This window comes from Coffea arabica, chromosome 2e (genome assembly GCF_036785885.1).
Source record: "Coffea arabica cultivar ET-39 chromosome 2e, Coffea Arabica ET-39 HiFi, whole genome shotgun sequence".
Classification (NCBI taxonomy): Eukaryota; Viridiplantae; Streptophyta; class Magnoliopsida; order Gentianales; family Rubiaceae; genus Coffea; species Coffea arabica.
In genome coordinates, this window is record NC_092313.1 from 42,378,262 (window position 1) to 42,450,350 (window position 72,089).

General features: G+C 36.5%; 1 protein-coding gene and 1 long non-coding RNA gene across 2 annotated transcripts in view; one reads left to right on the plus strand and one right to left on the minus strand.

Annotated features, from left to right (window-relative positions):
• The window catches only part of LOC140036302 (uncharacterized), a 486-nt gene extending 479 nt beyond the window's left edge, over positions 1–7 (plus strand). Inside the window, exon 1 of the mRNA XM_072077660.1 lies at positions 1–7. This exon is cut by the window's left edge and continues 479 nt beyond it. Within this exon, the coding sequence (XP_071933761.1) occupies positions 1–7 (7 nt within the window).
• Positions 8–31,984: 31,977 nt separating this feature from the next.
• On the minus strand, positions 31,985–34,870 carry LOC140037287 (uncharacterized). The gene is made up of 2 exons (XR_011841210.1): positions 34,706–34,870; positions 31,985–32,145 (listed from the first exon to the last, which is right to left on the minus strand). It is a non-coding gene; the product is annotated as an uncharacterized lncRNA (long non-coding RNA).
• Positions 34,871–72,089: the final 37,219 nt, after the last annotated feature.

Below are 72,089 nucleotides of genomic sequence, written 5' to 3' on the forward strand. Positions count from 1 at the left end.
TCACTAGATTCGGTGGGAGGATTTATGCAGACCACGGGAGGAGGGAGGAGCTGGTTTGCGAAGAATGAAGGATGTCTATGACGCCTTCTCTGTCAAGCTCTGGTGGAAGTTTCGACAACAGCAGTCGCTATGGGCAGAGTTCATGTCAAGGAAATACTGTGCGGGTTTGCACCCGTGCTTGGCTGAGGAGAAGTGGTGGGGTTCACACACGTGGAGGAGAATGGTAGCTGTGTAGCAGGTGAGGGATGATAACATCAGTTGGGTTATGCGGCAGGGGTCAATAGATTTTTGGAATGATAACTGGATGGGCACAAGAGCTCTATGCAATAAGGTGGAGTTTTTCCACAACCATATGGTAGTTGACTTTGTCAATAGGGGGGTCTGGAATGTTGCCATGCTTAATCAGGTTTTGGAGACAAGGCTGGTGGGGCAAGTTCTGGCAGTGGCACCTCCAACCTTGCGGGAGACGGATAGGATAGTCTGGTCTTTAACAACCTCCGGCAGTTTCTCCACTGCCTCGGCATATTCGTTAGTCCAACGGGGTGCCAATAGATCTTGGTTTCATACTGCGGTCTGGCAGCCAAGTCTCCCTTTCAAAATCTCTTTCTTTATGCTGCGCTTACTACAGGGTAGACTTCCGCTTATGGACCGACTCAGACGATTTGGGGTTAGTGGTCCCTCTAGATGTTGGTGTTGCCGGGCCCCCCAAGAAGAATCCATCAATCATGTGTTCTGCTCGGGGGAAGGGGCAAGAAAAGTTTGGCGCCGTTTTGAGATTCTCACTGGAGAATTGGAGTGGATGCACACGGTGCGTCATATGGTGGGGTTTTAGTGGTTGCGGGGAGGGAACAACATGTGCTTGAGGTTTTTAAGCAGGGTACTCCTGTCGGTGATTTGCTGGGAGTTATGGAAGGCCAGGAATAGGGGTTGTTCAAGGGCCAGGGGATGAGGGTCGGGGAGACGGTAAATCGGGTTGTTCAACTGATTAGTGAACTTTTCCAGGCTCGCTTTCCTAGGATGGGGTGGTCGGAATCATCGTGGGATGGTTTGATTTGCAGTGTGGTTAATTGGCGTCAGAGAACGAGCATCCAACTAGTTACTTGGATATCGCCGCAGCGAGGTTGGAAATTAAACTCTGATAGGTGTTCCCGGGGGAACCCAGGAGTGAGTGGAGGGGGTGGGCTGGTGCGGGACCGACACGGACAATTTGTATTTGGGTATGCAGAGTACTTTGGCACGTTGACAAGCTTGCATGCAGAGCTACGAGCTCTCTTGGTAGGGGTGCGGTATTGTGTTGCTCGCGGGTACCAGGAGCTACATTTGGAGGCAGATTCACTTACACTCGTTCGGATCATTCAAGGCGTTTGTGCTTGTCCATGGCGGCTGCAGAGGGAGCTGGAGGAGCTGCTTACGTTTAGGCGTCACTTTATTACGGCCTCGAATTGCTTCAGGGAAGCCAATTCACCGGCGGATCGACTGGCAAATTATGGGGCCGACTCCAATGTAGGACACGTCTTCAATGGCTTTGCCGAGCTCCCCCGGCTTGTTAGGGGGGATATTAGAATGGATAGGCTGGGTTTCCCAACATTTCGGAGACGGGTAGTAGGGCATTGACGGTAGCCTCAGCTACTGTACGCATGAAGTTTCCCTAATAAAAAAGTACTACTCTTTAGCCAAAAAAAAAAAATCTTGGCTATATATTGTTTGATATGTTCATGGAATTGTTATGGGAAAATTGGGAAGATTTGATGGAGAAATGTTTGGAAAATTCTTGTGGGAAAATTGTACCTTTGCTGTCCAAAACAGGGGAAGATATTCCAACCTTGATTTCCACTTTTTCTTAATAATTTTGGGCAAGTTCTTGTTCAAGAAACTGGTTAAAACATCACTCTTTACTTGTATGTTGAATTTGAACCAAAACTATGAATTTCTTCCTTGTTTTCTTGTTGGAAAGTTTGCAAAATGGACTGAAACTCAGAGAGCATTTTCGGTCAACTTGTCAGATTTTCTGGTATTAATTAAAAATGAATTAGAGTCTAAATTTTATACCGTTGGAAGCCCTTTAAGTCTAGTTTCAAACGCAACCAACGGTATTTGATTTTGATCTTTCTACATTGAGTTATAGCCATTTTCCCGAGACTGCTCAAATGCCCTGATATGACGCGACAGCTTTCTTGTGCCTTTGTGATTGCTATTTTTGACCACGAAAATGCATGAACTGAATTTTGATGTCTTCATAATAAATGTACATCTATGTCTTAGCTTCAAAACGCCATAAAATTCATCTCAATCCGATAAGTGTACCTCCATTTATGATCAAAATTCTGAGAGGTGTCAAAGCTGTCACTTTGATTCTCCTCCTTTGCACTCTTTCCTTCACTTTTCTTGATTCAATTTAACATTTTTCACTCCATATTATACCTGAACATTGACCTAACATGTACATGGATTTTTCCTTTCAATTGAGCTTGAAAACATGTGTTTTGGAAGGATTTTTGCTTGAAAGGTTCTACTGGAATTTGATCTTGGTATGTATAATGATTTTGGATCCAAATTTTGAAAAAAGGGGGGAAAAGTGAGATTTCCTCCAAAAGTTTAGTGGTTGACAAATTTATGAATTGATTTGACTTTGGATCATTGTTTTAATGGAGTTTTGGTCGGTTTAGTTCAAGAAACCTTATTAAACTATGATCCTTGTTTATAAGATGATTTTGGGACAAAAGTTACGAATGTAAGTATTTGAAAAATGGACTTTTACTATGAATTGCTTGCTAGAAAACTTGTGGGAGTGGAAAGCCTTGTTCAAACAAAACGAAATGCTTTTGTCCGATTGGAAAGTTGTATTCTTTTACTTGAATTGTCGATTTGAAATCTTGAATGAATTGAAGTGTCTAGGACACTAAAGTCGACTAATTTGAAAGCAAAGTTTTCGTGCTTAAGTGAATTGATTTGGTGAACACTAAAGGTTCACTTATATGTTGCATTTATCTGTCAGGGTTGCAAACTGAACGTGTAGGAGATCCTTCTGTGGACACTTAAGTGCTATTTGGTGAGTGTTCTAAGTGCATGGTAGTACTATATAAATACTTGATATGTTAATGAGCTTGAGAATGATATGACTATGAACTGTCCTTGTTTTGAACTTCAGGCGAGTGTGTACTTTATCGCACTCGACCCTACTGAATTGTCATTGCTATACGTGAACTTGATATGATATTATTGATATGTGGGGGGCCCCAAAATCCAATGGCTAGTTATTCGAGGTTGAGCCGGCAAGGGCTTGGTCAACTCGATTAGCGAACCTTGGGCAATATATACGTGTTGGATCCATCCTGTCCTGGGTATACTCGAGTAATACCAATTCTTGAAATTTTATTGGCGTACAGGCTCGGTAGGGGGTGAAAGATGGACGGATTGGCGTGAAGTGGTGATTCTACATGGACATGAAAGTTGATGGAGTGTCAACTACTTGAATTACTGATTGCTCAAGTGTTTGCCAGTGCTCAGTATCCTTCATGATTGTTATATTGACTTTAACGATTTGCTTATATGAAATCCCTCGTTTATGTTTCTTGTTGGCTTAAATATGTGATTAATTGCTTTCTTAAATTGCATGTCCTTCTTAGACCTCACTGGGCGCAAGCTCGTGCCTTTCCTTTTGTTTTCCTTAGCAGGGTTGGTTCATGATTTGAAGATTTAGCACTTAGCTTTTGTTTTAACTAGATTAAGTGATTAGGGTGCTATTTTGTTTTGAATGGGAATTGTAAGCTTAAACTCTTTCTTTTATATTTCAAGTTGCATTGGCAGACAACTATATGTATTAGTTGTATTTAGCGTATTTTGTGGTAAGGTTGGATATTGGGTTTGATTTTGTGGTTTGTTATTGAGTCTTGGTAAGAGTTGGGCAGACGGCCCGCTGATACCTTAGGGTACACCCTTGGGAGAGGTGGGGTCGTCACACTTTGTCCAATAGTTCCTCCATGTCAAGGTAGTGTTGAACCTCCACAACATCAGCAATTTTGACCCTTAATCCCCTCAAAAATCGAGCCATGGTTGCCTCTAAATCTTCATGAATGTCAGCCCGCATCATTATCATTTCCATCTCCTTGAAGTAGTCTTCAACCGTCATACTACCTTGAGTGAGGGTTTGCAATTTATGGTGCAAATCCCTATGGTAGTAACTAGGATTCCAAGTCAACTTGAACTTCCCAAATCAAATTGCTTTTCCACTTCAAACTTGATCCGAATTCTTGTTCTTTCTTTCTTGTGTTTTTCTCTTTTTTTCTTTTTTTTTTGTTTTCACACAAATGAATTTGTTTCCCCTTTTTTTTGTCAATTCAGATCAAGAAATAAAGATCAAGAAACGGTTGGGACTTGTGTACAAGGCAGCCGCTATTTGGTTCAAGAACAAGAACTAGGGTATATCAAGAATTCAAGAAAACCCTAATTACCAACCCAACATTCCAAGATATATCAAGAATTCCAAGAAACAAGGTAAATATATCAAGAACTTCCAAGAAACAAGGTAAATAGCCTTGGTTGAGTACAAGACACAAAACTCTAACCCCCTTTGTCAAGAAGAACCCTAGTTTGACCCGCGGATCTTCAAGACACGATGACCAGATTTTTTTTTTTTTACTCTATCCGATTTCAAGACTTCAAGAACAAGATCACAAGACACAATGCAACCAACAATTGATATTTGGGCAGCAAGGAAACACACGAACAGCAACTAAAGGATGCGGACAACAATTAATGATGGAAACAACAAGAACAACAAGGAAAAACCCTAAATGACTTACTAGGATAACACGACCAGATTTGACACAAAGAAAACTTGCTTGACACGAACAAGATATACTTGAATTCGTCAATTAGTTCTGATTACCAAGCTGATACGAACCCGTCTGAATGTATGAACTCGTATCCCACATAGTCCGGATCTAGACGAAGAATCAAGTTGGGGATTGCGGGAACTCTTGACCCTTCTAACCCGCGTAGTTACGAACCTATTAAACTTAATCTCAACCCGCAACCAAAGTTATTAGTAGAAGACGTCACAACTAATGGTGATTTATTGGTTGATAAGTCAAAGAACACTCAAGAATAAATCTTAAGTATTCAAGTGAAGATCTCTTGGAAAGTGAGAGTTGCAAAACACAAGTTTTAGTTGGAAAATTTTGTTTATTAAAGTCTACCAAATAACGTTTTTGAGGGCTATATTTATAGCCTCTTACAAGACTCAAGAACCCTAATCGAATTTGGAAATGATTTGCTACTTTCCTAAACCTAATCAACTGCGGTCTTGGTCAACATGACCTGGACTTTATTTCCTAATTCAAATGACTCTCTTAACTCTTAATTTAACTCCTAATAAATGACTAACAAACTGGAAATTCCAACTAAAATAAAATATCACAAGTAACTTGAGCAAATGGCTCGAATTCTCTTTTCTCCTCGCACCCGATGGTATGATCTTCATTCGTACTTGCATCCATGACTTGAATAAGTGTATAAAGTGTTGTATCTTCATGGTCAAACCCTTGAATGGGTGTATCACCAACTTGAGCTTGGACATCATGAACTAAAGCTTGAAATGACTCTCTAAGCTTCTTAGCACGTGCTCGAGTGATTGGACCACTAGGAGTAATGTGAGCATGATCCTCAAGCGAGCCTTGAGCCGCGGGGCTCTCTTCATTGAATCTAATCGTGACCCACAACTCAACAAGATAGCAAACCAAGATGTGTTTGGTAGAATAGCGCCACAATTCAACGTGATTTTGAATTGATAATCCAAAACTTGAGCAAAGGAGACACGACTCACTTTGTATCAAGGAACGTTTCCAAGGAACAAGAAAGAGAAAACTCTCAAATTTTATTCATCATCTGACTTGACTATCAAAAATATTGACACTTGAGACTTATTTATAGCATTTTACAAGACTCAAAGACCTAAACCAACTTGAAAACAATTAATTACTTTCCTAAAACTCTAATTCAACTGGAATTGGAAACTAACTCAAATGGATTTAAATATGGTCAACATGACCTTAGCCTTTATTCCCCTTATTAACGACTCAAAAATAACTCAAGACTAATTCTAATTAACTAAAAACTATTGCTAGAATCTTAATTAAATAAACAATAACAAGAAATAAACATGACAAGGGTTCGGATCTTCAATGATTCTTGAGCCCGATTGCACCATGATCAAGTTGTAAAACAAATTTCCTTAGATTTGAAGGGGATCCGGATCTTCATATTCCCATCATTCCCCTCCTTTTGAAAGACGATTTGTCCTCAAATCGAGTGCTTGCTTACAAAGGAGCAACTCGGGGAATGTCTTGATAAATGTAATCCAAGAAGCAAGTAGCCAACTCAACTTGATCATGAATACGAACCATTGCACATGCTCCATTCGCTAAAGAATAGCTTTAATATCTCTATCATTCCCTCCCCTATGAAAATGAATCAATCTTGAATCGATACCTGGGTCAAACACAAAAGAAGAGGAATGAATGATGATGAAACATTCATAAATACTAAACTCACCAAGTTGATAACAAGTAGGAAAGACTTGGACTCCATGCATCATTCGACGACTTTTAACAACCCCAACGACACACTAGAATTGCTAATAAATCACAATTACTATTAACACAATTACTAACACATGCATCACAATTACTAACACAACGGTCACAAAACTCAAGGACAATAAATGAATCACAAGGGCTCAAAATGAGACTCTTACAACACAAACAATTGCAATGCCAAACAAACTCAATTCTACACTAGAACTGTTAACACAATGCAAACAAATACAAATATCAAAATTTAAAGTGGGAATTTCAGCTTCAAAATTATTCAAAAGATAACTTCCTTCCAATGCAAGAGACTTGCTTACGAAGGTAATGCACTTTACTATAGATTGATGGTAGAAATTGCAACTCCTTGAAAGATCATCAATCCATCAAAAGGTTTAGAAATGGTGCATGTCAAAACCATCTTTACTTGATGCATAATTGTAAGCTAGCCATGAATGTACATGTAGATCCTGTGAAGGTTCCTCAAGGTCCAGTAACACGCGCAAGAGCTAAAAGATTCAAGGAGTCACTTTTGACTCTAGTACAAGTCGTGCAAGCACAAGAAAGATCTTTTACTAGGATTGAAGGTATCGACTTAGAAGACACTTGCATACCGACTAAGATATTGTTATCTATTGAAGGCAACCATATTGAAGCGTCAAGCGAGCATTAGTAGTAGTTATTCAAGATTTTAGAGTCCAATAATCAGCTCATGTTGAGCTTAGAATAAAGCTTGAAGGGCCGAGGCTAAGCCTTGAATGGCAAGGCCGACCCTTAGCTAGTAATTAGTTAAGTTGTCAGTTGTTAAGTTTTACCATTCGGCCCAATTTGCAACAAATCCTAAAAGGGCCGAGGGCTTTAAAGTTTTTCAAGTAGTAGTAGGTTTATGTAAGGCTATAAAATAGCCCTAGGTATGCTTTGTTCTTTAGTTTTGAGAGTTTAATAAAATTTTCCAGAATTTTGTCTTCTCTTGAGAGGCGAATTCATTACCTTGTGAAAGTTAGTTTGAACATCTTAGCATAGATCCTTTGATGTTCCTTGACTTATCAATCAAGTAACACACTTGATTGTGGCGTCTACTACCTTCGTTTTCACTCTTGAGCAGTCCAAGGTTGAATTCGAATCCATTCCAAAGCAAACGTCCCTCTTACAAAGATCTAGGCTTCCGCGCGTCAATTCTTGGTCATTCTTGGAAGATCAAGGAATCACACCAGTTGGTCATTAGAGCTAGTTAAGAGGTATCACGTTATATCCCTTTTCTTATGTTTGAGTCAAGTTTTATCATCCAAATCTGTGATTAGGTCGCTAGGGTTTTATTCTAGCAAGTCCGAAATTCTGGTTTGTGTTTTAAGTTGCTGTCCAAATTTTTCCGGATTTGTTTCATCGTGATTTGTGTGCCAATTAGTGTTGGTTATTCGTGTTTCATCTAGAAAAAAAAAAGAAAAAAATATTATAGCCGCTAGGGTTTTTCTTTTTCTTCTTGTCGCATCTCAAGTAGGACTTGTCTCTTGTTGTTGCAATCTATCAAAAAAAATTCAGTCGTAAATCTCTACTAATTTTTGTCTAGATTGTAGCATAATTTTGTTGTTAATTGTGTTGTCTTGGTTGTGAAACAGCCCAGCAAAGTCAAAAAAAAAGGGTGTTACGTACCTAATTGTTCTAGAGTCAAATTGCTGGAAAAATCTTCTTGAGGCTGTCCGAACTTGTTTGGCCTTGATTATTGAATTTTTGTGTTGTTTCTTGCAAAACTTGGATACTGAAACATATCTTGGGAAGTTCTGAGCTTCTTGAACAAAATTGATATGAATCCACCCGAAGGTATGAACTCGTATCCCACGTAGTCCCGGATCTAGACGAAGAAAATCAAATTGATTTGCGGAATAACACTTGACCCTTCTAAACCCTAGATTACGAATCTTGAATTAAATCTCAACCCACAATCGAATGATCTAGTGAACCAATATTAAAGGTAGAAGAATGCCACAACCAAGGTGTGTTCTTGATTGATAAGTTTGATGAATAACTCAAGAAAATTCTCAAGTATTCAAAAGAAGCTCTCTTGGAGCAAGAGAAAAGTGATAACTCACATTTTTTGAAAAATTCTCAATAATCATAAACATTGGAAAAACTAGACTATTTATAGCCTTACAATGACTCAAACCCTAATGTGATTTGGACTAACTTACTTGAAAACCTAATGTGATTTGGAATCACTTATTTGAAAACCTAATGTGAGTCACTTATTTGGCTAAGACACCAACTAAGTTTCGGCCTCTTGAAGTCTAATTTTGGTTGAATGTTTCAGCAATTAAATTGACAATTAAAACCCTAACTAATGCTACTAATCAAACAACACAACTTCTAGGGAGATTTGCTTCTAACTCTTCATGTATTTAAATGGGAATTTGGATCTTCATGCTGATGTATGCACGGATGGCGAGATGGATAGCGGCTTTAACTCAAGACTCTCATAGAGACCTCGAAGGCTTGAAGGATTTTAATCGGGTTATCTACACCATGACCCAAGCCCATGAAGAGTCAAGTGGGCCTCCAAATGAGTTGGCCGAATAGGGCCTTAGGCCTTAGTAGTTTTTAGCAATTGATTAGTGTTTAAGTAAGAGCATGGGCCGGCCCATCTTGTCCCAAGACCATGGGCCGACTTTTCCCTTTCCTAGTCCCTTTAGGGTTTCAGTCACTTTAGCCTATAAATAGGCTTGCTTTGTAAGGTTTTAGGGAGACGTTTAATCAATAAAGTTTTGCATATTTTCGATTCTTCTTGAGAGAGAGTTTCGACCCCTTTACTTGCTTTGGCAAGGGTTTTGAGCAGTCTTGCGTCCTGTCCTAGATTGTTCTACCGACCTATTCCCCTGGAGTATTCACCTTCATCGGAGTGTCATCTACCATCTTGAATCAAATCGTGTCGTCCGTTTGGTTCTAGATCCCGCAATTCCAAGCGTTGGACATCCTCGCTAGATCCTTGGGCAAACGTGCTACGTGTCTCGAAACGTGTTGATCGAGGAACGTATCAGTTGGCTTCAGAGCTTTGGTAGAGGTATCTTTCGTTATATCCATATTTTTTGTAGTTGTGTCGTAGAATTCTTAGTACTTTCCGCTGCCTTGTTCACCGTACTGTTCACCGACACCGTTCACCGACACTGTTCATAGTTACTGTTCATCCGAATACAAATCTGTCCAGCCTTGTTGTTTGTGTTATCCAACTTGTTTACTTGGTTTTCAAATCTGGATTTTTGGCAAAACTTGTTGGAATTTTGTGAATCTTGAAGAGAACTTACAATAGTCTTGACCTTCTTGAATTCTTGACCACAATCTTGAAATTTCTGAAGTTCCTGACAACTTCCTTGGAAGTTCTTGAAAGATCTTGGAGTTCTTGGTAGTTATTATTTGTGGACTTCCTTGTTTTGTGTCGTGGTTGATAGTTGTAGTCAAGAAAAAAAAACAGAAAACGAAAACGAAAAAAAAAAAAAGAAAGAAAAAAGGAATCGGTTGGCAAGAAAAAAAAAAGGAAAGGAAAGAAAGGGGCTACCGAATTGTTTTGAATAGGGAACCAAATCTGATTTGTGCAATCTTTCTTGGAATAGAATTTGGAAGTTACCAAAAGTTGTTTCAAGAAGGTTACCAAACGTTGTTTCAAGAAGATTACCAAAAGTTGTTTCAAGAAGGTTACCAAAAGTTGCTCAAGAGGAAAAGGATTTTCAAAAGGTTTCCAAAAACTAACTTGTTTCCAAAATCAATTAGGAAACTAAGTAAAGCACTTGGATAACTCTTTGTACTCACTTGGACACTCTCTCTCCTACCTTTTTAGGAAACTTTCCCAAACTCTCTCATCCATTTTTTTTGGAAACTTTCCTAAATTCTCTCATCCATTTTTAGGAAACTTTCCTAAATTCTCTCATCCATTTTTTGGAAACTTTCCTAAATTCTCTCATCCATTTTTTTTGGAAATTTTCCTAAAACTCTCTCATCCATTTTTTTTGGAAACTTTCCTAAATTCTCTCATCCATTCATCCATTTTTAGGAAATTTTCCTAAAACTCTCTCATCTATTTTTTGGAAACTTTCCTAAATTCTCTCATCCATTTTTTAGGAAACTCTCCTCAAATTCTCTCATCCATTTTTAGGACCTTTCCTATATTCTCTCATCCACTTTAGGAAACTCTCCTATATTCTCTCATCCACTTTAGGAAAATCTCCTATATTCTCTTCCTAGATTTTAGGAAACTTTCCTACATTTTCTCCTACATTTTTGCTCCTATATTTTCTCCTAGATTTTAGGAACACTTTCCTACTTTTTCTCTTACATTCTTGTGGTTACACTTGTGGAAAGGTTGGTAACGGTTGTTGGACTTGAGCAGCATTTCTCAACTATCTAATCCAACAGGTAAAGGTATTTGGTAAGTCCATTAGAACGCTTCGAGAGATACACGAGGGATGAGCACATACACGTGAGCTTGTGTGACGTGAGGAATCTCCTTTTCTTTGCTTACCATTTTGGCAGGTCATGCACTCATGCCTAGAGAAGTTGCGTCTTACCGATACAACCAAGAATTCTTGGAGAATGAGCCTCTCAAGAGGAGGGGTCTCAAGATGCCTACTCACAAGTACTCTAGTTCCATGCAATCCAGTTCACAACATGGGTATCATTCACTCCGGGAGGAGATGCAACACCACCGTGCTTTGTGTGTATATGAAAGGTATAAACAAGATTGTGATGAGTATGAGAAGGAGCAAAGAAGTCTGCATAGAGCATCCAAATCGAGGTCAACTTCAAGCAAACGAGGTGCATCTAAGAAGCGTCTTGACAATCAAGACGAGGAGTTTGAGAATTCTCGAATTGAGTCAAAGCTTCGTGAATCAAAGGAAAAATTCCGAAGTCAGACTAAAGCATTGATTGATGACATGATGGAAAGACTTAGCCAAGTGCTGGATTCACACTTGGAGCAACTTAACCATGTGCCAACCGGTGGTAATAAAGGAAAAATTCAGTCTAGTCCCTCGTTGATTGAAGAGCCACGTACGAATGAGTTGCTGCCGAGCCGTGAACAAGAGCTCCCCAATGAAAAACAAAACTCAAGTGCAATGAAGGATCAATGGTCCGAGAAGAAGGGAGTGGGGATAAGCAAGAACAATTTGGCCTTAGTGAAGAGTCAAGAAAAAGAGTTGACCATGTCTGCAAACATTGAACGTGTGAACACTTTGTTTGCTAACCAGAGAACATGTGTTTTGTTTAGTATATCCTCGTTTGTGCAGGTTAAACAAAGTCAAGTAGAGTTGGTCATGGCATGTTCCATCCCGAAGTCACTTGGACACTTTGTGAGTTTCCATGGAGTTTGTCTTTTAGGAACTAAATCTCTTTGGTATCAATTCATGGAACAATGTCCAATCAAATCTGTCCGCGCCATTGGAGGATTCATTCGAGCTCATCTTAAAAGGGAAATTCCAGATTCTACTTCTTGTTCTTTACCTATGGTTCATTCATCACCTTTGCCTTATTTTGAGCATGTTACTAGCACTAACTCTTGTTGCTCTTACGTAGATCTTAATGAGGAAGGACTAGCACTGGACTCTCAAGTTGAATCAATTGGTGGAAGGAATATTGAAGTGTCAAAGGGAGTTCTCACATTTCAATCTTGCTCTAAACCTTCTTACTATTTAGTTAATAATGTTCCCTTATTTCTTTATCCAATTTCTGAATTGTTTCAAGTTGAAGGTTATTTTGTGTTTGTAGGTTGTAAAGTTGGCCAAAATTCCCCAACTATGACTAAGGAGTTGCAACCTGATTTCGTACTTGTTCCAGATGCATATGGCGCGAACGCATGTGATTCGTATGGAGTGCGTCTCACTTCATTACTACCGCTTATGTTGGGTGATGCACACAAGTGTGTCAATCACAATCCGAATGCTACCCCTACCTCCCTGGGTCATGTTTATATGGGTGTACAACACGGGTGGTTCAGTGTCCTACCTCCAGCTTGGAAAGTTGAGTCGATTCAGCAATGCCTAGGGTCGAACTGTACCATCTTGCACAACCAGATTCGGGGCTTTTTTAGTCCCAACGAACATCGTTATCAAGTGCACGTGAATGCCCATACTCGAAGACAAATTGGAGAGCTTTGTGTTGCAACCTGGAACGTTCACAAGCCTTACACACGTTCCTTCTTACCTTGGCGAATGTCCTTGTTCGAGAGGCCCTTGAAGCTGACTAAGAGACATGTGCACCAAATTATATTGATCATAACATGTACAAGTGTTATTCAATCAAAGAGGGCCAATATGTGGAGATTTGAGGCGTCATACTGGCAACTCTTGCTAGTATCATTCATCTCCATCCAGATTTGAGGACAAATCCTTCTTAAGAGGAGGGGACTGATGTATGCACGGATGGCGAGATGGATAGCGGCTTTAACTCAAGACTCTCATAGAGACCTCGAAGGCTTGAAGGATTTTAATCGGGTTATCTACACCATGACCCAAGCCCATGAAGAGTCAAGTGGGCCTCCAAATGAGTTGGCCGAATAGGGCCTTAGGCCTTAGTAGTTTTTAGCAATTGATTAGTGTTTAAGTAAGAGCATGGGCCGGCCCATCTTGTCCCAAGACCATGGGCCGACTTTTCCCTTTCCTAGTCCCTTTAGGGTTTCAGTCACTTTAGCCTATAAATAGGCTTGCTTTGTAAGGTTTTAGGGAGACGTTTAATCAATAAAGTTTTGCATATTTTCGATTCTTCTTGAGAGAGAGTTTCGACCCCTTTACTTGCTTTGGCAAGGGTTTTGAGCAGTCTTGCGTCCTGTCCTAGATTGTTCTACCGACCTATTCCCCTGGAGTATTCACCTTCATCGGAGTGTCGTCTACCATCTTGAATCAAATCGTGTCGTCCGTTTGGTTCTAGATCCCGCAATTCCAAGCGTTGGACATCCTCGCTAGATCCTTGGGCAAACGTGCTACGTGTCTCGAAACGTGTTGATCGAGGAACGTATCACATGCTCTCATCATTCGCCTCCTCTTGAAAGCAATTTGTCCACAAATTGAAGTATGAATGATGACAATAAGAGTTGCATGCCTTCGAATCAATCTTGTTATGATGACTACAAATTTCATCCAATACAAAAACCACTTGCTAAGTTGGAAAACAACCCTTGTTGAACCTTGAATCTCCCGAACCTGCTTCAATGTATGCTCAACTTGATCGCTTGTGGTCATGAGGTAAGGATCCTCAAAGTGGTGTGAAATATATCCCATGAAACTGAACTCGTGCTCGATTACACTTGCAAGACACCAAGGCAGATTTGGTGAAGTTGGAGCTTCACGTGAACTAAGGGCAAGATGACAATTGTAGTTGCAATGATCATTGAGGAACTCGTTCTTTAAACGAATCCTTGGTACACAGCTAACCCCAAAATTTGGAATATTCTCTTCAAGATGAACTCGAATTAACTCTCCATTGGTGTGGATAGATTTGAGTTGACATTGTTTCATGAATTGATACCAAAGGGTTTTAACTCCTAAAGGACAAATTCCATAGAAACTTACAGAGTGTACGATTGGCTTTGGAATGGAACATGCCAAAATCAACTCTACTTGACTTTGCTTGATCTACATAAAAGAAGAAACACTAAACCAAGCAAAGGTAAGTGCGTTAGGAAAACAATAAGCCCTCATATTTTTACTCAAAATCAACTCACTTTCTCTCTTTTCTTCCTTTTCACCACTCATCTCATCAGATTTTTCCACCTCTTTTTCTAGCTCAATGCCCTTGATTGTTTCCTCATTATCAACCTCCTTAACAAATGGTTCAATAGGATGAGATACTCCTTTATTTGGAATAGACTCAGCTACCTCCTCCTTAGAAGACTCACTTTGATGGCATCTATTTGACTCCATTTGTTTTTGGTGTAGAAGACTTTGATTTATCTCCCAAAATGACTCCTCATGAGATGGTTCAACCCTAGATTTAGGTCCGAAGATGTTGAATGAACCTTCATATCACTTCTTGTATAAATCAGCTTTAAAGAGGTAGATTGCATGGTACCCCTCCTCTTGAGAGATTCATTCTCACGCTTAGGTTTATGTTTGTGTTCCCTCGACCTTTGTTTCCAATATTCAAGCTCGGTATCCGCATTTGAATTACTAGACTCATTCAAAGGTTGTTTCCCTCTAGATTTCTTAGAGGAGTTCTTTGATGAATCCATTTGTTCAATTTGCTCCTGAATGGACTCGAACTTGCGATCGAATCTTCTTTGTATTTCGGTCCACATTGCATCCATTTTGAATGCTAATTGAGCAATGGTAAGTTCATTTTCGTGAGCCATGTTTTTAATCCTGGAAAATTCAATAAACGTTAGTAGAAAATGCCTCACTCACTCCCTTCACTTGTGCTCGTGTATCACTCAAGTGTATAATTCACTCTAATGATCTCACCAAACACCTCTCAAGTCACTTTGATTGTCTCTCTTGAAGAAGTCAGAATTCCTCAATGAGTATCAACCAACTTTCACCAAACTTCACCAAGAGTGTAGCGATTATGGGCTGGAGTTTTTGGAGGGTAGTAGCATATATATATTTACTCAAAAAGGACTTAAAACAAGCTAGAAATTGACCAGGTTTGGCCACACAAGTAGACTCAAAAATTGAAAACTTTTGGACCTTGACTAGCATATCAAATTACGAAACTAATAACTAACTAAAACCTAGACTGACTTGGATTCATTTTTGGATCCTTAGACACGATTTTACAAGCTAGAAAGACACCCAAAAAACATGACTTATTGATGTGTGCACGGGAGAGGTACTTGACTCAAGGTCGAATGATGATTATCAAGTGAGAGTTCCACTTGGCCGGTTACACGTGCACGGGCAAAGCGTTTCAAAGAGTCTCTTCAAGCCCTTGTTCGAAGTGTTCAAGATCAACAAGGGGTCCATAGGAACATTGAAGGCTTGGACGAGGCTAATCAAGTTGTCTACACATTGATCCAAGCCAATGAGGCACCAAATGATGCCCACGCATGTGCTTGATGAGTTGGCCGATTGTTAGCATTGTTAGTCATTTGTTTTGTTAGTTGGTTTGATCGTTATCGAGTCATTAGTTGTTAGTTGGCTTGTTAGTCGTGATTTAATTAGTAGTTTCATTAGTTACTAGAGTTAATAAGTCAGCCTATGAGTACCCAACTTCCGTTTGCTACAAATCTGATTGGAATGCCGTAAAGAGCTAGCTCTTCCTAGTTTAGGTAGGTGAGTTGTCATCCTTACTCCAAACGGATTTGCCTTGGTTTATAGCCTATAAAAGGCACCTCTTGTACGAGTAAAGAGTTACAAACTTTTGAGAATAAACAATACTTTTGTTGTCCCTAAAATCGTGTGCAACTTTCTTACTTGCAAGGCAAGGGTTTTTGAGCAATCTCGCGTGACGTCCTTGGTTGTTCATCCATCCTATCTACTTGAGTAACCACCTCAATTAGAGTCGCTGTTCTACCATCTTCTATCAAGTTGAGTCATCCATCTTGATTCTAGGTTCCGCAATCCAAACGATTGATCATCCGTCTAGATCCTTGGGCAATCGTGCTACGTGTCTCGGAACAAGTTGACCGAGGAGCGTATCAGTTGGCTTCAAAGCTGGCTGAGGTATCAATTCGTTATATCTATTTTTCTTGTTTCATCTAGTTCGCTTTAGGGTTTTTGTGTCCGCTGCCTTGTTACTTATTGCATTGTTGAAAATCTGTCTGTGATTTGTGTGATATCTCGAAAATTAGGAGGTTGTTTGTAAAGAAAATATTAAAGTGTATTTTTTTGGGTTTGATTTAAAACCTTATTTTGTTTTAAAAGACTAGAAACCCTAAAAAATTTTAATCAAAAACCCTAATTTACTTGTGACTAACCGGTTTTCTTAAATCACTCATATTTTAATTGAAACCCTAATTTTTAATCACTGGAATTGTAAAATTCCTCACGTTTTTCTTAAAAATGCCTTTTATTTGGAAATTATTCATTTATTATGGCCTTAATACCCAATCATTCCTCAATAGGTGCAAATGAACCTAGGAAGTAGGGTTTCACTTTTCGTTTCCAAGTTAAGAGCAAATTAGGGTTTCACGTTTTCCCGTAGTATGATTATTCGGTACGGAGTGATGATCAAATTTGATAGGTAAAAGTGACTTTTGGATGGGGGAATACTATATGACTAGAAGTGATAATAATAAGTTAGTGATTATAAGCTAAAAACCCTAGTATACGCGATTTAAGAGAAATTGCGTCAAACCGACGGGTATCGATCACTACCGATTGAATCCACCACTTGACCACCACTTTCTTATCACCACATACCCTTGATATTTTTACAAAATATCCCCCCTCATACTCATCCATATGGCCAAAATTTGTGGCCAAAAATGCAAGGGAAAGAAAGAGAAATTTGCATGGCTTTGGTGGTGACAAGTGTCACCACCCTATGGCTCTTTGATTAATTTTTTTTCCTTGTTCTTTTATCCTTCATTTCAGCTTATTTTCCTTCATTCTTTCTGTCTTTTGGCTGAGCAAGGGAGAGAGAGAGAGAGCAAGAGAGAAAAATCTTCAATCCATCTTGAATCCAACCATTTGAGTGCAACCAAGGAAAACTAAACCGATTAATCACTAGGTGGAAGCTTGGGAAGCTTGAGGAACCAAAAATTCCAAGGAGAGGTGAAGGATCATCCTTGCAAGCTTGTATCTTGAGGTATAAAGGCTGATCAACCATTCTTTTTCCATTAATCATGATTAAGTTGATTATTAATGTTAGTATTGTGCTTGTGAAGCTTTTTTCAAGTGATTGTGATGATTGGATGGATGATTTTGAGTTAGGGTTTCTTTTGGGTTAGGTGTTGTATGATGTATATATATGGTATATGATCTTGTGAAGGTGAAAGTAGTGGTAGTTTCAAGGTGAAAATATGAATTATGGCTTGAAATAACAAAAATTCCAGATTTCTGGAAAATTGTGGTTCAGTTCTGCCCGATTCTATTACAGTATGTGAGAGGCCGAATTTGGCTTAGCACAAAACATGAAAGTTGTATAGAATGATGTTTTATGGTTTCCTAAAAAATTGTAACCCAATCAGAGCAATGTAGCCTGTGAAAAGACCAAAATACCCTCACTGCCCTAGGATGCATCCAGTGATCCGTTTTAGACAGTTCATCCAATTGACCGTGTCTATTCACTATGATCCATACTGATTTAGCCATTTTCCAAAACATGAAAGTTTTAGTACTTTGTCTTAGCTTTTCAACGCCTCCAAGAACGCCTTAAACGGACTTTGGTAGCTTGAGATATGGCCATTTGAAGGCAGTACGGTTAACTGACCGGTTTGTTGGAATTTGGTTCTGTGATTGGGGAATTTGACTGGGTTACACTGGAATTTGGACTAAGTGGTCTTCATCAAAATTGTAGGCCTTTGTGTTAGCTTGGAAACAGTATAAGTTTCATCCCAATTCGATAAGCGTAGCTTCGGTTGTGACCGTTACGTAAAAACACGTCAAATCTGTCTTTTGTTAGATCTCATTTACGCACATGTTGTTAACTTGATTTTGTACTCATATGACTTTGAGCCTATTGAATGGCTATTGTGATGAATTTATATTGTGTATAACTTTGGGATTGGCTGAGAAAAATAATGAAGCTTTAAATGGCTGGAAAAATTAGGTAAACACAAAGGGCGTGCTGCCCAAATTTACGCTCGAGAACTAGAGAACTATACTTGCAACTTGAGTAAGGGTTAAGAGTGAATATCACTTGAACCATCTAGGATATTTGCATCTTCTTTTACCGAGGTATATAAGTAAGGACTTGGCCGAACTTATACCCCTGAGAAATAAAATAATGACTGCTCGGAGTACGTTTTCTTTGTCACTTCGACTTAAATGGAGATTTCAAAGTTTTACGAGCAAGCATAAGTTTTACAAATATTTTACTCATAGCCTTTGGTTTAAATGTACTCTTTTCACTTCCAAAACTATACTTATACTTTGTACTAGTAGTTATTCGGATTTTCTTTGGTTCACTTAAACTTTGGAGGGGTTTAACTGTAATATTTTCTCTTGGCTATTATTAGGGTTTCTTGGCGATTGAGAGTGTTATCCGGGAGGATACTTTGGACATTATTTTGCTTAAATAGTTGAGTGTTCTATATACGTTTTGTTTCTATGACTATGTAGATTGTTGTGACTATGTGATTATTTGTGAATATTTGATTAAATGTTAATTGTTTTCTATGATTTCTCAAATGAACTTTCGCTAGGTGAGTGTGTACTTTATCGCACTCGACCTCAATAAATATGAAATTTTCGATGATTAAATGTTGCAATACTAGTTGCGCATGAATGTAAGCCTTTTGGCTGAACTGGGCCCTTGCCCTTGTTACCGATCGACTCGAGCCAGAAGCGGACTCGGTCGGGCGATTTGGTGACCTGGGTGAACGTTTGGTATACTCGAGTATTACCTTGTTGTCGGGTGGAGTCCGGCCAACGTCCGGATGGGGGTGAAAAGCCTGGCCAACGTCCAGGAGGAGGTGAATGATAATGAACGAACGAACGTAAAAAACGAGGGATTTTACTTACAAAGATGCGTTTTTTAAATAATTGGAGTAATAAGGGAATGAAAGGGGAACGAACGAACGAATTGCTCCTTGTGAGCCTGTATCCTTTTAATGAATGTATTATCATTGCTTTATATTGGACATGTTTTTTTTTGGATTATTTGTTATTACATGAGTAATGTCCTTGTTTAATTACTTGTTTCTATGTATAGAACCTCACTGAGCTTTTAGCTCATTCCTTTAGTTTTGTTTTCCTTAACAGGGGACGGCGAGCAAGGACGAGAGCTCGGTAGAGACTAGCCTAGACTAGTTTCTTTGGTTTTGTAATGGTTCTCGCCCTAGTGCTCGGCACGGGTTGGATGTATGGTGAATTGAGAACCTTTGTATATTCGATGTTTGTACTCCCTTTTGAGATAGTAATGTACATAAGTTTTGCTTTAAGTTTTGGACCGTCGTTATATTTATTCTTGTGGGTTTATTCTGGTTTTGTTTGAGGATTGAAGTGAACGACTGAGTCCCGGCGAGAGCTAGGTAGGCGGTCCGCTGACCCCTTTGGTTCGCCTTAGGGGGAGGTGGGGCTGTCACAATTTGTGTTGTTCGTTTGGCAAAAATTCTGTCCATAGTTGTGTCACAAATTTGTCCAAAACTTACTTGTTGTTTGTTGCGTCGTTAATCGCTTCTTTTTGTTCACAAATCTATCCAAGTGTGTCGCCAAATTCTGTCCATAGTGCAATTGAAATTCTGCCTTCGTGTGCCATCGTTAGTCTTAACCTGCTGTTCGAAGTGTGTTCAATTGTTGCGTCTTGAATTCTGTCCGAAGTTGAGTCGCTAGGGTTCCATCGTGCTTGGTGTCTTTCCTGTCCGAATTTTCCAATCTTGTTGTCCTTGTGTTATCCAACTTGTTTACTTGTTTTCAAATCTGAATTTTGCAAAACTTGTTGGTATTTGGTGAATCTTGAAAGAACCTACAAGAAATCTTGAGTTTCTTGATTTTCTTGACCACAATCTTGGAATTCTTGAAGTTCTTGATAACCTTCTTAAAATTTTTTGAAGAATCTTGAAGGTCTTGAAAGTTTCTTGATCGTGTGAATTGGCCGAAAGCAAATCTGGAAAATATTCCATTCGGTCAAGCATTGTGTTGTGTTTGTTCATTATAGTAAAAAAAAAAAAGAAACAAAACAGAAAACAAAAGAGAGAAAAAAAAAGAAGAGAAAGGAATCGGTTGGCCAAACAAACGAAGAGAAAAAAAAAAGAGCAACCGAATTGTGTGATTGTTGGGAGAAAAAAAATCTGATCCGCACTCCTTCTTGGAGTAGAATTTGGAACTTTCTAAAGGTTGTTACAAGAAGAAAAGGTTTTCCAAAAGATTTCCAAAGACTAACTTGTTTCCAAATTCAATTAGGAAACTAGTGGACAGCTTGGATAACTCCCCTATTTCCATTTGACTAAGCCCATTCGAATTAGGAAACTTCCACATCTCGCATTTACTTATTTCCTTTTCCATTCTCGCATACTTGCAAATCTGTACGCCTTAGGAAACTGCCAAAACCATACACTACCATGTCCAAATTGTTTCCAAATTGTGTCTTTATTTTTGGTTACTCTTGTGTGAAAGCTTGGTGAACAATTTGAGGGTCTTGTGCGGCATTTCTCAAGCTACCCGAACCGGCAAGGTAAGAATTTTTATGGTAAGACCATTAGAGTGCATTTGGAGTAAAACACGAGCGCGAGTGAAACACTTAGGGAGTGAAGTAAGGATATTTTTGTATTATTTTCTTGTTTGCTAACGCTTGGCAGGGCAAAACGAAAGACATGGAGCAAGCTAATCTAACCACCGACTACGCCATGATGTTCAATGCGATGAAATCTGAACTTAAGCAGATTAGTGAACAACAAATTGAGGAAATACACAACCGTTTTGATCAACTCTCCAAGAGATTCACGAGAGGCTCTCGATCTAGATCTCATAACCGAAATCGAAGCGGTACCAAGGGGGCAAATTATGAGGACTACTCGGCAAGTGAGGACGAAGAGAGAGCTGAGAAGCCTAAGAGGGACAGTTCTAAGGAGGTGCTTCGGGGACTTAAAATTAAAGTTCCTACCTTTCAAGGTAAGAGTGACCCTGAGGCTTACTTGGAATGGGAAGGCCGAGTTGAAATGGTCTTCGACTGCTATGATTATAGCGAGGAACAAAAGGTGAAGGTTGCTACTGTTGAGTTCACCGAGTATGCATTAATTTGGTGGGATCAAGTAAGGACTGGAAGGAGAATGAATGGAGAACCACAAGTCCGAAGTTGGCATGAACTCAAGGCAATGATGCGCAAGCGATTTGTTCCAAGCTACTATAATCGAGATCTCTATTCGAAGTTACAAACTCTCACTCAAGGCAATATGAGTGTTGAGAATTACTATAAGGAGATCGAGATGGCCATGATGAGGGCTAACATCCAAGAAGATAATGAGGCTACAATGGCGAGATTTCTTAGAGGTTTAAAACCCAAACTTCAAGAAGCTTTGGAGTTACAACATTACTTGGATATTGGTGAATTGCTTGAGTTGGCTATTAAAGCCGAAAGAGGAAAGAAACAAAGGAGCAGTGGCCGTGAACCAAAGGAGGAAAGACCACTCAAAAGGGATAAGGAGTCTATTACAGTAATTTTCTCGAGGTCTAAGGCTGTATTTGAGTCGTCTATGGAGGAGTCATGGTGAGATATTTACCAATGTCTTCTTCCAGAAAAGCCAGATGAAAGGGCCGAGGTTGAGGAAGTTGTCGTTGAAGCAGAAAAGTGGAAAGATGAAGCTGTTAATGAGAAGTGTGAGGTAACAGTTGAGAGTGCATATGAGGTAAAAGTTGAGGAAAGTGAGCTAGAAAAAGAGGTAAAAGAATCTGATAAGATGAGTGAAGCATCAAGTGAGCTGATTGCGAGTGGGAACACGAGTGTTTATAGTTTTTCTAACAATCTTAACTTTGCATTGTCCAGTGTTTCTTGTTTTGTGCAGGTTAAGCAAAGTGCAATCGCCTTGATTTTAAATTGTTCCATTCCGAAGTCACTTGGACACTTTGCGAGTTTCCATGGAGTTTGTCTTCTAGGAGCTAAATCTCTTTGGTGTCAATTAATAGAACAATGTCAATTCAAACCTGTCCACACCATTGGAGGATTGATTCGAGCACATCTTAAAAGCGGAATTCCATATTTTACTTCTTGTTCTTTGTCTAAGGTTCATTCATCATTTTTACCTTATTTTGAGCATGTTAGTAGTCCTAATTCTTGTCGTTCTTATGTAGATTTTGATGAGAAGTGTAAAGAACCAGCGCTGGATTCTCAAGTTGAATCAATTGGTGGAAGGAACATTGAAGTATCAAAGGGAGTTTTCACATTTAAATCTTGTTCTACACCTTCTTACCGTTTAACTAATGATGTCCCATTGCTTCTTTATCCAATTTCTGGTTCGAAACAAGCTGAAACTTATTTCATTTTTGTAGGTAGTAAAGTTGTCCAAAAATTTTCAGCTTTGACTAAAGAGTTGCAACCTGATTTCATGCTTGTCCAAGCTGCATGTTGCGATCTTTCATGCATATTCACACGTCCAAAAGCTAGCCACCACGAGCTCATTTTATCAACTCCAACTTGCGCAAATTCATGTGATTCGTGTGGAGTGAGCTTCACTTCATTACTGCCACTTATGTTGGGTGATGCACACAAGTGTGTCAATCAAGATCCGAATATTGTTCTTACCTCGCTGGTTCATGTTTCTACGGATGTGCAACACGATTGGTTCATTGTTCTATCTCCAGATGGGCAAGTTGTGCCAAATCAGCAACAACTAGGGCCGAATTATACCACCTTGCACAACCAGACTCGGGATTTTCCTAGCTTCAATAAGCATCATTATGAAGATCCTTATCTTGTGCACGTGAATGGTAAACTATTGCATAGTTTTATACCTATGACTACTAACTATGTGATTTATTGTGTAGGTGACAATATGACAGTCCATGCTCGAAGGCTGATTAGGGAGTTTTGGAGTGCCAAATGGAATTTTCACAAGCATTATACAAGGTGTTTCTTGTCTTGGAGAATGTCCTTGTTCAGAAGCATCATAAGGTTGTCCAGGCGACATGTGACGTGGTTGGTACTCATTCATCTAGTTTCCACATTGCTATCCTATAAGCGCACCGACTTAGAGTTCCATTTGCTTACCTACTATGGTTCCCGATCCAGGTGGAAGATGTGCAATGTTCTTCCTATCATACATATTTTTTCCCAAGATTTGAGGACAAATCCTTCTCAAGTGGAGGGGACTAATGTGTGCGCGGGAGAGGTACTTGACTCAAGGTCGAATGATGATGATCAAGTGAGAGTTCCACTTGGCCGGTTACATATGCATGGGCAAAGCGCTTCAAAAATCTTTTCAAGCCCTTGTTCGAAGTGTTCAAGACCAGCAAGGGGTCCATAGGAACATTGAAGGCTTGGACGAGGCTAATCAAGTTGTCTACACATTGATCCAAGCCAATGAGGCACCAAGTGATGCCCACGCATGTGCTTGATGAGTTGGCCGATTGTTAGCATTGTTAGTCATTTGTTTTGTTAGTTGGTTTGATCGTTATTGAGTCATTAGTTGTTAGTTGGTTTGTTAGTCGTGATTTAATTAGTAGTTTCATTAGTTATTGGAGTTAATAAGTCGGCCCATGAGTACCCAACTTCCGTTTGGTACAAATCTGATTGGAATGCCGTAAAGAGTTGGCTCTTCCTAGTTTAAGTAGGTGAGTTGTCAATCCTTACTCCAAACGGATTTGCCTTGGCTTCTAGCCTATAAAAGGCACCTCTTGTATGAGTAAAAAGTTACAAACTTTTGAGAATAAACAATACTTTTGTTGTCCCTAAAATCATGTGCAACTTTCTTACTTGCAAGGCAAGGGTTTTTGAGCAATCTCGCGTGACATCCTTGGTTGTTCATCCAGCCTATCTACTTGAGTAACCACCTCAATTAGAGTCGATGTTCTACCACCTTCTATCAAGTTGAGTCGTCCATCTTGATTCTAGGTTCCGCAATCCAAACGATTGATCATCCGTCTAGATCCTTGGGCAATTGTGCTACGTGTCTCGGAACATGTTGACCGAGGAGCGTATCATTTATATTGCGATGATGGCTGAAATTTTTGAAACCTATAAACTCTCTACCCGATTGTACCTTGGCTGGAATTTTGGAAGTTGAATCCAATTGGTTCTTGGATTTATTTTGGAAGATAAGCTGCTGATTTTTGGAGTAATTTTTGTGTATAAGCAGCTAGCAAAATCTAAATTGGATTAGTTATGTGATGACTTGGATTTGTTTACAATCCCAAGTCAACTTGGTTTCCCAAATCAAATTTGCTTTCTTGTTTCAATCCAAGAGTGATCCGACTTCTTGTTTCTCTTTTTTTTCACAACAACTCTTTCTTTCTTTTCTTTTCAAATTTGGATCAAACACTCAAGGACAAGAATTCAAGCTGCAACAAGAAACAAGAATTAGCCGCTATTTTGTTCAAGAAATAGGAACTAGGGTTTTGCAAGAATTTCAAGATTTGGAAACTTTTGTTCAAGAATTCAAGAAACCCTAATATTTTACCCAAGAACTTCATGATTTGTCAAGAAAGTATCCAAGATAATACTAGAAATTCAATATTCTTATCAATAAATTTTAGGAACTTCAAGCACTTTCAAGAACAAGATTGATCAACCATGGTTTGACACCAAAACACAAAGGCAGCCACGAATTAACTTCAAGAAACTAGTCACGAATTCAACAAGAAAAACTACTGACCAAAAAAAAAATTTTAGATGAACAATAACGATGAACAGTGCGATACAGTACCGTGAACAGTCAATTTTTTTTAAGCAACTTCAAGACTCAAGAAACAAGACAACAAGACTCCAACAAGAGATAAATTTCGAACAGCCAAGAAACAACGGACATAATTGAAACAACGAAAACTTACAAAGACACGAATAAGATTACTTGATATCATCAATCTACCTCTGATACCAAGCTGATACGAATCCGCCCAAAGGTATGAACTCATATCTCACGTAATCCCAGATCTAGATGAAGAAAATCAAGTTGATTTGCGAAATAACACTTGACCCTTCTAAACCCTAGATTGCGAATCTTGAATTGAATCTCAACCCATAGTCGAATGATCAAGTGAACCAATGTTAAAGCTAGAAGAACGCCACAACCAAGGTGTGTACTTGATTGATAAGTTCGATGAATAACTCAAGAAAATTCTCAAGTATTCAAAAAAAAGCTCTCTTGGAGCAAGAGAAAAGTGATAACTCACATATTTCTAGAAAATTCTCAATAATCATAAACATTGGAAAAACTAGGCTATTTATAGCCTTACAATGACTCGAACCCTAATGTGATTTGGACTAATTTACTTGAAAACCTAATGTGATTTAGAATCACTTATTTGAAAACCTAATGTGATTTGGAATCACTTATTTGGCTAAGTCACCCACTAAGTTTCGGCCTCTTGAAGACTAATTTTGGCTAAGACTAATGCGAAAAGCCTTATTTTCTAATCAACTCTTGCTTGTTTTGGTTTGCAAAGATGTTTCGACCACTAATGAACTTGATGCATCCTTGACTAGTGCTGCCACTCACCTTTTGCAAGATTACCAAGATGTGATTCCTGAAGATATACCTAGTGGTTTGCCACCTTTAAGAGGAATTGAACATCAAATTGATTTCATTTGTGGAGCTTCACTACCTAATAAAGCACCATATAGGACTAATCCTAAGAAAACCAAGGAGCAACAAAGGCAAGTAGATGAGCTACTTGGAAAAGAGTGGATCTGTGAGAGCCTAAGTTCTTGTGCGGTACCTGTCTTACATGTACCAAAGAAAGATGGAGGATGGAGGATGTGCATGGATTGTAGAGCGATTAACGCCATTACGGTAAAGTATCGTCATCCTATACCTCGATTAGATGACATGCTTGATGAATTGCATGGTGCTATACTTTTTACTAAGATAGATTTAAAAAGTGGTTACCACCAAATTCGCATAAAACAAAACATGACTTGTATGAGTGGTTAGTTATGCCATTTGGACTAACTAATGCACCTAATACTTTCATGAGACTTACAAATCATGTTGTGCGTCCATTCATTGGTAAATTTGTGGTAGTCTATTTTGATGATATCTTAGTATATAGTAAAAGTTTAAATGAGCATGTTATGCACTTGCAAGCTATCCTAGATGTACTTCGAAAGGCAAAGCTCTACGCTAACCTTAAGAAGTGCACCTTTTGCACTAATCAACTTGTATTTTTAGGCTATGTTGTAAGTGAACAGGGTATACAAGTTGACCAAACAAAAGTGAAGGCTATAAGTGAATGGCCAACTCCTACTACTACGAGTGAGGTAAGGAGCTTTCATGGCTTGGCAAACTTCTATCGACGCTTTGTGAAGGACTTTAGCACAATTGCTGCACCACTTGCCTCCATTGTCAAGAAGAATGTGCCATTTTACTGGGGAGATGAACAAGCTAAGTCTTTCCAATTACTTAAACATAAGCTCACACATGCACCTGTTCTTAGTTTACCCAACTTTGACAAAACTTTTGAAGTTGAGTGTGATGCTTCTAGTATAGGTGTTGGAGCTGTTCTACTCCAAGAAGGTCGGCCAGTTGCTTATTTTAGTGACAAATTGAATGGAGCTTCACTAAACTACTCGACCTATGACAAGGAATTACTGGTTTTAGTTCGAGCTCTTCAAACTTGGCAACACTACCTCCGACCTCGTGAGTTCGTCTTGCGCACTGACTATGAGTCGCTCAAACAGGTCATGTTTGAACTATTATAATGTTTTGTAATTCTTAATTGCTTGAGGACAAGCAATAGTTCAAATGTGGGGGAATTTGATTAGTTTTTATCTTACCTATTTTTAGTTAGGTTTTAAGTTATGTTTTTGGTGTGTTTTAAGTAAAAATGAAAGATTTGAATTCCTTTATAAGTTAATTTTCATACAAGTAGTGTTTCTTAACCAAAACATGCAAAAGTGTGGGTTAATATGCAAGTTTATGTTGTTGTTGTTGTAGGTTTTGGTCTCATATGAATTGATTGAAGACAAAAGGAGTTTCACAGCTTTGACACATCGTGGTATTTTGGTGATATCTTGAGCTACAAGTATCTGATTAAGGTGATTCTTGAACCATTTTGAATGTAAAACTCTTATGAAGACATCGAAATCCAGTTCATTGAGATTTATAGTCAAAAAGTCGAAATGCAGTGGGAAAATATTTTTTGTCAAAAGCTGAAACAGACCATTTACCAGTCAGGGATATTTTGGTCATTTTGCACCCTACAAAATTCAAATGAGATGACTCTTGACCTATTGGAAAGCTAACTGAAAGATCTACAACTTTCACGTTTTGTTCAAGAGCTAATTTAGCCTCCATCATCAAGAAAGTCGCAGTTGAAATTGGACCAAAAACAAAGCAAAGTTGAGATTGAAGCTGAAAGTGCAAAATTGAGTGCAACGAAGATCCATGAGGCAATCCACAAGGTATAGAGTTATGGATCCCTGATTCATAGCTGCAACTTACATTTTGTTCACACAACCTTTTTGACCAATTCCTCTACAAGAAAAAAATGGCTGGAACTAGCTAGAATTGAGTTGGAGAAGTAGAAAACAGCTTTGTGTCTACATTATGAGAACATCTTCTCTTCCAAAATATCTATAAATACTCCTTAAATCTCATTCATTTGAGAAGAATGTTAGCAAGAAATAGCTCCTTGTAGTATGAAGTAGAGTAGAATAGAAGTAGAGATAGGAGTAGTTTTACCTCTACATTCATAATGAAAATTTTTTTCTTAGTTTAAGAGTTTTGAGAGAGAGGTGCAAACACTTTTGTACCAAACTTATTTGAGAGAAAAACTTGTGAAGGAATTCAAGGATTCAAGCTTCAAAATATTGAATAAGAATTCTTCTTCCTAAACTTTGTCTCTTGTTCTTATTTGCCATGCTTTTTTACAAGTTCGTTTCAGGCTTAGATGTTCTTAATATGATGTCTAGTTAAGCTTTTTTATTTGAAGTAGTTAAGGCATGATTATGCTTTTTCATGATTTGTTAGTTTGAGAACTTGTGCTTATGCTTTATGGTTGTTTGGCCATCAACTATAAATGATTTGATTCAAATTGAGCAATGAAAGTTGCCTTTAATAGATCTAAATTCTTAAACATTAGCCTTATTCTCACAAAAGTAGTGAGCAATGGTTGGTTAGATTCATATAATAACTTCATTGAGTTTATTTAACTTGTTTCTTACCTTTTCTCTATGAACATAGGTGAAGGATGATTCAAGAAATTAAAGAAATTGATGAAAGCAATTTATAGAGGAATTAGCCAAGGCGGTTTCTCTTAAATGTCCATTGGCGAAAGCAAGGACATCCATTTGGAAGTTATTCCTTGACAATTCATGAAAGCATAAGCATAAGCATAATCACCTTAACTAACTTCTAAACTTGACATAATAAGGGATTCTAATCCCTAGGATCCTCTCACCTAATCTTTAAGCAATTCTAATCTAACTTGTCTTTACTTGTATTTACTTTCTTGCAACTTACCGTCTATATGGTTGGTTTTACCACCTAATGGCTGGTTTTACATCATTTGCTTATAACTTCTTATGGCCGGTTGTACTACCTAAGTTAACTTCTAACTCTTATGGCTGATTTTACCACCAAGTTAACTTTCTTTGCTTTTACTTCCTTATACTTTGATTATCTAGATAATAAAGCAAGCGATTAAACTCAAGTGATTGCCCAACTCTAAGTCCCTGTGGGATCGACACATATTATCTCTATATACTTGCGGAAATAGAGTAATAAGGTTTTAAAATTTGTAGTGTAGTAAAATACCCTATCATTTGTCAAATTAAAACATTAGTAGATAGTAAAATTACTGATGAAGATTACTTTGCTGAATCAATGATTCAAAAGTTGAAGTTGAAATTTGATAAGTACTAGTATGAGTGCAGCTTGTTGATACTTATAGATGCTATTTTGGATCCTAGGTACAAAATGAGTGTGATAAATTATTGTTTTCTTTTAATGTATCCTCCACATGATGTGCAAGCCAATATAATAAAGGTTTAGGAAGCACTATATGATCTATATGCCAAATGTGTAGAGATGCATGCTTCAAGTTCGAGTTATACAAGAATGAGTTCTCACGTTGTAACAAAGGATCCACCAAGCAAGAGCAGCAATAATTCAAATTCAGCACCTCTTATGGGTATGAAGGAATTCCTCACTCATATTAAGACAGTGGAAAGTATTCAACCATAAAATAATGAGCTAGACATCCACTTTGAAGATGGTCTTCTCACTACCAATGAGAATTCAAATCTAGATATTGAGAATTTAGATGCTTTGAAATGGTGAAAAGACACAACAAAGTACAAGATTTTGCTTAGGATGATTGCTGATATTTTAGCCATTCCATCCACACTATAGCATTAGAAGCTATATTTAATATTGGAACTATAGTGATCGATGCCTATCATGCTTCTGTGGCACCAGAAACTGTAAAAATATTGATGTGTGCTAGTGATTGATGTCATAAGTTACACAGGGTTAAGAAAAGGGATAAAGTGAGTATGCAATTAAATTACTATATCTGCTATTTGAAATGTGTTTTACAATTGGCTTAATCTTTTTCTTTATTTTTCTTTTTGTAGAAAGCAAAGATAGCACTGAAGATTTTAATAGCTAAACCTTGATGCTATCATGTTTGAGGTTTTCTTTATATTATGTCGTAGTTCTTATAAGTCATAGATGTGATGATTTATATTTATTCCCTTTGTGGTTGTTTTGGGAGCTAGGTGTATTGTTCCTTTCTTTTTTTTGGCTACTGATTTGTTTTCGGTAGCATGTTGCTTCCATAATCTGATGACAATCTAAGACAATGTATGTTGGTTATATTTTTCTTATTTAGTGATCAAGTGGTGGCACGATGATAGCGTTTGTTCCTGCTTAATTCTAGTTTTGAAGAAATTTGAATGCTATTGATAGGGTATTTTATTATATTACAAATTTTAAAACCTTATTACCCTATTTTCTCAAGTATAGGTTTATTTATTGAGCATAGGGATAATAGGTATCGATCCCACAAGGATTTAGAGTTTGGCAATCACTTGAGTTTAATCACTTCTTTTATTATCTAGACAATCAAAGTTTAAGGAATTAAAAGCAAAGAAAGTTAGATAGGCAGTAAAACCGGTCATAAAAGTTTGCTTAGGTAGTACAATCAGGCATAAGAGTTAGAAGTTAGCTTAAATGGTACAACCGGCCATAGAAGTTATAAATAAGTAATGTAAAACCAGCCATTAGGTGGTAAAACCAACCAACTAGGCTGTAGATTGCAAGAAAGTAAATGAAAATAAAGTCAAGTTAAATTAGAATTGCTTAAAGATGAGGTGAGAGGATCCTAGGGATTAGAATTCCTTATTATGTCAAGATTAGAAGTTAATTAAGATGATTATGCTTATACTTCCATGAATTGTCAAGGAATAACTTCGAAATGTATGTCCTTACTTTCGCCAATAAACATTTAGGAGAAACCATCTTGGCTAACTCCTCTAGAAATCGCTTTCGCCAATTCCTTTAACTCCTTGAATCATCCTTTACCTATGTTCATAAAGAAAAGGTAAGAAACAAGTTAAATAAGTTCAATGAAACTATTGTATGAATCCAACCAACCATTATTTACTACTTTCGTGAGAATAAGACTAATGTTTAAGAATTTAGATCTATTAGAAGGCAACTTTCATTGCTTAACATTATCAAATCATTTATAGTTGATGGCCAAACAACTATAAAGCATAAGCACAAGTTCTCAAACTAACAAATCATGAAAAAACATAATCATCCCCTAACTACTTCAAATCAAAACGATAATAAGTTCATCTTCACCCTAAGATATGGAAAAGGTTAACTAGACATTATATTAAGAACATCTAAACGTGAAACAAACATGTAACAAAGCATAATAAATAAGAACAAGAGATAAAGTTTAGGAAGAAGAATTATTATTCAATGTCTTGAAACTTGAATCCTTGAATTCCTTCACAAGTTGATCTATCAAATAAGCTTGATACAAGAGTGTTTTCACCTCCCTCTCAAAGTTCTTAAACTAATTTTGAAAATTACAATATGAAAGTAGAGTTAAAATTACTTCTATTTCTACTTCTGCTCTACTCTATTTCACACTACAAGGTGCTATCTCTCTTGCTAATATGATTTCTCAAATGAATGAGATTCAAGGGGTATTTATAGATGTTTTGGATGAGAAGATGTTCTCATAATGTAGACACAAAGTTGTTTTCTACTTTTCCAATTCAATTTTATCTGGTTCCAGTCGTTTTTCTTGTAGAAGAATTGGTCAAAAGGTTGGTGTGAACAAAATGCAAGTTGCAGAGCAAGTTGCAGCTACAAATAAGAGATCTGCAAGGTGGATCCACAACCTGCCTGCACCTTGCGGATGTGTCTCATGGATTTTCTTTGTACTCAGTTTTGCACTTTCAGCTTCAATCTCAACTTTGCTCTGTTTTTGGACCAATTTCACCTACACTTTTCTCAATGATGGAAGTTGAATTATGTGACGCCCCCACTTCTCCCTAAGGCGAACCAAAGGGTATCCGCGGGACGCCTGCCCAGCTCTCGTCAGGACTCAAGACAATTCCCGTTCAAACTTAATGAAATACCGGCCATCACGATGATATAAGTAAGAAAGGGAGGTCACTCCCATAAATAACATTCAAACTTACATCACGAGTTCCAAAATACGTCAAGTATCCAATCCTTACATCAAGTTTTCAAAGGTTACATCAAATCCCAAAGTATACAATAATCAAGAGTCTAACCCAGTACATTAAAAACCCTAATACAAAAGTACATTCAAAAGGGGTTTCTCCGAGGTTCACTTCCAATCCTTTCCTGTTAAGGAAAACAAAACTACAGGGTGAGCAAAACGCTCGTGGGGCCAAGAACACACATGCAGGCACGTTGTTCAAGTAACAATCCCAATTTAACGAGTAGAGCGATAATATTTCAATAAATGACAATTCAAGCTAGAAAAGTAACCAGAAACAATTCAAGGATATAGGAGCTCTCAGGAGCTATTTTCCACTTGCACGATCACGAACCTCCACGAGTTGACACTCCATCAATCGGGTAGGTTTAGTCCGTAGAACTTCACTTATACTTTCCCCTTCTCACCTTACATACCTCACCGGGCCCGCAATATGTTTATAAGGCGATACTCCACGAGTATGCCAAGCAAGATCTCTTAATAGATCAAGCTTTTGTTTTCTCATGGTTCGCCAAGGAGCCCGACCAAGCCCATGCCGGCTCGAGTCCAAGGTTAGCCAGTGAGATTTAGGCGTCCCCCACTTAACACTTAAGAGTCAAGGAGATTCACTCCCATCGACTTATGGAGCCATAGCATAAATAATCACTTAAACACTTCACTTAAATTTACTTAACAAGTCACTTCAAGCAATTAAAGTATTTCATGTCACGAAATTCAAGTACACTTTACTTAAATGAGAACGAGTGTGATAAAGTACACACTCGACTCAGCATTTTCAGAATATTCTCTTATCAAAGCAATTAACACGTTTTCACACACTTGACACTCACCGAGTGATTCAAGTAGCAAGTACAAGCTATAAGTTAGGCGTCTCCTGTGAGATCCCCTTGAAGATCCTCTTGAGTGCTTGAGCAATTAATAATATTCTATCATTCATAAACCCCAATTATCGAAGAAGATTGTACTAGAGTATAATCTAAGAAAATCTCATGAAAATGAGCCCTATTTACTCGTAAATCGAGGCTCAAAGGCGGGGTTTTAAAGCACAAGAGAAATCTAGTTTTCATCTCTAAATTCCAGTGTAAAACGGTCATGTGATATCGAAGGAAAAAGGAGAATTCGAAAAACTCCATTTCCTTAAGTTTCGAAAATTTCAGCTTTAATACGAGATCTTTGAAAAATCGTATCTCACTCTTTACAAGTCCAAAATTAGAAAACTTGGTACCGTTGGAAACTTCTTCCAAAGTACTAAAAGTTTCTAAAAGACACTTTTCCATGATTTCAAACGGAGGGCATTCAAAAATTGGCTCGAAGTCACTGTTTTAGGCTTGCGAGACAGTTTTGAGGTTGGTTTTTCGCCAACTGTGGAAATTCGGTAAAATTCACAGAATTTGAACTAGCCTCTCAGATTTGAAACTCAAATAGACAAAACAAGCAGAACAAGAATCAAAGTTTTGAGCACCAAGTTATAGTAGCTCAAAGTTGCTGAAAAATTGAGACGGTTGGGCAAATTTCCATATTTAAATTACAAACTTTGGGACTTAGTTTGAGCATTGAAATGGACTCGGAATGGCACCAAATTTGGTATGATTATACTACCATATAAGGGCTATTCCTCTATCAAATTTCATACAAAAATACACACGAAAAGTTGGTTAACCAAATCACTAAAGTTTCAAAAATTCCAAGGCAAATCTGCCTTGTACATTTCGTTTTCCGTTTTCCGTTTTCAAAACGTTTGGCCAACAAAGTGTCTCAAACACGGTCCATCTGTGTAGGTAATGTCTAGAAAACATCCAAGATACATTTGGTAGGTGATTAACACCAAGAATTTCAAATTAACAAGTCCCAACCAAGATTTAGGCGTTTACTAGCCAAAAAGAGGGTTTTCAAACACCGAATCAGTTTCGAAATACGGCCACAATTCACTCAATTCAAATTGGAATTGAGTATGGTTGGTGGCGCTGAAAAATAAATTCATAAAGCTACAATTTCTCAGAAGAAATCGTTTTCAAAATCTGTCCACAACTAGCTCATATTTGAGCATCAATTTGCTGCTCAAAACAGAGCTTCCAGTGAACTAGCGAAACAGGACAGTCATGTTCAAACAATTGGTATGGATTACTCAGGTGGAATCATCGCGTCCATTTTATACTGTGGGAAATCTGGGAATGTCTAGTTTCCAGTGCCATAAACGGCACTCAATTTCGACATCGAAGCAAAAAGTTATAGCTAAAACAAAAACACTGCCAGAGCAATTACGGGAAAAATTTCCAGTTTTGCTGATTTCTGAAAACACAACATTTGGCCAACCAAATCACGAAATTTTTTGATGAAACTTTGTACACAACTTATATTACACATATACATCAGAAACAAGTCATTAGAACAATCGAAAAATGTACTAAAGGTCACGGGACAGACAGGGGCAGAAATGGAAAATTTTCCCTCTTCACATCCTTTGAGTTTCCACCAACAACACAACATTAATCCATTAAATTAAGCACTAAACCAACATTAATAACATCATAGCTCATCAAATCAGTCCATCCAACCATAGTGGGAGTTCATAGAGCCCACACAACAACTTTCCAACATAAACAAAGCTACCCACATGAAGATATAAACTTATAAGTGCTATATTACTTCCATAAACCAAAAATTTCAAGGTTGATCATTGATTACCTTAGTTAGATGAACCAGGCAGAATTTTTTGGTCCTATATGCTCAAGAAAAACCGTGGAAAGCAGCCCCTTTTCCTAGCTTGAGTTGTTCACCAAGTGATTAGCTAAGTGTAGTTAAAATTTGAGGTGATTTGGTGGAGATTTGAAGCAAGAATTGATGAAGGAAAATGGAGAACTTGGTCTTGTTCTTCCTTGGAGTTGCACGGCTGGAATGTGGAAGAAGAAAGTGACGTTGCAGATGAGGAAGCTTCCTTGTGAAGCTTATAAGTTTGTGGACAAGAATTGTTTCAAAAGTCAACTCTCCATCGCGGGCGTACGCGCGCGTTTCGTGCTCGATTTCTCTCGAGTTTGTTTCACTAGTGCACTAACCCTCTAATGCACTTCCATTCATACTATTATTATTCACTCTTAATAGTCTAAAAATAATGGTCTATAGCCCCTCAATTAATCGCGCGCGTAAAAACGCGTACTTCCGATTTAAGCGCAATAAAGTGAAATCTCCAAGGATTTCTTATAACGATGGTATAACTAACTATCACTTGAGTACTTAAACATAAAAAAAATACCTATTTCAAGACTAATGTACAAGTCTCCAATTTTTCCAAGCTTATTATATCCTCGAATCGATTATTGTCTCCAAACACGTATTCACTATTCTCACTTAACGAGCTTCCAAAAATTAAATTTTGAAACAAGTCACTTTAAAAATATAACTAAACTATAGATCCATATAATTATGTCTAAAAAGGTTAGAAAATAATATTCGGAGCAATTGGCCAAATAAATATTTAAATAAGCTAGAAATAGGAATTTAAAATAAGTAAATTTGCGAGTCCTCACATGAGTCTAGTATTAATTTCTCAAGTCTCCAATTTGTTGTGCGGTACGACTTTCGAGAAATTATCGACGTACGCATAATAAAAACTTTATTTAACTTAATCACATCTAATCTCTCAATTAACTCTTCTTAGTCCCCTATTGATCATCCTTAATTCTCCAAAATCATTGTACTCCCAGATCGACTATCATCTCAAAGGTGTATATTTGTTATTCCTTAATAAACGAGCCTTCGAAAAATTTAAATTTGTTAGTGAGACGTTTTTAAAAGTATAAATAAGACATGGTTCCATAAAAATTAATTTAAAATGGTTGAAATAAACTGTTCGGAGAAAACAGATGAATAAACATTTTGATAAGCCAGTAATATAAGATAAAATGAGAAAATTTTCGGGTCCTCACAAATTAGCTCTTGATCAAACCATTAAAGTTGTAGCTATTTGCATTAGCTTTCCAATGCATCAAGAATCATCTCATTTGGATTTGTGTAGGCTAATAAATGACCAAAATACCCCTGACTGGTTGATACTCTGTTTCAGCTCTTGACAGAAACTTTTCCCCACTATATTTTGACTTTTTGACTAGAAAACTCAATGAACCGGATTTTTATGTCTTCATATGAATTATATAGATATGTGTTAGCTTCAAAATGGCTCAAGAATCACCTCAATTTGATACTTATAACTCAAAATATAGCCAAAATGCCACGATGTGTCAAAGCTGTCATACTCTTTTTGCTTTGAATCTCTTCATATGTTACCAAAACCTACAAAACAACACAAATTTACATATTAACCCACACTTTTTCATGTTTTGGTTAGGAAACACTACTTGTATGAAAAGTAACTTATAAAGGAATTCAAATCTTCCATTTTAATTTAAAACACACCAAAAACTTAACCTAAAACTTAACTAAAAATAAGTAAAATAAAGGCTAATCAGCTATGTTCTTGTACATTGTTCAAAACTTAGTGAAAAGCTTGTTCCTACTTTTATCTTTAGACTACTGATTAGCTATCTAATTGATTAAGTCAATTTTGCTACTGAAAGTTTCTGGACAGTGGAGACAAGGGATGTGGACATTGGAGAGGAGAACCTTGTGGCATGTTCATTGCTGATCAAAAGGGAACAATCAAGAAATGATGCCTAGGACTAGGAGGCCAAGACACTATTGAAAAGTTGCTTTTCAAGTTTGAACCCTGTTTGTGTACTTGACTACTTGTATTTGAAATTTGGATTGAAATATTGTTGGACTATTTTTCGGTCATTCATTTATGATTTCGTTATTGTATTATTGGACAATTAACAACTGAGTTTGTTACTTTTAAATTCATTGTTGGACTAAAGAATTGTTAAATTAATTAGGTGCCAACTTGCAAGGCATTGTATGATGCTGTTATTAGGCTTAAATTTGATCAGAATAGGTTACAAGAAGCTGGTTCTATACCAATTTGAATTTCTAGAAACTTGTGTTGACCTCAAGCTGTTTTGCTAAGAGTTGATCAGCTCGAGCTATTTGTCGAGCTACTATCGAGCTTTATCTATTCTTTATCGATTTGAACTCGAACATGGTTATTCCTTGCTTGAGTCGAGTTGCTTACCATTTTCCTCGGCTTGTTGAGTTTGAGCTGAAACTCGAGCTCACACAAATTGGTCAAGCATCACTCGATAAGCTTAATACTCGACTCACCTTGAGTCATATGCTGCCCTAATATGAATAATAGGAAAAATTAGCCAATCAAATGCTAGTTAGAGCTAGTGATAAGACAAAGATCAAGAAAAAATTACAACAATGTTTTTTTGGGGTTGAGGATTTTCCACTTTTTTTCATCCCAATCCAATGAAAATTTAGCTTTTGTCCCTTTTTTTATGTAAAGTTTTTATGTTTCTTGTTTTTAATATTGGACCGGATTTATAGCTTCTGTATTGACCTTGATTGGCTTGAATTTTTTGTGTTAAAACTTCAATTAGTGGTGCTGTCATAAAAATATTAAATTGGATGTAATATTAAAGTTTCAACACTAAATTTGCCTAAATCAAAGTTTACAAAAAAAAGTAGTTTACATAAAAATGTTGAAAGACTAAATCAGTGATTCTCCTCGACTCTTTTAGCCCGTGTCTCGGTTGAATAGAAGCAATGTTTTCAAATCTGGACTATTAAGTGAACTAGATGAACTTTCAGTTCACAGTTTAACTCGATTCAATTGATTCAATCCGGTTGGATGACTTTTAAATTGGATGACTTTAAACTTAAAAAAATAGTATGAACTAATTCCATATGTTCCTTGAATGGATTTGATTGGTTCAATTGATTTTTTGAATTTAGTAGTGAATTGGAATGGTGCCATTAGTCAATCTGCAGCTAATCGGTCAAACTGACTGATTCGGTCTGATTTTCAAAATATTGAACAAAAGTAATGAAGTCTAGCTGCTAGCAGCCCAAGCAGCCAAATATAATATAGGCGCCCAACGAAAAGTTGATCGCCATTCGTATCAATTATCTAAACTCTTTTGTCACTAAGATCTTATCCAAAGCTATTAAATTCTGTATTGTCGTAATTAATCAATGAATACATCTAAACTGATACAGTTAAGCCCCAAACTAACAAAGGTAGTGTACAAGATCAGACGGGAAAGAGAAAAGACAAAAAAAGAATAAAAAGAGCACTAATTTATAGTTCATCATAGCTTCCAAGGACATCGAATTCAGAGTTGTTAGAAAACAAATCCGATGTTAGCAATTCCTGATAGTATTTCTCTTTCAATAACACATCTCCAAAAGAAGGTGCCTGCTCTAACAAAGAGTCCGAGCATGTAGGCGAATCCCGGTGAGGATCCTCCCCAGGAAATGATGGAAACAATGACAGATGATGCTGATTACGTTTGTTAGCATTGGTCATTGAGTTTGATACCCTATAAGTATCAGGAAGAATCTCAAATTCTTGAGCTTCTCTAGCATTATTATCCATGAACCGCGAGATATCAGATTCTCGGCCAGTGAGTTCTTGAACAAGAGTTCTGAACCTTGATGCACTAGTCTTTACCTTCATGGGGCTAGAAATGTAGACAACTTTAAGTAGTGAATCTGCAGATCTCTTCCTCTTGCTCTTGCTTCTGCTTTTCATTTGTGGCAGAATATCCATTTCTACAGCAGACAAGAAGCAACACAAAAAGAAAGTTAATTCAGATTCAAGGGGTACCTGCTTGGGGAAGACTGCAAATTCGGTATATTTTGGAAGTTGGAATATGAATGAACAATGTTGGTTATACATAAGGCTTAAATAGGGTATGGTTTTGGAGCTTTTTTAAGTCACGAGGGCTGCTGCTTCTTGGAAGGGAGTAAGATTGAATGCATTGAAGATAGAGCAAGACGTAAAGGTGGGAAATACCGAAATAGGAAGATGAAAGGAAAGTATGGTCATAGATGATTCTGTAGAGGTGCTTACATGACCCGTAAAGTCATGGTTACTTTGTCTGACTAAACTTAGATCGACTGATTGAGCCTTGGCTGAGGTGGTTTCATCTTGGCTCTTCAAACTGTGTTTTCGTTTCAATATGTATACAAGTAACTCAATACGGGTTGTCACTCAATACATTTTTTTAAAACACAGACTATGATTTAACAACAATACAACAACAATCCGCAAATAATAGGTTGAGATTCAAAAAATTAGAAGTTTTGAACTTTAAATTCCCTCTTCCTTCCTATTTTTTAAATTTTATCTTTTTCCTACTAAAAAAATTTAGAAAAAGAAACCGCAAATAATATGATTAAGACTAATATTTAGTTAGAATAAATTAATAAGTTTTAAAATAATTAAAATTTGATGCGAAGTTGAACCCGAACCTCTTATTAGAGCCTTAATCTTAACCACTCAAAACGTTTAATCGGCTTCAAGCTTGTTTGCTTAAAGACAAAAAAAAAATTAATTTAGCATACGATTCGATGTCGACCATTATTTATTGTTTACAGTTGCAGGTGCAAAGAGACAATCTCGTTTCAGTCCAGCTGTAGACAATCTCGCCCGTAGAGACCAATGAATGCTGGTAGAGGGAAACACACTCAGAGAGATACTAAGGAAAATCATCCTGGTTAAGTTTGTAGAATATCCCCACGTGCGCAGACATACACGACTGGAATCTACAGAGAGTTGATTAGAGCCCCAAGGTCTAACATGTGGGTACTGATGATTGGTTTTTCTTTTGCCTTTTTCTTTTCTTTTCTTTTGAGGTTGTACCGATGATTGGTTCTGACATGCAACTTGTTAAAAAGAGACTCAAAGTTCTCGTAAATGTAAATTAAATGATCAAATTCTCGATTAACATGTTTCTTTAATTTTTCTTAAAAATTTCACTAGCGAGTGCATAAACATTCTTCTGGTTCGGAGGTGATTCAATTTTCTTTAAATTCCCTATTGACCTCTTTGAATTCATCCATTTTCCTTAGTATAAAGTAGCAGTAAATGTAAAATAGGAATTATCAATTCAAAAAAAAAGAAAATATGACTTGCAACTTGGTAGATAGACCTTCTAGATTTTATTTTTTTTAGGATTTGTCTAATTGGTGTCAATTGAATACTCATTGAGACATAAATATATATATATAACATACTTTAGAAGTGAAATTTTTAAAAATGTAAAACTAATTACAAAAAATATATAAAAGTTAAAAGACGATATTAATTATTAGTGTATACATATGCATGACAGATTGAGTGAAATTTAAAAATTTAAACTAGTGGCCAATAGACACCCAATAGAAAAATCCTTATTTTTAATGTTTTATATATGTTTGGACCGCTGATTCCTGATGTTAGATAATGATATAAAGATATTCCAACTAGTGGGATGGAGCATGAAAGCGATATCCGAAGCTGAGTATGATGGTTCGCAAGTCTCATCAAGGTTAATATATAATTTTGCATTCAATCTATAGCAATACAAAATCACAAATGACAATCAAATTAAAAAGCTAGCGATTCAGCTTGACTTGATCAGTTAGAGTTTGTTCAAAAATACCCTAATTAATTATGTATCAATTTTAGAGGTGGCAAATCAACCCACTTAACTAAATTTATCCATACCCGCCCATGAATAGATGGGTATGGGTATCTTAAATTTTTGTATATGGGTATAAATGGGTTACCCAATAATACACATTTAATAAATGGGTATTATTGGGTAACCCATCAAACCCAATTAACCCATTTAGAATTCTCTTCCCCCCAAGTCTCTTCTTTTCCCCCACCTTTTTTTAAAAAATTTTTCATTTTGTCATGATGTTAACTACTTTTGTTTCATTATTATTATTATTATTATTATTTGTTGGTTTTATCTTATTATTTTATTTTCTCTTAGTTTGTTAACTTGCTCATTTTTTAGCATTACCAATTTATGATAAATTTTAGCCTATTTTCTTATCTTTATAAAATGAAATTTTAAATTTATATATGAAAAAATGTTAGGGGTTCAAATTTTTTGGATTAAGTTTTTATATTAATTTTTATAGTACTTAGTTCAAATTTTTATATTCTTATTATTCAATTATTAAATAATAGGTAATTTTGTGACATAGAGTATAAATGAAAAAAAATTGGTAATTAAGTTTATTGAACAATATAAGTAAATATTTAAAACTAATGATGAGAACAAAGAGTGGTATAAATTGATAACTTAGTTTGCAAAAATGAATTTAAATGAGTTTACAAAAAGTTAAAATAAATGGGTTATAAATGGGTAATTAGGTTACCCAATTCATTTTTTGACTTACCCATTTATACCCATCTAATTAAATGGGTATAAATGAGTTGACTTACTTATACCCATTACCCGTTTTACCCAACCCAAACCCACCCAAGTCACCCATTTTGATACCTCTAATCAATTTTGAACAATAACGTAATCAAGTATCAGAAGGAAATTAATTTGGAAAAAACAATCGCTAGCGCTGATTTACTTATATCCCAGAATTTTTAGTGCCCAACAGCTAGGCAAAATATTAAAAAATCATATGAAGAGATATGCTGGAAAATCCTTCGAAGCTAGCAGACGATTTGGCTTCTTTTGTAAATTGAGAAAAATGCAGTTTTGACACCCAAATTTTGACACATGTGCGGTTTTAATTCCCAAATTTTGGACAAAAACAAATCTAGTAGCCAATCTTTCAACTATTAAGCACATTTAGTGCTCTTGACGGATTTTTTCTAAATTACTACCAAAAAAAGTTACATGATAGTCATATGTCCGGTAATTATTATATAAAAAAATGCCAAAAAAGTAAAATATTCTTCTGACACTAAATGTCACGTAAAATATCCTTTTGACACTAAGTACTAAGTTTAAGGATTACTAATTTTTTCAAATAAAATATCCTTCTGACACTAAGTACTAAGTTTAATTAAGAACTAATAATTTTATCAAAAGGATATTTTATATATTTTGACAATTTTTTATTAATAGTTGCTAGACATGTGACTGCCACGTGACTTTTTCAAGTAGCAATTTAGAAAAAAATCATCAAGAGTATTAAATTTGCTCAAAAGTTGAAAGTTTGGATACTAGATTTGTTTACGTCCAAAATTTGGGAGGAGCAAAACTGCTCATCTATCAAAGTTTAAGTATAAAAATTGCATTTTTCTCGTTGTAAATTTTTTTGTAAACTTTCGCTAGCAAACATGTATTCGACTCAACCTTGGAGCTAGCGGCAATGAATTTCCATGCTGTTATCAGTTTGATAGAATTTGTTTTCCTTATATTAAATTAATTATTGTAAGAAAATAGTACTCTTTATTTATTTTTATTTGAGCATTTTGTATTTGAGGCTATGTTTGTCCCTCTCTATCCTCAATTTGTTATTATATTAATAAAAAATTAGGTTAGTATTCCCCACTAAGGGATTTTTGCTCACAAAAAAAAAAAAAAACGATAGCCTGGAAATGGAATAGAAAAACGAGGCTTCAACTGGTCAAAATAATAAATTAATGAAAAGACTTCACGCCTAATAATTTAACATTTATGGCAATAAGATGGTAGCAGGCCAAATTTAGGCTGCTAAAATAATAATTATCCCAGTAGTCCCACAGAATTTTTCTGTAAACTTTCGCTTTCACGGTTTATTCGGCAATGTATTACTGGGGCGGTTGTCCATCTCGTGCCTGGGACCATCACAATTGTCTTGCTATTTCATTCTGAACAGCTACTTCCAGAAACACGTTGCATATTTTATTAAGAAAAAAAGGGAAAATCTACATGTTGACGAAGACCTTGAACTGTGCACGACAGGTGTTGCTTATCCATTAAAGTATTAGCAATGTTTTAAAAATCGGACCGTTAATTGAACCGGTGAAGTGAAAGGGTCGAGGTTCAACCGGTCGGATCGGTTCAACCTCGGTTCAATGAATTTTTTAAAAAATAATTTATATAAATATATATATGTACAAAATAAGACATGTAATGGACTAATTTAATATTTTATATGATGAAAAGTTTACTATTTTTTAATAACTTGGATTTTTAAAAATAAATTTTTTAAATTATAAGTTAAAACAAATAAATTTCATCTCAATTTCAATTATATCTAAATTCAACCCCAAAATATCACAATATTTTGAAATTATACAAAATTCATGTCTCTGAGAATTTAGATATTATGAACTTAAATTTTAATTTACGTTTTGGGATTTAGATATTGCAATTTAAAAAAGAAAATTTGGAGTTCGAAGGAAGTCAAGAAAATCGAAAATAGAAATGTAAACTCAATAAAAAAACAAAAAATAAGATAAAAGTGAGTGGTTGTGGCATTAAATAATTTGGGTTAAAAAAAATTCTTTTTTAACTTTTTTCAATTTAATGGACAAAAACAAAATTAAAAGATGGAAGAAAACATCAATAAATTAAAAATAAAGAGGTTTGATTAAAAAGGGAGTGACAAAAGAAAAGAGGATAGAGAGAGAGAGAGAGAGTTGAAAATTAAAAAGAAAGAGCCATGAGGAGATGAGATTTTGTAAGAAAATGGAAAAAAGAAATATGAGTGTTTGCTTTATATAAATAAGTTATCAAAAAAAACTAATAAGATGTGATGGTGCAACGGTTAATACATTGGTCTTTTATTACAAAGGTCTTGGGTTCGAATCTTGAAAGCTGCATTTTGCAAAACTTAAAAAAAAAAAAAAAAAAAAAAGAGGGAAAGCTGAAAACCGGAAAACCGCCGGTTCAATCCGGTTCGGCGGTTTTCACGGTTCAACCGGTCTTTGACCGGTTTTCTAGCAAAGTCAACAATGTGATTGAACCGGACCGGTGTCATGGCCGGTTCGCGGTTCAACCGGTCGAACCGGCCGGTCCGGTCCGGTTTTCAAAACATTGAGTATTAGACAAGATGTTTTTCACGTTGATATGATCATATAAACATATTGGTATTGATTCAATAGCCAGAGCTTGAGAGCTCTCTCTCTCTAATCAAATTTCAAGTTCCGAATCTCGTGTTTAATAATTGATGGTGAGAAGGATGTTAGAAGGAGAGGGAAGAGTTAGAAAGGAAAAAAAAAGAAGCTATGATCATAGCAACTAGGTAATTCTTTTTAGGTGAATTAACCGTTAATTTAGTGTTTCGAAGTTGTTGTATTTGGTCATCAATTAGTCAAAATGTTCTTTCAAGTCATCCAACTTTATTAATTAAAGAATTTACTAAATTATTTTGGGCTTGTGCAAGGTGTGAGGGTGCCATTCTTTCACTGAATTTGGTTTTATTATTGTAAACGAAGAATTGGAAATTTTGTTTTACGGGCTAATAAAAGAATAACTGAACAGAAGTCTAGGAAAGCCTAGTCACTAGACAAGTACGAGGATGTGGTCTTTTGAACGTCAGAAATTATGCACCTTGGAATTTATGTTGAAGGTTTCCAACATCAAAATTTTCTACGTGAGACAAACCATTGATTTGCTTAGAAGTTGAGGTATCAAAATGAGTGGGTGGAGTGGGTTTGGATAGATCATAATTAAGATATAGATATAATTGGATTAATTCATTTAAATAAATGAGTATAAATGGTTACACATTTATATTTATTTAAGAAATGGGTATGGTTATAGCCAATTACCCATTTATGAGTCATTAATATTCTACTTTTTTTAAATTTTTTTGTATGCCGTTTGGTAAGAAATAATAGTATTTTTATTGTTATTAAATTGATAAGAAATTAAAATTTACCTATTTAGCATTTACTAAAAGTTGAGTTCAAATATATAATTATTTTTAAATGATTATAAATGGGTGAGTCAAGTTAATCTACTACCTACCAATTAAATAAGTTTAATTGAACACCTATTTAGACTCATTCAAAATTGTGGACGAGTTTTGGGCAGGTTATTAGTTAGCGGGTTTGAACGGGTGAACATAACTGGACTGTGATACCTCTACTTAGAAGTTTCAAATTTAAAAGGATTAAATACTTCCAAGTGGCTCAGTTTTTGAGTTATTGCATCAATAAGTAGTAATTTGATAACTTTAAAGTGTTTACATAATTCAATTAAAAATGTTTAAATAATGAATACTAGGATTAGAATTAGGAGGTTTTGATATTGAAGGCTTGTAAGTGACTTCTTCGGATTTTTTCTATATTTGCTAACTGAATAATAGATACAGTATGAAAATATTTGGTTAGTGTTATTTTGCTGACTCGTTTGGAAGGTGAGTTTGTTGGGTGTTTGTCTAAAATTTTACTGTAACTTACTGTAGAAGTTTTTTTTTAAAAAAAATTGAAATGTATTTTTTTTAATATTTTGAATTATATAGTTTAAAAATTTTAAAATTTTTTTTGAGGTTATTGTAGCAAAAAAAGTTGACAAAAAACTTGGCTTCCAAACAACGTCTTCCTCCTTTTTCGTAAGTACTTTGTCATCATTAGATGGTGACATGACAGGGGAGGAAACGACTATTTGATTATGATGTGCAAGTTTGATTTCTTCTAAAGGAGGACGGATGGAGGGAATAAATGTTACGAATTTATGGAATACTATAATCGAATTGGTGTGAATACTATGAATTCGTTGGAACGTACTAATCCATATCTGGATTTGACCAATTATAGAATACTACAATCGAATTGGTGTGAACAAATCCAAACAACATGAACAGGATTGCCCCAACCTCAGTGTAGTTATAGTCATTGTTAAATCTAGATACAAAGGCACCATATTCATACTTAGACTCGTACCCAAACCCTAATGACTTTGATAAAGAAGAGTCAAGCCCTAATTCGTATACTTGTAAATATCCAAAAGAGCAAATTATCTGGTTGGCCACTAAACTTTTACAATCATAGAGTTTTGGTCACTCAACTGTTAAAAGTCTAGTTTTGGCCACTAAAATGTATAAAATTAAAACGCGAGGCCGTTATTAGATTTAGCCGTTAAGTTCGCTGATCTATCTATCCGCACGATTTCCAAGACAAAAGGCAGGGTCAATTTAGAAAGTTCAACATATATCTTCTTCTTCTTATTGTATAAACCTAAAGAAGGCAGAGTACCTGAGAAATTACAAGAGAGAAGGAAATGGAAGAAGCCCAGCTTGGATTAGAGGAAGTAGGACCAAACTCAACGCCACCAAGAGCCGTGCCAGCAAGATCCATGCCGCCTACATCGATGCCTCATTTGCCTACTTGTGTTTGTGGGATGAAGACAGTAATGGTAACTTCATGGATTGCACAAAATCCGAGAAGAAAATTTGCCAAATGCGCATTGGAGGAGGTGGGGTGAGAAAATGGGAGGGGAGGATGGCGGAGAGAGAGAGGGAGAAGGTGGCTATGGGTAAATGAGGAGGTGGGATTGAGGACGGGGCAATGGCCAGGTGTTGTTGGTCTTCTCCGGGGGTGGTTTGGCAATCTGGGTTTTCTGGGATTTGGTTCTTTTGGCTAGAGTTATCCATTTTCTAGGATTTCTTCTTCTATCTATAATCTATGGGTGAGAAAAAAGGAGGAGGGAAAAACAAAAAGGAGGGTCTGAGGTCTAATAAACTCTTAAAAGGAGGTGAAGTGAAGACTAAAGATGAGGAAGATAATCTGATAAGACCCTCCTGGTTTCTTCCCCTCCCCCGGAGAAGGATTCTGCAGTTAGAATAGATTTATTTATTTATTTAGGGGCAGGTAGAATGGGGGGTTTTGTTGTTGGGTATCAGCTATTTTCTATGTCTTTGTAGCCGACGGAGGCAGGTTGGTTGGTGGAGTGTGGAATGGATGGATGATGCAACTGGTTTGGTTTGGTGCGGTGAATTAAAATCTGCGGCCATTGTTGTCCGTTGCACGCTTGTAGTATTTATTTACTACTCACGGTACTAACTTTTGGTTAAAATGTCCAAAGTCAAAGCAGTTGCACTCCTCATTCTCCACATTTCTCCCGGTGCATATTCTGCTGCCGCATATTCTGCTATTGCTGCTGCATATTCTGCTGCTGGTGCTGTTGTTGATAAGAAGAAGAAGATGCATGTTGAACTTCCTAAATTGACCCTGTCTATTGGCTTGGAAATCGCGCGGACAGACAGATCGGCGAATTTAACGGCTAAATCTAACAGAATGGCCTCGCATCTTAACTTTATATATTTTAGTGGTCAAAACCAGACTTTTAATAGTTGAGTGACCAAAACTCGACGATTGCAAAAGTTTAGTGTCTAACCGGATAATTTGCTCTATCCAAAATAGGCATCCATGTGTAATCATGTAATGTTAGTATGCATGTCCTAGAACTTAAGGTTTGTTGATGGAACTTAATTATTTATGTTTATTGAATAACACTTTATCTTATTTAGGGATGGCAATGGGCACTCACACCACGGGGGTAAAAATGGGGCGGGGCGGGGCCAAAATATTTCCCCCCACTTTAAAATGGAGCGGGGGTGGGGCAACATACACCCGCCCCATCCCCCGCATGCATTTAAATATATATATATATATATATATATATATATATATATATATACATATATAAAATACAACCCTAAATTTTTCAATCTTGCATCCTCACTTACAAAGGCCAAAGCTGGTCTTTAAGTCGCACCGCACCGCTACAAGCAACAAGCCAACAACTGAAAGAATTGGATCAGTTCCATGAAAGAATTGGAAGTGAAAATTGCAGTGGGCCAGTGGCGATTGATTTTATACCAATAGTAAAATAATGCTTTCAATTAGTGAACGGATTAGGCAGCTCGTTCCATATCTTCTGCCTAACAAGTAAAATCGGGAACCCATTGTTTGACTATGTTGAGCATATCCATCTGCATCAGCATCCTTTCAAGAATGGCCAACTGCAAACGATAGAGCATCTTTAAGCTACGACAATCAAAGGGTACTGCTTCTAATTCTGTTCACTAGTTTTCAGTAGGATGGTTGTGCATATGTTTTTAGTGCTATTTTTCTGAAACCATCTCAAGTTTTTGTTTCTGGCTGGACTTTGACATCTCTTGTGTAGCACCTATTTGAGACCACATTTCAGTGGTTTGATGATGTTCTCTAGGATTCACCAGTAGGCTATTTCCTTGTACTAGCGGCTGCATGTTCTTCTCCTTGGACTATTTTTTTTCCCTTTTTTCTTTTCAAGTAAATGACTTCTTCTTCTTCTTTTGGTAAGTCGAATTTTTTCCCTGCAGTGAGATAGGGCGGGGGTGGGGGGCAAGGGGCAGGGGATGAGGGGAGTTATTTGACAACGGGGCGGGGGACGGGAGAAGGATCCCCCGCCCCACCCCTGCCCCATTGCCACCCCTAATCTTATTCATTGTATTGTTATTTCAATTAAATAGATAAACTACTCAAAATAAACATATACCTAGATATATGTCATCACAAGTGTTATGATAAACTTCTCAAAATAAACATATACCTAGATATATTTATTCATTGGCGCACCGTTTCAATAAAGAATAGGAGGGTTTGGCCCAAATACGATTACCTACAGAATCCAGAGAAAACGAGCGCAGTTTGGTATGGGGCTTGTAGTGACCTACAGATTTGAATGAGCTGACTACGTGCAGAATCCCCTATTCTGCTTTTCTCTGCTTTTTCTAGGTCCTTTCCTCAAGGACGACCAAGGGCCAACAACTTCAGCATGATTCTTCCAAGAAGGGCGAGGCGGCCCCCAGTATTCCAAAGGAAAAGACTTAACATATAAAGAAATTTCCACTTTTCCTATTCCCGCGGTGGACGTGTGCTCGGTTGAAGCTGGATTTAGAAAGAGTGGGGCACTTATGTTTACTAAACGAGCAGGGTAGTACCTTAACTAAGTTCTTGTCGATATTAATATACGGGATATTATTAATATAAATAGATTAGCACATATTATATTTCTTGGTCTTGAAGGTTGTAGTATACCTCATTTGCAATGATGTCAAAACTAGTTACATGAGTGTTTAATAAGATAATCAAATTCAATAAATTGATGTGCATAGAAAATATCATATAAATAACTATTTAAGTATTAATGATATACTCTCTATATGTCGTACGTATAAGTGATTCTACTACTTAAATTATTATAATATTTAAATATGAATTATTATATTTTGACTCTCTTGATTATTATACATATTAGAGTAACTATATCATTAGAGATTGGATAAAAGGGTGACAATGAAAGCTAGTGTCAGCGAGAAACTAATGGAATGTGATAAGGCTAGGATGGGATGGGGCAGGGGATTTTTCTCCCCCGTCTTAAATGGGGCGGGTGATGAGAGAGGATACACCCGGCCTGTCCCGCTCTATCGCACATGGAAAAAATTATATTACATACAAAACATAATAATTATAAATTCAAGATTTAGCTTTGTTATGATTCATTGGATTTGAAAGGATTTAGGATTACTCATTCTACCTTGCCCATTTAACAAATACAATTATTTATTTTACTACTCAACTGCTGGTATTATTATGTAATAAGCGTTATATATTGATTTTTCCCCCTTCTCGTCTGTTTGTTTTGTAGCCCTTTTGATAGAAGCTGCTTTATGTGCATGTTTGTTGATTATAGTTGGGTGGAGATGATGTTACTTCAGTAGTACACCTGGGTTCCTGGTTAGGCCAATTTATACGTCTTTGAAAACTTAAAGCAGTTTCATGTTGTTGGAAGGATCTTACGTTGTACTGGTGTCTTCCCCTGTGGGCACTCACCGGAGCAGGGGCAGGGAGCACGAGGCGGGGCCGGGGGCAAGGATGGGGAAAGTTATTTGACAATGGGGCAAGGGGCCTCCCACTCCAAAACCCGACGGTTACCATCTCTAATTGCTTATAGCATGAAGTACAAAAGGATAGTGAGTAATCTAATCTATAAGGATTCACCATCTTTATTAATAATAGAGGAATTATTTCATTATTAGCCACTTATTAAAATATAACTTGAAAAATTTTAATACTAGGAGGACAAATCTTAAGTATGTGTATCTAAGTATATATTTATTAAGAGTTACATTTTGGTAATAAGAAGATGATTCATCACATTAGAGTTGGCACATGTTTCATACCCTAAATTAATGTGAGATAAATTTAATAAAGGATAATAATTATATGGTGAACATGAATGGAAAAGTGAAATCATCTACTTGAATTTTTCTTTATACTTTGGTGGCCATGATGTTTTATTAAAAGCCAATCTTGATCTATAAATGTAAGTTAGTCAATTATGGTTAATCAATGATAATTTAAAGTGGTTTAATTTATCTAATTCTTGTGATTAAGAATTCCAATTTTTACTTATTGCCACAAGAATTCCAATTCTTGTGATTAAGTCACACACATTAAGATTTTCTTTTGTATAAAATTAAAAGATACTCAATTTAAAAACTTATAATTTAATTCGTTAGACAAATTAAACTTCAACGGATTATTATGTAGGTATGGATAAGTCTTCTAAAACAAGAGTTATATTAGAAAATGAAAACTAAATCCTATTGGAAACTAGTTATGTATTTCCTACTAGAATTAAATTCTTTATTTGTCTATATATATCGTCATAACTTAAAACAATAAGATATAAATTTACACAGAAGTATGTGATATTTTAGAGCAAATCTAGGGAGAGAAAAATACCAAATTTTGGCCAGTCAAGAGAGAAGAAATCGGTTATTTCTCTCCTCATTCTCTTGATCGGATTCCTAGTTGACGAACTAGGATTTCTTGTTTTCCACATGTTCATCAACTCGTGAGATTTATTCTTGATGGAGAGCTAGTACTTATCTCATTATAGGTGAAACTACATAAGAGATTTCTTGCATTAGAATTCGTGTGGATCACCATTAGAAGTTGAACATGTGCATAACTTGAGTAGATTATACCAACTTTGGCCTCAAACTTAAGAAGATCTTCATTATTTGAAAGTAATCTTCTTAATTACTTTTAACCCCATAGAATCTAACCAAAATGGATATGTTCAAAGGGATCAAAATTTTAGTTTTCTGCTGCTTATACCTGCCAATTTTTCACTCGTAATTCTATAATGTTGGACAAAATTTTATAAATTTGAGTTGTAGAAAATTTCTTTCAATCTCAGGGACACGTTGAAGGCATTCCAATTTTTTGTAATGGCATTCGAACGTTTCAAAAAAAAATAGTGGGAGTGATGTTATAATAGAATGGAGTACTAATAACAATTGTCTTATTTTAATTTAGTTTACGTATTTGTCTATGTTTGAATATTAACACACATAGATACATCATTTGTGACTCCGTTTTAATGTGGATGATTTGTGACTCCGTTTTAATGTGGATGTCTGTGAATGTGTATGTGATTATGCAATTTAATTTGCTTATGAATTAATTAGTCAAATTAATGGGTCTGGGACTGAATGTAGTGATAAACTTTATAAACTAGATTCCATTCTGAAATTTGATTCTCTTGCAGAGTATTGAGGGTAAAAACTAAAACAAATAAATACAGAAAGCTCCCTTAAATTTATGGCAATAGCATTTAGCTCTCCTGAGGTTTCCAAAGTACCAATTACTTCCCTTGACTGGAAATTCTATAACATTCTTTGGATCATTTTTAAAAGATGTAACCGTAAAAGGAAAACCACACAAATGGCCCTTTACATTTGAGTTTTGTTGTTTTTAAGTCCCTTATTTTTAAAATGATGAATTCAGGTCCATTACATATGAGATTTTATATTTTTTTTACTCCCTCACTTTTACAATGGTATTTTTTGGCCATTCACATATTCAAAAAGCAGCATTTTCATCCCTATTATCATTTGCAGTTGTATTTTCATTTTTAATTCTAAATTTAAACTAAATTGAACCACAACTTAAAAAAGAAAAACCATTCCTGTGGTAATAAATTCATAATCCAAATTCTCGAGTAATATTGTAAAATTGAAAGTTTCCAAACTCAACTTGTTTTGTTTTAAGATGAATGTTAAATTTAGAGTTTAAAATTTTATTTGAGATATTTTCAAGGTCCAATAGGGATGTTTTCTTCATAATAGTGTATTACTAGTGAATTTTTATAGCTTTGTCATTATTTTGTCAAAATCATCTAGCACTTTGTTTGATAAAATTTTCATCTAAAATAATTAAAATCAATATACAAAATTACTTGATCATATATATAAATTCATTAAAAAATCAAAAAGGTGTTATTTGAAACTAAAATATTGCAATAGGAAACTACCTTAGTTTTAGTGCTACATGATTTAGATGACAAAGTATGACATATTAAACAAAAACTAAAAACAATTTGCAAAATTTTGGATTCACTCACAATACATTATTATGAATAAAACATTTTGGTTGGACTCTGAATAAACTTCAAATAAAATTTTAAACACTAGCTCTAATGTTCAATCTTTACCTAATTTGAATACCTTAAAAAACACTCAATTGAGCTTGGAAGTTTTCTGTGACGCCCCCACTTCTCCCAAGGGCGAACTCGAGGGTATCGGCGGGACGCCTGCCTATCTCGCGCCAGGACTCAAAACACAAAGCAGATAAAACTATATAAACCAAAAGAGTACTATTCACAATATATTCAATCCCAAAAGAGTATTTACATCCTCAAAAGGAGTTATTCAGACTACTACATTATCTTATGCTAATAACCAAAATATAAAGTAAACCCAAAGAGGGTTCCTTATACAGATAATCAAAACAAGAAGAAACATCTTAGTTGTCCGGCTATTACAAACCAAGCCTAACTATTCTAGTGATAGTGCCAAGTTCCCCGCGTCGGCCCCTGTTAAGGAAAACAAAGGGAAAGGGGTAAACTAGATGCTTAGTAAGTAAACAGGGGTAAAAACGTAAATTTCACAGTAATACGAACACTTACGTCACAAAGATGTCAAATCGAAAATATAAAAGTAACAACATAAGTTAAGGATACAGGTTGGCTCCAAAGCCACGTCATGTGCCATGTGTGACCTCCTGTCGACACTCCGTCGACCACAAATAAGGGTCCGTAGAACTCCACTTACTCCCACCGTACACCTTATCACCCATACTGGCCAGTCACCTCACAAAATGGCTCGACCAAACGAAATTGAGCTTGGTTCACAAGCTCGGTTCACAAACTTGGTTCACATACTCGGTGAACCGGATTCACAAACTTGGTGACCTCAAACTAGGTTGGACTGACTTCGACCAAGCCCCGGCCGGCTCGAATAGTCTGTCTAGGTCTTGAGATCGGGTCCACGACTTCATCATATTTCACAAATTTCACAAAAGTCACCCCGAGCTACAAGCTCAAGGGGTTCAGCACCAAAATAATTCATATATACACAGCTCATAAAGAAGCACAAGTACAAATTAGGGTTTAGGTCGAGTGTGATCAAGTACACCCTCGACTAAGTACCCTCTCATCCACACCAAAGCACATAAGTAAGTTATACACAAAAACGGCCTGAATACTTACACAAAAGCAAGTATAGCAAAAGAGCGAAGATCACGTCACGTATAGTAGCTAGTAGGACCCACCGGCTCCGCCTAACTCACCACCGTCTGAAATAGAAGAGTGCATCACAATATATCACAAACGGCTACTAACATGCATAACTCAAGTAAAACGGCAAAATCGGCACATGCATACGCGGAAACGGCATACGGAAACGGAAATGGCAGCATAACCTTTTTGGTGTCAAAACTGTTTTGAACACAATTGAAGCTACGAGTGTCGGATCAAAGTGCATGAGGTACCGTTGCGAAGCTAAGAGGAAGGGGTACAATTTTTATGAAGACACCTTAATCTAGATCTGAATGGAAGCAGGTCGAAGTTATGGAAAACAGTACCAGAAGTTTGCACTCTGGGTAACGGACAGGGTCTGTTTGTTGGACCATAACTCACAGCTCACAAATCCAAATCAAGAAATTCCAAAGGCATTGGAAATCTATCTCATAATGATAAAAATTTTATGTTTTGGCTAAAACCTGAATCAATACAGAGCAGGGTGAAAAACGGGTCCAAAGTTCCTGTCAGAACTGTACAAATTCAAAGGCAGTTCTGACAACCGATCTTGTTTTGGTTATAACTGGAGCTATGGAACTCGGATTTGGACGCACTTTATACCGTTTCGAAGCTAAAACCAATATCTACATTTATTATGAAGGGGTTAATACCCAGTTCACACGTTATACAGGCGAACCGAGCATGGCCAGAGGCCAAATTTGAAAACGTAACACAATCCAGTGTTCCAAACAGGAGAGATTGTTTTGGCCATAACTCAGGCTACACTGATCCGTTTGACCTGAAATTTTGTAGGCACATCAAAGACTTAAGAAGCTACAACTTTCATGTTTTGAGTCACTTCCGAATCAGCACGCAGCATAACGAAAAACAGAGCCCAAGTTCAGATTTGTGGACTTCCCTGTTTCCAGTTTTACCGGTTCTTGAACTTTGCAAACACATGGTCCATTGCTATGATTCTTATACAAGTTTTCTAACCGAATTCATACCAAATAATACTACATATACCAAATTCTAAAAGACCTACTAATGGTTCGAAATTTTCTCCCCAAATTACCACAAAATTTACCAAACACTAACCATAATCTAGAATCCAATTTCACTAGTTTTTCTCTCACTTCAAAAACCCTAACCAACTAAACTCTAGTCAAGCTAAACTAACTTCCTTTTATATTAGGGTTTCATAACCAAATCTCATTTTGTTAAGAATCCATCATTCAAATGAGATAATCACACCAAAAGTTCCATCATCAAGTCTAATTACCAACCAAATCAACTAAGAAAACCCTAAAACAAGAAGCTCTAATTTCTCTTGGCTTGACCGAAATTTAGATAGCCATAAATCAACAAATTAAACCATAAAATTCCTTCACAAGTATCTAACAAACAACAATACATTAAAACAACTCCATGAAACATCATTTTAATCCATCAAAGATCATTCCTAACTTTACCAAGTTTTCAAGTGAGATTCTTACCTTCTAGTTGCAAGTTTCTTAGGTTGATCTTCCAAAATTCAAGCTCCAAGTTGTTCCTCCAAGATCCAAACTCAAGGTTGATGAAAAAATTTGCAAGAAACAAAAGCTTTTCTTTCCCTTTTCTTTCCTCTCTCTCTCGGCCCTCTCTCTCTCTCAATTTCCTATGGTTTTTCCTTTGGTGTTTTATTGTTTATAAGCTTGGTTCTCTCTTGAAGATTCTAGATTTAAGCTTAGTCACCAACCCTAATAGCTTAGTCATCAACCCAAACAACCAATCACATAAGAGGTGGGATTTTACTTCCTAGCCCTTACAACAACATTTCTCTTTCTTACACTCTTGCCCACAAACATTTGGAACTCTTTCAATTTACTCCATAGGACATAAACTTAATCTAGTCCAAACTAATTAATCTTACTTAGTTTCTCTACTAATCACCCCACTAACTTAATCATCTACACTTAATCATACTTTTTCCATAATAAAAACAATTAAACAACAACCTTTATAACATTGGCAGAATTAGGGTTTTAAACCCAACTTAAGCTTTCTAATCTATTGGAACACTAGAGGGTTTACTAGTCTGAGGTTTTCTAACTTTTAAACTTACTTAACCTATATAAAATAAATCGAATCCTATACTTACTTGTACCAAAACACACTCTAGAATACCAAACATGAATTACAACTCAAATTTGTGATTAATACAAAAACTAGGATTTTATAAATAATCCAATTTAGGGTTTTCTAATAATTTAGTACAAAATAGAACAAAATGCTATTAATATCACATAATTTCGAAATTAAGGACTTTCTGGGGTCTCACATTTTCAATTTCCAATAATACTCCAGAAATTAGAGAATGAATCTAGGTATCTAAAGAATGGCCTTTTCTTTTAGCTTTGGTTCAATTTAGTTCAAATTAAAATTAAAAGTGAAAACATAGCCATATATGAGAATTGGAAAGAAAATGGTGCATTTTGTATATGTGAAGGGCCAATAAGTATCATTGTAAAAGTAAGGAACTAGAAAAGTATGAAACTCATTTTTAAAGGACCAAAATACATCATTCTAAAAGTAAGTGACTAGAAATCTACAAATATTTGAGGGACCATTTTTGTGATTTTCCAATTGTAAAATAGTCATTTAAAGAGAGAGAATGCCCTTTCTTGGTCACACTTATTATTTTGTGTAGAGTTTTGCTTAAACAATTCCTTTTTTTGTCTTTTTGCTTAAAATATTATTTTGAGTTCTCAGCCCTCAGCCCTCGAGATTTGACAAATTTACAGTAAGCTCCTTATTACTAACAGTGGTAATGAAGTGACAGGAATGCCCTCATTTGCATTAAAGGGTTAAAAACGTAAAAAAGAAAAGAAAAGAGAGGAGTAAAAAATTTTGAATAAAGAAAACAATGAAAAATTAACGAAACAGCAAAATATAAAGGAAAAAAAGGTTTACGAAAAAAATACTTAATGTTAGTTTAGTACCAATTTGTACTAACAAATGAAACAAGAAAAATAAAAGAAATGAAAACCCAAATCTATCAGAACCTTTTCACCAATATTCTTCTACCTAGTTTTAAGGGTGAGCAAACGGTACAAATTCGGTAATTCGGTTAGTTGAATTCGATGAATTCGGTTATTTGACTTATAGAAATCTAAACCGCTTTCAATTTCGAATTGGCTATAACCGAATTCATTTCGCAACCGATTTCGAATTCGGAAATGGTAATGAATTCGGTTAGACCGAATTCATTTATGAAAAAAAAAACTGATGAGATAACCCTGTTATGGTCCTAAAGGAAGTGATTGTGTAATTTTTAAATTACAAATTGGGGCTCCTAAATTATAATACATTCATTATACTCCTCAATGATTTAAAAAGTAGTACTGATTTGATCCCAAATTTATTCATAATTTAACACATTATTTATGTTCTAATCATTTTGTGGTTTAATTGGCATTTATTTGATCACTTATACCTAGAATCCTTAGTCTATGATTTAAGGAACATATAAAAAGTGATTAATTTAAACTAGAATAAACCTTAGACTGTACAATGATTAGTGATAATTTATGAATTTATAATTTGCAATGATTAATAATAAGTAATATTAGTTACAAACTTACAGATTACAATGATTAGTGATAAGTTATATTAGTTACAAACTTATAATTTATTTCAAATCAAAATAAAACTTATTTACTTACATATGTTATTGTGAAAGTCAATACACTAATACATTGATTTGCAATTCATATGCATTTACTTACACTACTTAGTTGTCTTGTCTATACTTAAATCCTTAAGATTAGTGAATAAAGAATATGAATTTTTATGTTAAATATGTAATGTAAATTTAAAGCATACAAATACTTGCAAGTTACAGGTTACGCATTCAAATATTCAATAATTCAAACATGAATGATGTATCAAATTACTAATATCTAAATTCTAATTACTAATTATGTTTATTGTTTAATATTTAGTATTATACATATATGTATTAATTATTATCTAATTCTAGTCATGTTACTCATGTATAAAATAATAAGTATTATAGTTATGTTATATTGTTATGTATTACTATATATTTGTATTATTATAGTCATATAACAATTAACAAATACTAAAATATATTGTACATTATTATATATTATTATAGGTGCATGATAATACCATATACTAACTATTATTAATAGCATTTACCTATATAATATAATAATATATTAGTAGTATATACTAATACTAAATAGCATTTATCTATATATTATATAATTTTATAAACTAATTTGGTATTCGAAAGCGGTAATGCGGTACCCTATTTCATTTTACCGAATTTGAATGCAAAATCGGTTATTACCAAATTCATAATGTCATTACCTATTTCATACCATATTAGAATTCAGTGAATTCGGTACGTACCGAATTTGTACCAAATTACCAAATACCCGATTTCAAATTACCAAATTGAATTTGAATTCGATTATGAATTCGGTATGTACGAAATTTGCTCACCCCTACCTAGTTTACTCGCACTAGAAACCTGTTATCTATTGAACCAGTTGTCCTTAACGTTTTGTTAAAACTTCCGCAATTACTTAATTAAAACATGGTAACTCTTTCGGTGTCAAGCATGGTAGTAGCTCTCACTTGACTTTTCAATAACTAATCCCGAGGGTTATTTCACTTAACTTAGTAGTCTATGTTATCATCATATAACATTGCATTAGTAATCAAGAATGAGTTAAACGTTAATTAATTTAACTATTTATATTTTGTTTATGAAATTAATAAAAAAGATAATTGGAACTTTTATGAAAAATTATCGATAGAAAGTAGTCTAATTTGGTCATGATTAATTGCCTACATCTTTTTTTAAGTATTATATTTAATTATATTTTCTTATTTTTAATTTAGTAAAGAAAAGGATACAATAAATAAGCAAAAATTTCATTGATAATTACTTAGTTGAGGTTTATAGTTTATACACTACAATAATGATTAAATCTGCCTTCCCCCTCCCTACATCTTAAACCTCACCCATCCCTTACTAATAATTAATTTTACACTATAATAATAATAGCATATCCATTTCACCTATCCTTGTAATTTTTATTTGATGATGTATATTACTTGGCAAATTTTCCTTTTAAAGGGTAAAGAAACTATAAACTTTCTCATAAAAGTAAACTAGATACTCATGAAGGGGACAAAGTTCAAATAAGAAATATATAGCTTATATCCGTACAACATAGAATAAAATTATAATTTTATTAAACCTACTTCGAAAAATCTTAGAACCTGTTAGCTTCCAACTCCTATTCGAAAATGATAAGGCAAAGCTACCAAGTATATGAACTTATATACAAGTTTTTTTTTCCTAATTCTTTTTTAACAAGAGAATGATAGAATTTAAGAAGTGGGAAGGAGGATTTGAACCGGAGATCATTAAATTCCAAAACTTCAACCTTAGTCATTGGACCAAAAAAGTTAACTGCATATAACAACTGTGGTATTTTAATATTATATGTTGACAAAATCTCAATTTTATTGAAATTGGACAAAGTTAATAATTTGTAATGTTGTTATTGCTAGGCATGAAATACAAATTATCTTTGTGCAAAGCAAGTACATTTAATCATGTGTACAGTACACATATCTTATCTTGCATATATAAAAGTAAGAAAGCTCCAATAAACAGCATTCATCCTTTACCAGTTTCCCTTCTTTGTGAGATTTCCCTCTCTCTCGATAAGAGTGCTTTCTCTCACTATGAGAGTTTTACTTCTCCAAAGCTTTTCAAACTTCATAAAATCTGTCTGAACACCAAATCAAACTTCCAAACACATTAATTGAAGTTAGTAAATCAAGTTTCAACCTTTAGGAATTAAATACTTTAGTTGGACTGCATTAATATTGTAAGATCCTCTTTAGTTGCAAGCTCAGTAAACAAGAAGTGTTCAGTTGCAAGCTCAATAAATTGTTTGAAGATCATAGGCTTTGAAGTGAGGCAGTTCACCCAAGAGAAGAAAGAAGCTAGCATGAAAACTCGGGAGTTCCATTGCTGACTCTATAAGGATTATGATCTCTACTTTGACCGCCTATACTTTATCTATCCCTAGCGTGTGTTTTTAGCGTCTTGTTTTTGTAGAGTCAGTTTTTAGTCACCTCTCTTGCTTCTTGTTCTTATTTTCTTTCATTACTAGCTGTTTCTTTTGAGTGTGGTATTCCATACTAGTAGTTCCTGGTATCTATGACAGAAGACTTAGCAGATATAATGGAAAGATTTGCCCTAACTGACAAGGAATTGGAAGGGGTAGACCTAGATGTTGGAGACATAGCTATTGGCATAAAAGAATGTCAAGTAAGCCTTGTGGGAAGGGTAAAAGGAGAGAAGATAATGAACTTCGTGGGGCTGAAAAATTTTGTAAATTCAGCTTGGGGTTACTCCAAAGAGCTAAGGATCATTGAACTTGGCCCAAACCTTTTTCAGTTCTACATTCCACGTGAAGAGGATAGAGAAAGAATCCTAGCTAAAGGACCTTGGATCATGGAAAATCAGGTGCTAGTATTGAGAAACTGGTTTGATGGGATTGAAGAGGATGAGTCAGCTTTCAATCTAGCACAGGTATGGGTGCAAATTTGGAATCTTCTAGTTCACTGGATCTCGAAGAAGGCTGGAAGGAAAATAGGCATTGTATTCCGTGAGGTTAGAGATGTAATAGTTCCCCAGGTACATAGGAAAGAAGGAAGACATCTGAAGATTCTAGTGACCAGGGACATTTCTCAACCTTTACTGAGGGGGACAACAGTGAAAAATGGATCAATCAAATGGTTGAGTTCAAATATGAAAGATGACCTGATTTTTGTTATAGATGTGGAGTGATTGGGCATTGTGAGAGAAACTGCAAAGTACAAATCTCAATGAGCAAAGGAAAAATGGAGAACTAGTTTGGTCCTTGGTTGTGGGCAAATGTGGGGAAGGCATCACCATAGAAAGAACAGCAAAACAAGTACTCTTCTGATAGGAGGTACTGGGGGATTAAAAATGGGGAACTAATTTGCAAGAATGTGAATAGTAAGGAGTCCCAATCTCAGGGGAAGAAGAGAGTGGAGAGGTCTAAGAACACTACCCAGATGGGAACAGGAAGTGGAAAAAGAACACAAAAGGTACAAGACATAGATAAGAATGGTATCGACATGGATGAGACGGAGGATTGGGGATTTGAGAAAAGGGCCCAAGTAGTTACATAAATGAGCACATTAAATAGGGGAGTGGTTAGACATCTAGAAAATGCAACACCTATTGGAGAGGATGATGGCACAACTATAGGAAGGAGAGAACCAAGGGATACAAAAAACACTCAGCTCCAGAACTCAGGACTAGCTGGGGAGTCATCAAGGAATTGGATAGCTGAAGTTGTAAAGGAATTAAAGGAAGTGCTGATAAGAAATGGGTCACAAGTAGAGGCTGAGCAAGCTTCTATGCAACTTGATTTAGAAAGCTCAGAGACACGGCAAAGAGCCATAAGGAGACAGGATAAAAGAGTGAGGAAACTGATCATATCTCTTGGCAAGGGAAGGAAACCATTGAAGGAGCTAGATGAAAATTGCAAAACTATGGGACAATAAGGTAAAAGAAAGTTATGCCTGGTAGATGAAGAAATGGAGGATGCTTTGACAGGGGAATAGGAAACCAAGAAAAATAGGATTGATCCTGAGGGACTTAAAAGCAAAGGAGATGCAGATAGGGTAGGGGCTAGCCATAATTGGTCCCTAAATCTAAGATGAAGGTACTTGTGTGGAACTGCCAAGGAGTGGGGAGCTCCTTGATAGTTCCCCAGCTGAGAGAGGCTTGCAACCTCTTCTCTCAAAGTATAGTGTTTCTGAGTGAAACGAAAAATAGAACTAAGTATATAGAGAAGGTGAAAACTATTCTCAGATTTGAGGAGATGGTAGTGGTAAAGGCTATGAATAGAGCTAGTAGACTGGATCTATTATGGAATAAGGATGTTGAGGTCTTGAAAGTGGTAACTATATCTTTCACTATAGAGGCCTTGGTTAAGCATCTGATCAGCAAGATTAGCTGGTGGTTCATTGAGGTATATGCCAGCTATGAAGCCAGTATCAGGAAAAAGTAGTGGAAAGAAAGTGCCTCTAGGGGGACAAATGGTTATTGGTTGGAAACTTTAATGATATTGTCCGAAATGAAGACAAGTGGGGTGACAGACTAAGAGAAGAGTGGAGCTTCAAGAATTTTAAGGATTTTATAGCAGAGAATGAACTAGTGGATATAGGCTTTAAGGGACACCCTTGGACATGGAGCAATAACTGGGATGATGAAGGTGAAGTTAGACAATGTTTAGACAGAGGATTTGTGAGGACTCGCAAAATTCTTCATATTTTCTTTAAAATTCCCTTTTATTTTAAATAAGTTAATTTATAATTTCTTTTCTACTAAATTACTCCCTCAATAGTTGTAATAAATAAAAGAATTGAGAGTTCTATCTTTAATTTTATAGTTCGGATAAACTAGGGTTTTTGCGTATTTTGGAAGTGCGATTAATTGGTAAGGAGTGTGTACTAAATTTGGTGGATTAGAGTGAGTATTAGGTAGGAGAAAGTGTGATTAGAAATGCCAATAATAAGTGAGTGAATCACAAGTTAAAGCACAAGTACGAGAGAGTTAAAGGAAAATAGGCTTGAACCGACGTGCACCGTTTGCTACCGATTGAATACACCACTTGAACACTACTTTATTACCTTAATCTCCCTGATTTTATTTCAGCAAAATCAACCCTAAAGTATCCCCTAAAGCAGCCGAAATTCTTGACTAAAGAAAAGGGAGAAAAGAAAAAAAAATGAGATTGAATCTTGGTGCAACACTTGTCGGAAATCTAAGGAACTTTGACTAAGCTAACTTTCTTCCTTCTTATCTACCAATTTGGCTCACTTTCCTCTTCTTTTCTTCATGGTGGCCGAGACATAGAGGTGAGAAAAGAGAGAAGAAACTTTCAATTTCCAACCTTGATTCTAGCCTTATTTGAGTTGAATCGAAAAAACTAAACCGATTAAACCTTCATCTTGGTGCTTGGGAAGCTTGGTGTAGTGCAAGTTGTGGGAGAAATTGTTTGGTTCCTCACTTTCAAGAAGGTTTTGTAAGGTATAAGTCTAGAACTCCCTTTTATCTTTTTTAATCTAGCTAAATATGCTATAGAAGCTTTTAGTCTTCGCATATGATGGATGATTTTCTAGTTTTTGGTGGTGTAGTGAAAATTTCAGCTAGGGTTTATATTTTTCAGCTTTGATTATTGATGTTTAACTAGCAAATGTTGTTATTGAGCTTGGAAATGAAATTTGTGAAGTGATTAGTGGCATGATTGTTACTTTTTAGAGTTGAAAATTGAATTTCCAGTTTTGGCAAGTAAATTTCAGCATTGGTTGTGATTGAGTAGTTGCTAGAAATGAGTTATATTTGGATGTTATTTAGCCTAGTGGAAGGGCTATCTTGACATACTTTCTTGTGTGTTTGAATTGGGCTGATTTGAGGAAAAAAATGAAGCCATAAATAGCTGAAAAATGGATAAATACAAAAGGCATGCTGCCTAAATTTTCACTTGAAAGATAAGTGAGTGAACTTGAAACTTGAGCGACGATTTGAGGTCGAAGTGAATTTGGATTGTTTATGGTGTTCAAGTTTCCGTTAGTAGAGGTATATAAGCTGAAATTTTGCCAAAACTCGTACCCTTTAAAAGGTGAAAGTAGCGACCCTTATAACTACGATTTTCTCAATCTTTCATACCAAGTGCAAATTCAAAAGTTGTAATCGCTTCTTTATCAAAACTAAAAGAGCGAGCATGAATTTTTTAGAGTTTGATAAGTAACATGAATACTACTTAAACGAGTTTCATTTACTTGATTTTCTTTAAGCGAAACTCCTATGCTTAGAACCCTAGTTGATTTCAAACTCTTAAATGATATTTTATCACAGATTTGGACTCCAACCAAGGAGTTGCACCTGAGCGTGATCTTGAAAAGCACTAAGTCTTTGGTGAGTGATTTCAAGTGCATGATTGAACTTGATACTTGATTGAAATGCTTTACTAATGTGATCGGACAATATTTGATTTGTTTGGTCGGGCAAGGGTGTACTTTATCGCACTTGCTCTAATGTGATATATTATCGTTCATTGATTGCAATTGACTTGATATACATGTATATGACTTGAATACTGTCTGGAATTCCAGAAACCCTGTGGCGAGTTAATCGAGTCGAGCCGGCAAGGGCCTGGTCGATTAGATAACGAACCCTGGGTATCTAGTGTTGTTGAGTGGAGTGTTATCTCCTCGACTACTTGGTATGCTCGAGTATTACCACCAGTGTTTATCTTGGAATTCAGGCTCGGTAGGAGGTTTGAATGTTGGACGGAGATTGGAGTTAAGTGGGGCACTATTGGATTGGTTACTTTACTTGAAAGTTGACGGAGTGTCAACTACTACTTGATCAAGCTATGGCGGAGCTAGTTTATAAAAGTGATTGTATCCTTTTACTTGAACTGTTGAATATTTAGTGATTGGCTATACGAAGGGTTGTTGCTTATTTTCTTGACTTTTTTATGCTCACTACTTTGATATTTACACTTTTAAATAATGGTGAACTTGCTATTTGGGTCTGCATGATGTTTTGGAACCTCATTGAGCTCTAGTTCACTCTATTAGAATTATTTTCCTTACAGGGGGTACGAGCGAGGGCGTGAGATTGGTACAGGCTAGCTTTGTCTAGTTTTTAAATTTTTGGCGATTGTACTCACGCCAGTGCTCGAATTAGGGTTGAATGCATCTGGAACTCATCTTTTGTCACATTTGGGACTGTATGAATGTTTGAGATAGAAATGAATGTAAATGTACATTCTAAGCTTGGGAATTATTGTTTCATTTACTCTTGAGGTTGTAACTTATTTTGATTGAGTTAAGTGAGCGAGTCTTGGCGAGAGTTGGGCAGACGGTCCGCTAAACCCTGGGGTACGCTCTAGGGAGCGGTGGGATCGTCACAGGTGGTATCAGAGTCTAGGTTTGAATTGGTCTAGGTAGATTGAGCGATGTATATATGATATAGCTTGTTTCTGATTGCCTAAGTGTGAAACCCTAGAGAATAGATGCTTAGCCTAACTTTGTTTGTCTAAATTGCTTATTCTTACGATGTTACTTGTAATGTAGGTTATGGAGGGTAATGGTGCGCGAGTGGGAGTGCTGAGCCCTTTCGGCCAATACCTACGTACCAGGAGCATCTCGAAGGGCCTGTATGTCGAGTACTTATCTACCATGTGACGCCCCCACTTCTCCCTAGGGCGAACCCTAGGGTATCCGCGGAACGCCTGCCCAACTCTCGCCAGGACTCATTACAATCTATAATTCAAATGCTCGAAATACTTCAAATATTTTCACTATATAATTTAAGTACTCCAAAATATTCCATACTTACAATTAGTTACCTTTCAAGCTTAATACAATCCAAAAGAATATGTACTACAACCATCCGTTATAATACAACTTAAGGTCTTCAAAAGAAAATAATCTAGTACTATTCACAAGCACCTTTGGTCTCGAACCCTGTTAAGGAAAACAAAAACTTGGAATGAGCTAAACAGCCCAGTGAGGTTCCAAGACACTCTAGCAGTTCTAATAAATCATGTAAGTTAAGCATGATACATATACGGTTCAAGATTTCACATTGGCACATTTATAATAAGGCAGTTATCATGATACAGAAATAAACACATATTGAAGGATTCGGTGTTCCAATAGAACCATTTCAGTCAACTTCACCTTATAACTCCAGATTCTCTCAGTTTGTCTGGCCATCACCTTATCCCTCCAGTGATAATACTCGAGTATACCGAAACGGTATTCTAGGGTTCCAACCTACCCGACCGAGCCCAGTCCTGGCTCGAGCAGGTTAGTAACCAAGGGCAGGGCCCAGTTCAGCTTAGAGCTTACAACATGCACAAGTAATCAAGTAAATCAGTAAATGGTAAACGGTAAACGGTAATAGTTCTCGATTGACGGTAAAAATCTGTCAGTTTAATAGGTCGAATGAGATAAAGTACACACTCACCTTAAAACGGTGGGCAATTTCATATGAGCAATTATCAGTAACACTTAACACTTAAACACGTAAGCAATATGCGGTAATTTCATATGGACATGTAACTTACGATAATCAAGTAATCAAGTAAGCAGGTAATCAAGTAAATCGGTAAACGGTAAGTAATCACGGTTAACGGTAAACGGTAGTAGTTCACGGTTAATCGGTAGACATTTATCATTTTAGTAGGTCGAGTGCGATAAAGTATACACTTGCCTTAAAATGGTGGAAAAGCTCATAGGAGCAATTATCGGTAGCACTTAATAGTTAAACACGTAATGGCCATGGGGTAAACATGTCATAAAATTATTCAAGTCACGTACTCCTATATGGAACACTCACCAATCAAAATAAATGAGTGAAGAAAGTCATCAATGATCTACTTCGAGATTCTCTTCGAGACCTTCTTGATCGCCTGAAGAAAAGTGACCAATAATCACCCTCACAATTTCACAAATTCCTTATCAAACAAGAAAGAATGCACACTTGCTTTAGAATTCAAGTCAATGTCTTTATAAGGGTTCCATTTTATCAAAAGTTAAGATTCAAAAGTGTGGATTTTAAAGTTACTGATGAAACTCATACCCTCCACGAAATCGGGTTCAAAACGATAGATAAATATCAAGATAAAAAGTCAAGTTTCCAAACTTTCATTTTCTAAGAAATCGGCAAAATTTCAGCTTTGTGCGTCAAACTTAGAAAAATCATATCTTGAACTCAGTAGGTCCAAAAATGGAAAATCTTATACCATTGGAATCTTGTTTCAAAGTACTAAAAGTTCCTAGAAAACACTTTTCCAAGATTCTAAATGGAAGACACTCAAATTTTGGCTTAAAGTGGCTGACTTGTCTCTTCAAGACAGATTCGGGCTTGGTTTTCGGTAAATTTTGGAAATTCGGAAAAATTCACAGACTGTGAACTAGCCCCTAAAATTTGAAACTCAATTAGAGTTACAATCAAAGTTTAAAACACAGCAAACGGAACAAGAGTCAGAGTTTTGAGCGCCAAGATATAGCAGCTCAAAGTTGGTTCAAAATGAAGACCATTGGGCAATTTTTCAGATTTGAAACATAAACTTTGGGACTTCAGTTGGGCATCGAAATGGACTTGGAATGGCACCAAATTTGGTATGATTACACTACCATATAAGACATACTCCTCTGTCAAATTTCATGTAAAAATTCATACGGAAAGTCAGTTAACAAGACCACTAAAGTTCTAGGAATATACAAGGCAATTCTGCCTTAAGTTACCGTTTTCCTTTTTTTCGAACCTTTGACCAATGAATTCATCTCAAACAGGATTCATTTATGAAGGAAAGATCTAAGAAATATCCAACATACATTTGGTAGGTGATTTACACCAAAAGTTTCAAAATAACAAGTCCCAATTCGAAATAAGCCATTGGCTAGCCCAAAATTAGGGTTTTCTATCACTGGTGCAGTTCTGTAATTTGGTTATAACTCAGTCAATTCAACTTGGAATTAAGCATGGTTGGTGGCGTTGGAAATTAAATTCATAAAGCTACAATTTCTCAGAAGAAATCATTTTGAAATTCTATCCATAGCTAGCTCAAATTTAAGCAACAAGTCCCAGCACCTCATTGACTCTTTAGCACAAGAGTGAAACAGGACAGGTAACTTTGAAGAGCTAGTACAGTTCACTCAAGTCGAATCAAGGGATGCATTTTATATCGTTAGAAAACTAGAAGTGTCTAGTTTCAAATGCCGCAAACGGCGTCGGAGCAAAGAGTTACGGTCATTTAAAGTTCGCTGCCAGAGTACCTCTATATACGTTTTCCAGATTTGAACATGTTTCGAAAATGCAACTTTTACCCAACCAAATCAAGTGATTTTTGGTGGAAACTTTCCACACAACCTATACAACATATCTACATCAAGATCAAGGTCATTTGATCACAAAAAAATTGTACCAAGTGCTCTGCGAAAACAGGGCAGAATCGGCCCTTCTTCCATTTCAACTTCCTTTGAGTTTCTTTCTACTCTTTCAACTTAAATCCACTAGATAAACACTTAATCAACATAAATAACATTCAAAATCATCAAATCATTCCAACAAGTCCATTGTGGGATTTCATAGAGCCCACTCACATGATTTTCAACAATCCAAAGCTACCCACATGAAGCTACAAGCTTCTAAGTGCAATCTAACTTACAAAAGTTAAGATTCAAGGGTTGGATGATTAACTACCTCTTTAGATGATGAACTCAGAAATTTTTGGTCCTTTGAGCTCCAAGAAACCGTGAGAATGAATCTCTCTTCCTAGTCCAAGATGATCTCCAAGTGGTTTTGAGTTTGTGGTAGAAATTTGAAGTGATTTGGTGCAAGAAAGTGAGGTGAAATGATGAAGGTTTTGCTCCTTCTTCTCCTTGGTGTTGTTCGGTCACAATGAGAGAAAAGAGAGAGAGTGTTGCAGCTTCAAAAGCTTCTTGACTAAGCTTGGTAGGTGTAAGCTTTAAGTGCACAAAAGTCAACTCTCCAATAGTCCGCGTACGCGCGCGTTTCGTGCCCGATTCCTCTCGAGTTTGTTTCACTTGTGCACTAAACCTATAATGCACTTCCATTAACACTATTATTATTCACTCTTAATAGTCTAACAATAATTTCTAAAATCCTCCAATTAGTCGTGCGCATGAAAATGCGAACTTCCGACTTGTGCGCGATAAAGTGAAATTTCTAAGAAATTCTTGTAACGATGATATAACTAACTAATACTATGGTAAATAATCATGAAAATAACTATTTTAGAAATAAAAACATGAGTCATCACATGAGTCTAGTATTAATTTCTCAAATCTCCAATTAATTTGTACTAGCACGTCTTTCGGAAAACTTTTGACGCGCGCACGGTATAAGCTTAATTTTAATTTACTCACATCTAATCTCTCAATTAAATTTTCTTAATCTACTATTGATCATTCTTAATTCTCCAAGACTAATGTACTCTCGGATCGAACATAGTCTCGAAAAATGTGTACTCCTTATTTCTCGCTAAACGAGCTCTAGAAAAATTAATTTTACTAACGAGACGTGTTAAAAATATAATTGAAACATTATTCCATGTAAGTAAGTTTAAAATGATTGAAATAAATTATTCAGAGAAAACGGGTGAGTAAATAATTAATTAAGCCAGAAAAATAAAATAAAATATGAAAATTTCGGATCCTCACATACCAGGAGCATCCCGGAAGGCCTGTATGTCAGTGGTCTCCTGCGTGTAAGATTCGACATTTTGACTGCTGGAGGACCTACTTCTACTCCGATGGGGTAGTTCTCGCTATTGCCGACGAGAGGAAACGATTGGGTAGTGCCAATCGTAGATGCCAGACAGAGATAGAGCGTCTGCAGGTGGTTCTACGAGTACAGGGGGCTAGGATTCGAGAGCTTGAGTCTTCGATTTTCGAGAAGCAGGAGCGAACCAATGCCTTCCTAGAGCAGGCTCATGAGGCTAATGGTCGCCTTGTTCAGGTAGTCAGGGACGTGAGAGATTGGACAGACAATATTTTAACTGAGTGTGGGGCCTTGGTAGAGGAAGTAGTGCAGAATTTGACCAAGGAGGGTCCAGGGAACGCAGTCCCTAGTGATCCTGAGGAGGACCCAGAGGAGAAGTCAGCTCCATCTGTGGAAGAGGCAGAGTCGGTCAGGTCGGTGACTAACTAGACTAGGGGTCTAGGGTTTTGAGGGATTGCGTGAGATAGTTAGGGACATAGTTGGGATAACACGTCATCTTTTGTTTTTGATATTGACGTCTTAAGGTTGATGTATATAGCGCTTGCTTTTTGTTCTATGTTCCTTGACTGTTATAAGCTTTTGGCTTTATTAGGTTGGCATGTACAATACTTTCTAACTTGTTATGTGACTTATTTTGCTATGTATATAAAGCAAATGTTTATTTTAAATGTGTTGTATTGCCTTTACTTTATGACTTGGAAATGCTTTTATTGAGTTTTATAACTATTTTATTTTGCTTATATCTGTATAGTTTATTGTCCAAAAGAAGCATGGAGGGTAGGAGAAATTAGGACCGTGGAACTACTTGAGGACGCGGTTCTAGCTGTGGCCGTGGGGCTAGACAGGCACAAGAACCAGTACGAGAACCGAGAGAGGAAAGAGGTGAAACGGTTGAGTCACAACCTGGACCCCGAGATGAAGGAGGGGATCAGGTGGCAACGGCAATTCAGTAAATGATCAATATTCTTGCTCGACTGGTAGAGCAACAGGGTCAAACCCCTGTTAATCAACCTAGGGACCCTAAAATAGGGTAAGACAGGGCCCTAAAGCGATTCCAAAAGTTTTCTCCTCCTAAGTTTCTTGGAGGATCGGACCCTGAGGTAGCTGAGAGGTGGTTGGAGACGATGATCAATATCTTTGCTGCCTTAAACTATACAGAGGATAGGCAGATGAATTTTGTTGTATTTCAGTTTGAGGGATCAGCCAGAGCATGGTGGAATGTAGTTAAGGCTAAGTGGAAGAGAGAGGGGACAGCATGGACCTGGTTGAACTTCGTGCGTGAGTTTAGTGAGAAATATCTCCCACCGATAGTCCAGGAGAAGAGGGAGAACGATTTTATTAAGCTCCGTCAGGAAACCCTAAGTGTATTTGAGTGTGAGACTCAGTTCACTAAACTATCCAAGTTTGTTCATGAATTGATAGCTATGGAGCAAAGGAGGGTAAGGAGATTTGTACAGGGACTAAATGTAGAAATACAGGAGGCCTTGGCGGTGGCACAAATTAATTCTTTTACGGAGGTTTTGGAAAAAGCCCAGAGAATAGAAATTGTTAGGGCACAAGTAAGGATTTTTTCATGCAAAAAGGAGAGGTGCGCCTAGTGGAAGTCAGGGGTAGGTACACAGTAATCGGGGCATGCCACCTCCTAAAGTCGGTTGAGGAGCTGGCGGTGGAAAGTTTACGGGTACATCTAAGGGAGTTACTCCTAGAGGAACCCCAAGGGGAAGGGAACAAGCGAGAGGTGCCTCGCAGGAAGGCCAGACATCCACCCCCCGAGTATCTTGTGGGTATTATGGGAAATCCAACCATATTGAGGATAATTGCTGGCGAAAGGCTCGAAAGCGCCTACGGTGTGGAAGTACTGAACACCAGATCGCTAATTGTCCACTCATTAGTGATGCCAGACCAGCTGACTGATCAAACCCTAAACTGACTACTGTAGGAGGGACTAGGCCAAGAGTGCCAGCTATAGTGTACGCCTTGGACCAACAAGCGGTACCTGAACCATCGGAGGTAGTGGAAGGTATGATTCCTATTTTTCATCGTTTGACCAAGATTTTGATAGACCCTAGTGCTATGCATTCTTTTGTCAATCCTACTTTCATGTGTGGAATTGATGTGAAGGTCGAGAGGCTACCATATGATTTAAAAGTAAAAACACCTGCGGGTAACCAATCTTTATTGCTAACGAGGTGTATAGAAACTGCGATATTTGGGTTGATGAGCGAAAATTAGTAGTTGATCTTATAAGTCTAGCCATTAAGGGGTATGACGTTATTATAGAAATGGATTGGTTAGCTCGTTATCATGCTCGGGTAGATTGTCGAACAAAAGTGGTCGAGTTTTGCATACCCGATGAGGCAACTCTAAAACTATATGTAAGGGGTATTCTAGCCTTATCTGCCCTTATTACGGGAATTAGGGTTAGAAAATTGCTAAGTAATGGGGCACGGAGGTATCTAGCTTTTCTAGTTAACACCCCAGGAGAAAAGGTGAAACTAGAGATATGCCGATGATAAGTGAATATTCAGATGTGTTCCCGGATGAATTGGTATCATTGCCACCCCAGAGAAAAATTGAATTTAAAATTGATCTAGTACCTGAAACTACTCCTATAATTGCAATTACAAGACTAGATAGAATGGGGATTTATACATGAGAGCGAGTCACCTTGAGGCACTCCAGTGCTATTTGTCAAAAAGAAGGATGGGGGTTTGAGATTATGCATTGATTATCGAGGGTTGAATGCAGTGACCATTAAGAATAAATATCCTTTACCCCACATTGACAAGTTATTTGACTAATTACAAGGGGCTGTGGTGTTTTCTAAGTTAGATCTCCGACAAGGATATTATCAATTGAGAATTAGGAAGGAGGATGTGCCAAAAATTGCCTTTAACACTCGATATGGACATTTCGAGTTTGCAGTGATGCCTTTTGGTTTAACCAATGCCCCAACCGCATTTATGGATTTAATGCATCGGGTGTTTAAACCTTATTTGGATAGTTTCGTGGTAGTATTTATTGATGATATCCTGGTGTACTCTAAGACAAAGGAGGAGCATGAATAACACTTGAAAATAGTATTGCAAATTCTGAGAAAGCACCAGTTGTTTGCTAAGTTTAGCAAGTGTGAATTTTGGCTAGAGAAAATGACGTTTCTAGGCCATATAATCTTTTGAGATGGACTTACTGTAGATCCGGTTAAAGTGGAAGCTATTGCCAAATGGAAATGGCCGGAGAATCCTACTGA